Below are 72,089 nucleotides of genomic sequence, written 5' to 3' on the forward strand. Positions count from 1 at the left end.
TCCATTTTTTCAAAATATGTGGATGTGTAACACCCTTCCAAGGAACCCAAAAGAAATTAGCCTAAAGTTTCACTATGTTTGCCAAACTTTTTTTTTTGAAAGATAATAACTTAACAACAACAAATATAATATAGCGAAAGCAATAACATACACACATACATAAGAAACACATAAACATAGTACATCTCTTAAGGGTCCCATGACATTGAATTAAATTTAAGTTTATTTAATACTAAATCCAATATATAATAAATCCACATCAAGAATAACTACAAGAATGAATCTATTTAAATAACAATTACAGGATGTCACTTGGTAATAATTAGAATGCATAATTATCCACTATACAAGTCACATGGTATGAAAAGCTCAAAGAATATACATCATAAAATAAATTACATCATCTTGTAAGATTGCTAAAATCAAATACAATATAACAAGGTATAACCATTCAACAAAAATAAAAGATCAGAAAGAAAGGTACAATTGTACATGTATACCTGGCAACGAGATCCAATTGTTAGATCTTAGTGGTATAAGAAAAATGTACTACCACTCGACCTCGTCAAACCTAAATGACCCACTCCCACCATGCTGAGGAGATAAAAACTCAAGTCTCATCTGGATATCAAAACACAAGTCATAACCAACATCTAGGTCAAGGAAACACTTGAAAGAAAACTATCTTAAGGGTTACCAAGACACAAGTATCAACAAAGACACATAGAAAATCTACTATGTGAGTGGGCAAGTGTCATCGCATGAGCCAAATCTAAGGTTACCCTAGCAGCATCTCTAGACTCTAGTCCCCTAGTGTCTTTATGCAGTTCCAGTATCCTTTCATATAGAAAAGGCATACTAACAAAGTAAGGTCGCAACCAAGCATCCTCTCTACTCCCATCCTAGCCTGTACTAGCACTTGAGGCATGGACGAGGAAAAATACTGACTCTTATTAATTCATTTTAAAACCCATTTAATGAAATGTTATCATTTGTTAAAATAACTTACAATGGGTTACCCAGATAGCCACTCTTGGCTCCGACCTCCACTGCAAGCCAGTTCCCAACATATACATAGATTACCTACCCTAGGCTCATAAAAGTACAACTCATAAAATTGCAATTTTTACCTCAGCCCTTTGCAAGTGACTAGAGAGCACCTATAGATAAAACACAGTAATCACATCAATCCTTTAAAAGTGATTGGAAAGCACCTAAAGACAGATCTCAATATCACCTTAGTCCTATACAATCAACTAGAAAGCATCCAAAGATAAAACACAATAATCACCTCAGTCCTATATAAGCAACTAGAAAGAATCCAAAGATAACTAATCGAAGACTCAAAGGTTACACCAGAAAAGTCACACCATTCACCTCAATTCTACACAAGAGCTAGAAAGCAATAACAATCAACAAATCAAACTCATCATAGAAGACATGTGACTACATCACAATGGCCAGGTATAAAAGATCGTGTACATAACATCATCACAAAACAAAACCCCCAAGCCTCTAGTAAACATCTTAGTTTGGTCAAAGTACTAAGTCACACTTGAAACCCAATATGAAATACAACGTACATTTCAATAACACACACACACACACACACATATTTCATAGTTTAATTCATTTTCAAAATCCAAAGGTTTGATATGGAAATAGGGTTCTAATTTTCCTCTTCTCAAAGTATTATAATTACTAAGTTTTTCGAATAATAAAATTTCTCTAGTATTACAAATCATTTTCATACATTTGAACCATACAAACACATCCAAGCTTATAAAAATAATCATAATAATTCTCCCAATTCATTTCTTGATTTTTAATTTACTTTAAAATTATATTTAAATGATAAAGTAATAAATCAAATTTTCAAATAATTAAATATAAAATTTTAACAATACTTATTAAAATTAATAATTATTATTATTATAAATTATTACCAAAATAATTTTATATTTATTAATCTTTGGAAAAAATTTCCCAAAATTGAAACTTTATAAAAATGGAAACTTTCTCGCAACAGAAACCTGCTACAAATGGTAACTTTCTCGAAACGTAAACCTATTAATATTTTTAAAAATGTGGGTATCTAATTCTTAATTCTTATACAGATGATTTCGAAACAAGGAACAATGAAATTTGCAACAAGGGTTTCAACCCAATTGAACTTCTAAAAATAAATTCATAAGAAAACACAGAGAAGATAGGAATTTCAAAGGATGAATCTAATGCACAAATCCCACAAGATCCTACCTAGATCTTATGTTAAACAATGGATGCACGAAGCTCACAAGTTCAAATTATTTTTCTTTTGAAAACCCTCTTCTCGGCTCCTCTAAACCTCAGTATGGAGAAATGAACTAATTTCCTAATAAAGAGTTTTTCTCCAAATTAGGGCTTCGATTGTTCAATCACATGAAACCACTTTTCTTAATTACTTTATTATATTTTAATTTCATGCACCAACTTTTGCACTTTAATTAAAATATATTTATTAAATCAATTTCTTTCTCTATTTAATTAATTCATGAGACATATTTGAATAATATATTTATTAATTCAACTAATAATATTATTTAGAGTTTATTATTAAAATCAAACTCCTAAATTATTATTATTAAATTAAATAAATATAGTTATGCCAAAATTAGAACTTTAAGAAAATCTTTTAATTTTTAATTTTTAATTTAATTGATTTCTCAATTAATTAAATATAATTGAATATCAAATTTCTTTTAAAAAATTCTATTAAATTAAATCATTAAATACTCTTTTAATTGATTCAATTATAACTAAAAACCATAATAGTCCCATGAGACTAAATACAACAACTCAACTAAAGACAAAGAATATAATCAAACTCCAGGGTCAAAATTATGAATTCACATCACTTGACAAATTTGGATGGGTAAACAACTTAGATACTTGTTCCAATTTATGGAACAATTGGCCCAGGTTTAGGATTCAAACTCAAGAATTATCTCCCCACTTATAGCATTGAGATACTGTGATAGGGCATGCTCATCCTAGTAGTTCAGGGAAGTTGATATCCAGTACCTGCAATTTGTATAAAATTCACACATGTACATACACATATAATCTAAACTAAATAGGTAATAGTGGGGAGTGGTGCATTGTGTAGATCCTGACTAGCAGGTGACTACGACTCCCTCCCTCAATCACATCAAAAATGTCAACCATAAAATAAAACAAAAAAATAGACCATACACATGCAAGTATGGGGTAAGTAACCATTGAATTTCATATAAATACTCCATCTATCTATCATCGTGAGATAACTGAAATCACTATATGAACATACATATATCATCGTCGAAATAATCTTGAACACATGAAATAACTAAGTCATACATCAAATAATCAACTAAGTATGAAATAATATTTAATCAAATCTAGTAACCAAGTATTGATAATCATAAAATTGGCCTAAAAGAATCTGGCAATACAATTTAAAAAGTAAACTAGGGGTAGGCATTACATCCACTACCCCTAAACTTAGGCTTACTCCTAGATGCCTACAAGAAAGATAAAACTAAGGCACTCACTGTGCAAGTCCCATAACACCCTTTCCCCCAATAGCAGGATAAGATTCCATTGAAAACACCCAAGCAAGGACAACAAAAATGCTCACAAAGTCAACAAAGGCATACCACCTTAAAGTACCATCATAATAAAATACGTTTAAAATCCAATCTCAAGACCAATTCAAGTTTTGCCTTTTTCTATGTTTCAAGAATCAAGCTTAAGGTTTCCAAGTGTTCAAGTTGTAATAAATACATGACACTGCTTAAGTTTCATTTCAGTTTAACTAGTTTGAGTGTTCAAGTTTGTAAAAGATACATAAGATTATTTAAGTTTCATTTCAATTAACTAGTTGACAACCGGTAGCATTCTAATATAACCTAGAGCTCCCAATGCATAAACTTTGGCTTTGATACCAGATGTAGGGCCTCGCTAGGGAACCCAAAAGAAATTAACCTAAAGTTTCACTAAGTTTGCCAAACATTTTTTTTGAAAGATAATAACTTAACAACAACAGATATAATATAGTGGAAACAATAACATACACACATACATAAGCAATACATAAATAGATTACATCTCTTAAGGGTCCCATGATGTTGAATCACATTTAAGTTTATTTAATACTAAATCTAATATATAATAAATCCACGTCAAGAATAACTACAAGAATGAATCTATTTAAATAATATATAATTACACAATGTCACTTGGCAATAATCAAAATGCATAATCATCCACTATACAAGTCACATGGTATGAAAAGCTTAAAGAATATACACCATAAAATAAATTGCATCATCTTGTAAGATTTCTAAAATCAAATACAATATAACAAGACATAACCATCCAAAAAAAATACAAGATTAAAAAGAAATGTAGAACTGCACAAGTACATCCAGTAATGACATCTAGCTGTCAGATCTCAATGGTATAAGAAAAATGCACTACCACCAAACCTCGTGGAACCTAAATGACCCACTCCCACTATACATATGAGATGAACTCAAGTCCCATAAGGATTTCAAAATAAAAGTCATAACCAACATCTAGGTCAAGGAAACACCTGAAAGCAAACTATCTCAAAGGGTACCAAGACACAAGTAAACTAATACTAGAGGCAAAAAAGACACAGAGGAAATCTACTATATAAGTGGGCAAGTGTCATCACATGAGCCAGCTCTAAGGTTACCTTGGAAGCCTCTCTAGACTTCATCCCCCCTAGTGTCTCTATGTGGCACCAGTATCCTTTCGTATAGACAAGGCATACTAACGAAACAAGGTCAAAACCATGCATCCTCTCTACTCCCATTCTAGCCTATACTGGCACTTGAGACATGGACGAGGAAAAATGTTGACTCTTATTAATTCATTTTAAAACTCATTTAATGAAATTTTATCATTTATTAAAACAACTTACAATGGGTTACCTAGGTAGCCACTTGGGGCTCTGACTTCCATTGCAAGCCACTTCCCAATGTACACATATATTACCTACCCTAGGCTCATAAAAGTACAACTCATAAAATCACAATTTTCACCTCAACCTTTTAAAAGCGACTGAAAAGCACCTATAGATAAAACATAGTAATCACCTCAGTCCTTTACAAGTGCCTAGAAAGCACTTAAAGACAAACCTCAATATCACCTCAGCCCTATGAAAGTAGCTGGAAAGCACCCAAAGATAAAACACAATAATCACCTTAGTCTTTTATAAGCAACTGGAAAGCATCCAAAGATAACTAATCAAAGGCTCAAAGGTTACACCAAAAAAGTCACACCATTCACCTCATTTCTACACAAGAGTTGGAAAGCAATAACAATCAACAGATCAAACTCATCATAAAAGACATGTGAGTACATTACAATGGTCAGGTATAAAAGATTGTGTACATAATATCATCAGAGGACAAAACCCCCAAGCCTTTGGTAAACATCCTAGTTTGGTCAAAGTACTAAGTCAAACCTGAAACCCAACATGAAATACAATGTACATGTCAACAACATTTTTAAATATTATTTTCATAGTTTAATTCATTTTCAAAACACAAAGTTTTGATATGCAAATAGAGCTCCAATTTTCATCTTCTCAAAGTATTATAATTACTAAGGTTTTTGAATAATAAAATTTACCTAGTATTACAAATTATTTTCATATATTTGAACCATATAAACACATCCAAGCTTATAAAAAATCATTATTTCTCCCAAATATTTTTTTGATTTCAAATTATTTTAAAATTATATTTAAATAATGAAGTAATAAATTATATTTTTAAATAATTAAATTTAAAATTTTAAAAATATTTATTAAAATTATTAATAATTGTTATCAATTATTACCAAAATAACTTTATATTTATTAATCTTCAGAAAAACTTTTCTGAAATGGAAACCTACTAAAAATGGAAATGTTCTCGAAACAGAAACCTGTTATAAATGAAGAATTTCTCAAAATGGAAACTTGCTAAAAATTTACAAAATGCGGATTTCTAATTCTTAATCCATATACAAATGATTTCGAAACAAGGAACAATAAAATTTGCATCAAGGATTTCAACCTAATTGAAATTTTGAAAACAGACTCATAAGAAGAAACATAGAAGACAAAATTTTCAAAGGACGAATCTATTGCACAAAACCCACAAGATTCTACCTAGATCTAATGCTAAACAACGAATGCACAAAGCTCGCAAGCGGATTTTTTTCTTTCAAAAACCCTATTCTCGGTAATCCGCTCCTTCAAACCTCGGTATGGAGAAATGAGATCTAATTTCTTAATAAAGAGTTGTTCCCCAAATTAGGGCTTAGATTGTGCAATCATGTGAAACCCCTTTTCTTAATTACTTTATTATATTTTAATTTCATGCACCAACTTTTGCACTTTAATTAAAATATCTTTATTAAATCAATTACTTTCTCTATTTAATTAATTCACAAAACATATTTTAATAATATATTTATTAATTCAACTAATAATATAAGTTAGATTTTATTATTAAAATGAAAATCCTAAATAATTATTATTAAATTAAATAAATATAGTTATGCCAAAATTAGAACTTTAATAAAACCTTTTAATTTTAATTGTTTAATTTAATTAATTTCTTAATTAATTAAATATAATTAAATATCAAATTTTCTTTATAAAATTTTCATAAAATTAAATCATTAAACACTCTTGTAATTTGATTTAATTATAACTAAAAATCACAACAGACCCACAAGACCAAATATGACAACTCAACTAAAGACAAAGAACATAATCAAACTCTAAGGTCAAAATCATGAATTCACGTCACTTGACAAATTTGGACAGGTAAAAAACTTAGATACTTGTCCTAATTTCTAGGACAATTGGCTTAGGTTTAGGATTTGGACTCAAGAATTATCTCCCCACTTATACCATTAAGATATTGTGATAGGGCATGCTCATCCTGGCAATTCAGAGAAGTTGATGCCCGGTATCTACAATTTGCATAAAATCTATGCATGTACATAAACATATAATCTAAACTAAATATACAATGGTAGGGAGTGGTGCATCATGTAGATCCTGACTAGTAGGTGACTATGACACATGCAAGTATAGGGTAAGTAACCATAGAACTGCATATAAGTACTCCATCTATCTATAATCATGAGATAATCAAAATCACTAAATGAACATACATATATCATCATCGAAATAATCTTGAATGCATGAAATAACTAAGTCATACATCAAATAATTAACTAAGTATGAAATAACATTTAATCAAATCCGATAACCAAGTATTGATAATCATAAAACTGGCCTAAAAGAATATGGCAATACAATTTGAAAAGTAAACTAAGGGTAGGCATTATAGGATGTTTATGACATTATTAGTGCCTATGAATATTTTGATGCCTTCATGAAGATTCTCCAAATATTCTTTGTATTTATGGCTACTCGTATTTTTTCGCACCAAACTCTATTTTCCTGGCAAGATTATAACTTTTTCGACAACTGGATTATTTTTTCGGCAACATAGGCTTTTTTGACAGTTGACTTTTTTTCGGCGACATTGATTTTCTGCCAAATTGGATATTTTTTCTAGCTACTTGATCATTTCTTTTGGCATTTTTTTGCCTCAATGATTGTTTGACCATCAAATTTGGGCTCATCACTTACTAACGTCAGCATTGCATCAATGACCCTATAAGCCCTTCTGGCTTAGTTTGGACCTATCTGTGATTTTTTTTGTCATATCTTGCTCATATGGACTCCGTTTTTGGCAAACAAGATATCATCAGAAAGCTAGTTCCCAGCCCTTTGAATTGGGGCAATTAATTTTTAGTTTTGATGCATTTTTATGACTTTGTGTTTGCTATCATAGTCAAGAGTTTTATTATGCACTCTGAGAGACATAGCTTGAGCAACTGATCTCTAATTTGGGAATTATTTGTATCATTGAAAAGGTCTTTTTGTACTCGTTCCAGTGATGCTGGTTGATTTTCTAGATTTTTCTCTAGGTACATCCTATTCAATTTTTTGCATTTTTGCATTATGATGAATATCTTGGTTGTTTCAAGTTTGGAGATCAATTTTGTTGCTTCAAATTATTTTTCATGGGTTGTACTATTTGTTGTATCAGACTTATCTCTCTTCAACCTTATCTCTCTTTTGGTCTTTGTAGACATCTATTGTATGTATTTTTACAAACGCATTGAGATAAAGTGTCATATTTCTTCTATATTTTCATTTGTCTTGTTTCTCCTTCTTATTTGAGCAATGTCATTTGAGGGCACTCATACATATTACTGTATTCTTGGGATTCACCATATCTTGTGTCTTATTATACATGCACTACTATGATGAAAGTGTCATGGGGGGTTGATGGTTTAGCTTTGTTTGTCATCTTCCTTTGTCCAGTAAGTTTCCCTCATGTGACATTAGCCTCATGATGTGTCTAAGATTGATCACCTTAGTACACACATATGTATTATTTTGTGCATCTTGATTGTGATTCCTTGACATGCAGTTCTATTGGCCCACTTTTCCAATTGCATGTCACCTCACCCTTATATGCATTATGGAGGTTCTTCTATTGGTTCTTGTGCTTACTTGGTTCAATGGAGTGAGTTATGTATTTAGTATTTGTTCCTATGTACTAGGCGGATGCTTTTGGTGAGATGGATTATTTACCATATAAACGCTTTTCTTTTCATTCCTACTTTGGATGCAACCTTCCATGTTCAATTGATTGACTCTTTAGGCAAGTTGGTGTTTTATGCCATCTATATCTTCAAGTTCAGTTGTTTTCCTTTGTATGCCTCATGATTCAAGTGGTGTCTTTTGGGAGCTCTTGTGCAAATTATAGTCTTCTTTGCCTAGTCAGATTCAATTTTAGTGTAGGTTCTTCAGATCAGCAATTATTTTTGACAGAGCTTTGCAGCTTCTACATGCTTCAATGGTGTTCTTTATGATCATCGTTTTGTTCCTATCTTCTAGGACATTCTCTATTTTGGAGGTTTCTTCAATCCTTCACTAGTTCTTTCAGTATTATTTTCATCCCTTCTTGGAGCAGGGTTTTTTTTCATGTGGTTTCCTCTATTACTCCTCTTTAGAGAGATTTGGTCATGTTTGGGTGCCTCATTAAGCCTTATTTTCGAGAACCAAATTTACTTTCAGTATTAGTTTCTACATTTTTAACTACTCCCTAAGTTTTTCTTAAGGGGGTGAGGCGAGGTGCTAGAGTAATAAGGTGTTTCCTTATTAACTCTAATTTACTTCAGCTAAACTTTAGACATATAATAATTAATTCTTTTATCAATTATTATCATGCAACCTAGGTTTTACCTTTTAGGTTTTTTATCTCCTTTATAAGGATAGATCTCGTTTTGTAATTTACTTCATTAACAACACTTTTTGATTAATAGTCATTTCTCTTTTTTCTCAATGTTTCCTCTATGGATATGTGAATTCCATCCTCCATAGCCTTTGTTTCTCTCTTTTTGTGACAGGTGTTTGCATTTAGTGATTCTTGGGAGTTGTGGGGTCGAGCTTTCATCAACTTCAACATATACAAAACTATACAAATAGATGATACAACTACTTACAAAAGAAAGTAACATAATGTCATCCTAAATAGGATTACATATAAGAGAATTGTTTATCATACTAGTGGTGAGGACTCCTAAACTCCAATTGGATGCAGTCTATTTGATAATGCCTAGTTTTTGAGGTAATAGGCTCACCAAGGGCGGAGTGGTTTTGGAGGAAATCAAAATTGCAAGGTTGTAGTCTTCCCAACCCGTTGAAGATGAGCTACCCTGAGAAAATGTCTAGTCCCTAACCCCTAGCTATTAAGACTATGGAATAAGTAAATTGTATGCAATTGAAATATTCTTCCGATTGGATTGATGTTGTTTTTTATTGTATTCTGCACAGACATTTTTAGCGTAGAGTAAGCAATAGTTTTTTTTGGTTTTTGGAGACTCATCTATAGACACTAGCAATGTTCCTCAAGTCCAACTTTCCTTCAAAATGAAAATATCCTATGGTGTTAGTTGGTCTAGGTGCACATATGGAAGGTTTTCTTCTGGAAAAATTCAAAGTGATTTACTGCTAATCATTTTGAAAACCTAGGCTATCACAATGGATTTGGGACTTTAGAATTCATTATATATATAAAGTTCAAAATAATATCTAGGCAATTTTTGGGAGGGTTTCTAATTTTTGTGGCCAACCTACTGAATGATTCAACATGTAACATGATAATATCTAAAGGTATAAAAAATTTCATAACTAGAAGTAGGATTTTTTACGCACGGATTTCGAAAGTTGGGCATCTAAAATGTGTTTTTCAAGGACATTCTAGCTCACAAAAATATGATTATAATAACCTTAATCATTTTGTAGCCCTTGTTATCATGATGGGAAATGATTATGCTCATGTAAATGTTATACAAGTGGTAAGAACCTACTACTACTAGAACCACTCCCTCCTCTTTAACCAAAGATTCAAATTAAATTAATAGAATTGAGGTGTAACATAAGAACAAATGACATTAATACGATAAATACCTTTAAAATTCATGCCACAAGTTGCACTCATTTTCATAAAAAATAGAATAATCCAACACGAGCATTATGGACAATCCCCAACTAGAATTGGAGGGATGCAAAAGGATTATATAGTTGATCGGCTGCCCCCCTACTTCAAGGCACACCCCAACTACTCAGTCTCACACAATGAAAGGAAAAAGGTTGTGAGCAAACCCCTAACCTTTTGTCGTGTTGGGGGAAGGAATACAAGAACTCACTAAGTTCTAAATTTGGTACTAGTTGACAAGAAAGATTTGGATTACCAACAATGCTAAATTCTAGGAATTGACTAAATGTGCATCACTTGTGAAAGCCTCTTACAAATAAGAGGATAATTTATCATGCGATTAAACTTAGGTATTGGAAACACCATAGCAAATTTCATGACCAAATCAATGTTAAAAAAACATGAAAATTTCCATCCAAGCATATAATACTAACAGAGAAAGGAGAACTTAATAGATAGTAAGCAAATTAATTTATTAGATGAAAAAAAAATCATTGATTAGGTAACAAAAAACTTTTACTTTGATCGGAGAGCATGGAAACCTTGATGATTAATAAGAGATTGCAACTTTATTGGATCTAATAAAGCCTAGAAATTAGAAAACTTAAATAACAATCAAACTAGAGGGATAGAAAGGCAAACATTATGAAAGACAGAGATACAAAGGCACAAAGAGCAACGAAATAGAAGCCTGGAAAGTGAAACTTCTCTAGCATTTAAATTTGTCCTATTGATTTGACAAAATGAAGTATTTCAAACCATCAAAATGGAAATAAGAGACATTGAAAGGTAACAAAACAACACAAAGCAACACAGATGATTTCACACCCCTCAAAAATGTTATACATCATATATTTACCTCATGGAAAAAATTTGCTCAACAATAAAAGGTCACACCTATTAGGATACAGAAGCTATAATTCCCCTTAAAATGATCTTAGCCAAATACATTAAACAATTTTGGCAAACTTGGTTGATTAATAAATTAAAAAAATTAGTTCTAAATTTTAGCATACATATTCTTATTTTATAATGTGTATATATTCTAACTTTTTTTTGTCACAAGAGTTAAGGTACCAAACTTTCCAAAGAATCTCCACCTCATCACATTAAGGGAATGCATGTTCTACAAGTTTTGTCCTTATGCAATCATTACATATTATTTCCAAAATTGTAACAAGAGACACGTAACCTTCATGAAAAAATGACGGTTGTCATGCTCAAATATTTGAACTAATATTTGTGTAGGAGAAAAAATGACTTCGTAAAAATAATAAAAAATAATAAGAACCAATGAAATAAGACTTTTTTACATATATGACATCAAATTAATTTCATTTTATCTTATTAATAATGTAAGATTAAGTTCATAAGATTTTAAGGAGAAAAATAATTCTTATAATTAATTGACAAGCTCACATCCACGACAACGTCTATACAGCCACGAAAATGCATTTCCATACGAAAGAGAGGACTTAGTCAATTTTTTAAAAAGTTAGAAAAAACAATGTAAGAGAAGTGCATTTTCGTGGCTGTATGGCTTCCCTCACTTCTCCCCCCTCCCTCTTTTCTCGTAACAAAAAGCACGGTAATTTTATGCGTCGGAACTATAACGAGAAGGAAAACAAAGGAAAATAATGTTGGAAACGTACATAAAAAAATTTTTAAAAAATGTACATAAGAACCTCATCGAAACCAAAATATTTGGACTTCTTTAATTACAAATAAGAGTCGAGGAAATTACAATAAGGGCCAGGTATCCGCCCCTCTTCAAATGGAATGAAATCAAGCTTCCAAAATTCCATTACTGAACAAATATTGGCAGGATGTACGTTTTCATACAATTGATCAAGTCGTATTCTCTTTCAGCTTTGCAGAACAAACAGCATATGAATCGGATAACAGCAGGCTCTCCTCAGCGGTTACTACCAGATTTGGCTAGTCTTCATCTTGGCGCATGCAAATCTCTCTGGAATACAGATAAAGATTACAAGTCAGGTCTCTGTTTCATTAATATTTTTGTTTCGAGTTTCCAAAATTTGATGGCCAATTGCAGTTTTTACTTGAAATTGGCCACATTGGGCAATATCTTCAACTGCCTAAATAAAATGTACATTAATTCTTTTACACGAGGAAGATTAGTTAAACGGCTATACTTACAGAACATTTCACAGTGCTCAACTAGTGTATTTTCTTAAGATAATGTCCATATCTATCGGACAACTTTCTGACCAATACTTCCTTCAAATGCACGAGGCCGTCGACTGTAATTTGAGCGAGGTAGTCAATTTCTTCTTCCTTTTGCTCGTATATGCAGAATGCAGAGAACATTAAAATCAAACCTGGAGAACATAAAGTTAGTAACTTGGAACACGGTATTGAGAGAGAAATAAGAATACAAGGATAGAAATAAGTGGGAATTTGTATAGTCCAGATCCTTACATGTTGCAAGCAAGGTGTTAAAGGAGATCGATCCAAGTATGTTGAGAAAATAAAGAAGACTTGTTGCCTGGTCACATCAGCCACGCCATCAAGAGTAGGTAATAAAAAACATTCATTGTTTTTTAACAGGACAAAACAACTATATAGCCAATATTGCAATTGTATTAATGATATCAGATTTCCACAATTCATAACTTGATTTATTATGGAATAGATTGTGTATTAGTTTTTTAATCAAAATATTTGATCACACTACATGGTCTGTCATTGGAATAATTTAGAGCTAAGAGACTTAAAAATTATACTATTACATTGCCAGGTATCCTATTGAATAAACTTAAGCATTTCATTTTGCAAACATTTAAGTATATGAGATCCCAAATCAAGAAAATAAAACAGAGCTTGAATAATTTATCATCTAGCTTAGCAATCATCTGTAGAAAAAAATAAATATCTAAATAAATGCACTTTGATAGGTTCTATACAGACCAATTTAGCCTACGGTACAAAATATTTTATTATCATCACTGTCAGATCTCCTAGGATATCTGGTTCTGTAACAGAATTGGTGTTTGTCGCCCCTGCAAAGGAGTAAATTGCAATAGGCACACTTGAATGTAATCCATCATACATAGCTTAACTGGCCTGATTCGAAAGCATTTGTTCATATTGGGATTTTTTGTAATTCAGTGCACAAGCCTTTCAAGGCAATGGCCATAATACCATAGACTAAAGATTATCATTTGTTTTTATCAGTAGACTAGAGATTATCATTGTTCCATTGTAGTCTAACTCTAAATTTCAATGTCATCAAACTCAAGGCAGAAGAAACAAAATCCATGTTCTGTGGTAAAGTAAAATACAAGTTAGATGATAGCAATTGACAATTACCTTCAGAAAAAGTATCCAATCCTTTCCCTCGTAAAGAGACTTCAAAATTGCTATTCCAGAGTTCCAGGTGTATCTTACAGAGAGAAAAGCATGCCGTACAGTTTCTTCAGATATGTGAAAAGCAGGAGGAGGAATCTTTTCAATTGTATATCCAAGTCTGTCAATTTCACTTCCTTTACATGGTTAGAATTTCTCAACCAGGGATCATTGTAACAGCACATTTCAAACCTATAAGTAAAGTTTAAGAAGACTAACACTGCTGGCGGCAGAACACCATGGATGAACAAGACCGCACTGATCAGGAGGATCAGTTCAGCTGCAGCACGTATAAAGGTATATCCGGATAGGAAAAAGCAGTAGAAGACCACTGCCAGTGCTGAAATAATTCCGAATGTCTCTTTCTCATCTCTCCACAGAAGTATATTAGCTACTGCAAAGATAAATAAATTCAAATACAACATGAAATCTTAATCACATTCACCAAATATATCAAACCAGAAAACAAGTCATTAGATAAGCAGTTTTTACCTCTTCCACCACCAAGCCATCTGTAGGCTTTAGATGGTTCATCAAAATCTCGTTTAGTTATATCAGGTACTCCAGCTCTTAAATGTTGGAAAGCCTCAGTTGTCCGTTTTATACCTTCCTGCATTTTTCAAGTAAAACTATGGATAGGAGAGAGTGCTTCAATTCGCATGAAAAGTACTAGATACCTAAGAAATGGTGTCCATACTTGTTTTTCAGGTCAGAATTTAAAGACAACCTGAAGGGATACTCTAGGTGAGTAACCGATAAATTTTCGAGCTTTTGAACAATTGAAAGTTCTTGTACAAGTAAGCAGCCTAATCTTCTGAGGAGTGAACTGCGGCTCTGGCATTCCAAATGGACCAAGCTTTTTGTAGGTCCATTCAATCATCCAAGCAAAAGGCATCACCAGATTCACAGGGACATGGATTTTCGGCCTACAATTTGATAGAAGAAAATGCTAGAATTAGAAAGAGAAAATATGCATCGAATCACACTGTATATGTACATCCAACTCCCAAATGATAGTATCTTCATACTCAATACACAAATGAAAGCATCTTCAGACTTCAAAGCTAAGTTCATTCTTTCAAAAGTAAAGTAATAATAAATACAAGGGTAGTAATATTGATACAGGATAACCATTTTCAAGTCCAAAACTTTTTTTAAGATGGAAGCATTAATAATTTTGGATGGAGAAAGATCTGTCAGAACACTCCTAGGCCTTTCTAATCTGGAACAAAATATTTTGGAGACATGACCATCATCAAACAAGACTACAAAATAGAAGTGGTAATAATATAAAGAAATATATAGACAATATTCGAATATAATGAAAAACCATATAATAAAAAAATTCATGGAAATCTGGAAATACAGTGTCAGCTTTATGGCGTGATCACACCATAATCCTTCATACATTCATAAGACTTGTGAACATCGTTTAATGCCATTTGTGTGATTACCCTTCCCTTGTAAACAAATCTATATTAGTACAAAACCACCACTTCATCCTATTCTGTCATCACAAAAATGGCTCCCCTCCCATACAAATTATTTCTCCTCAATGCAGATCAATGTTTCTGATTATTATTTCAACATTCTCATCATAGTTCTTCCAAAAAGATCAAATGCATGCTACATGATATGATATTTCCAGTGCATGGAAATTATTTTAAAACCTTTTGGAATTAATTTTATAGTATATTTTGCATTAACATTTTGGATTACACACTTTGGTGTTATGATACATCGATGTTGTTGCAGTTGTATTAAACAAAGGAGATGAAAGCTCCTTATATAGATTTACAAAGACAATGTTTCTAAAAGAAACCATAGTTGGAAAACTCGGACTCGGCAACAACTCACCAAGCCCCCTAAAAGTTTATTCGGAAAAAAATTGGCCATTTTTTGAAAAAAAAACTCCACAAAACTCAGGAACCTAAAAAAACTACTAAAATTAAATTCAAAATGCATTTTTTTCAAATTTCATGAGAAGATGCCTCTAATGAGTTAATTAAAGAGAACACAAAAGAAACAAACAGAGTTTAGATATGTATAAATGCATAGTGGGTACAAAATCTCATTCTCATGAGGAATGTTGATGGCGAGAAGCAAAATAGTAAATAGTTTCTGTCAAACTAGAAATCTAGAAGTAAATACTTAATGGTAAATACATCAATACAATCATATCTTCCTCTTTCCAACTCTACTAGCAAAAAAGAGAGGGGTTCTAGTCCTTGAAGAGGTGCCCCAAACTGAGATTGGGTGTGAGCTGCGTGACTGTGAAGTTCATGACTATGCAAATCCTCTACAAATCCACTAAAATCTGCCTTCAATAGCTTGCAATCACCTAAGAATGCCTAGGAACCCTTCTTCTCTCCCCTCCTCAAGCCTCCAAATGCACAAAACAAAAAAGGTATTGAAAAAGGAATGTTTTTGGCCTATATTGCTGGAACTAATGTGCAGACGAGTTTTTATTGAAAAATTGCGAGCTTTTGGGGGCTGGCCAATTTTTGGAATCCATGCTTTTTTCTGCAAAAAATTCACCCAACAAATAAAGTCGGTGATTTGTATCTAATTGCAGATTAAACTGCGATTTTGCCAACTATGAAAGAAACAATCATGAACTAAAGACGGAAATAGAAACTACCTAATAAACTATTGACTAACTAAGATGACCATTAAAGAAACATTATAATATTCTAATACCCTCCCTTAATGGTCATTGTCTAATTATTTTCTTTTGGTCACAAATTCTTCAAAACTATTTGTTGCTACTGGGACCCTCCCTAGATCTACAAAATGTAAATAACCAAGAAGCAAAAATTTGGCAAAAAATGTAGAAAGAAGGGTGTCCCCTTCTTCAAAATGTTTTGCAACAAGAGACGAGCTAGAAACTAAGATGAATCTGCTACTAACCCTACCAAAATCAGCAAAACATCTTACTAGAAAGCATGTTGGATAACGGAGTTGCTCTTCCTTGGAGTAAAAAACAAACACTGAGAACAACTAGCACAATTTTGCAAAAAAATCGACAAACCCTCCAAACTTTGTAGATGAGCATGATGCCCCAAAACAGACTGCAAAAAAGCACTATTTTTTAGGAGAAAATATCAGAAAAATCAAACACGATTTTTGAGGTGAAAAATCAATCAAAACCCAACATGATTTTTAAAGTGAAAAATAAATCAAAACCAAACAATTTAAAGCTTCATTTTTCAAGACAAATGGTAAAACCCACCAGATAAGTTTTGAGGAAAAAATTATAAACCCACAAAGGAGTCCCACACAACTTTGCAAATTATAAAATTAAAAAAAAATTTGAGGGAAAAAATTATGAAAACTCATCAGAATTTTTTTTAAGGGAAAAATTTATGAAAACCCATAAGAATTTTTTAAGGGAAGCAAAACACAAGACTTCGCATGGTGAACCAACACATGCAAGTACATGCATCCCTAAAAAATAGATACTTTTGCTGCAACCAAGAAATCATAAAATCAAAACCCTTAACCAAGCTTGTAATTTCCAAGAAAAATCCTTGAAGACAACCCACAAAAGTTTCATAAAATACTAACAAATTTATTTTTTTTAAATCATAAAGAAAATTTGTCCAAAAAAACTAGATCAAAAGAGGTCCGAATTTTCCTTAAAAATCTGCCAAATTTTATGAAATTCCATTGAACCACTCTGATACCATTTTATGGAAAATCAATATTGTTGTAGTTGTATTAAACTAAGGAGACGAAAGCTCCTTATATAGATTTGCAAAGACAACGTTTCTAAAATAAACAATCGTGAATTAAAGACAAAAAATAGAAACTACCTAATAAACTACATACTAAGATGACCATTAAAGAAACTTTATAATATTCTAATACTAGATGCCACATTCTCAATAATAGCATCAAAAAAGTATAACTTGTTTGCATGAATATTTTTGCAGTTTTGAAGCACATGGTCCAAGCTTCATCACTTTATCATAAAATGACATTTAATCTAACGTAGTGGATATATATTCTTTCAATGTCTTGGATTATCTGTCGAATGGATTGTAAATCTTTTCTATGAGTTCATTGGCTTTTCCCACTATTTTGATTTCTTCATCAAACTCTTTCTGCAAATGTGTGTAATCAAATATAATTGGCTTGTTCACCACTATCTTTATCATGACCCTAGAGTTCAAATATAATTTGGTTCATAAGATTTTAGTCAAAAAGAAGGCCCTCATGTAATTTTATGTTCTAACTCTCCATCTTTTAGACAATGCAGTTTGGTTTCACCATTGAATACTTGAATGTGTGTCACATCGTAGAGTTGTAAAGTACATACTTTGCACTTTTCATTTTATATTTTGCATTCATTTTGTGTTCATCACTATTAGATAGGACTTGGATGCATTTTGTTATGCCCTCTTTCTAGAGCCACGACTATAATGTTATTTAGTGAATGGATTGTTCGAGTGCAATTGTCTATAAGACAAGCTGATAGCTACTTTTAGTTTTCACTTAGAAATGCATGTTGCATTTTAGGAATGGGGTTAATTTTGGGGTAGACTAACCAGTTAACTACCACAAATTTAAAAATTGGCTATGATTGTTAGTTGACAGTTGACAATAGGTGAATTGAATTCCCATGATTGAGGATCACTAGGAGTTAGGTCTATAAAATAGGAGACTGGGCAAATTAAAAGGCATTTTTATCCAACTCCCATTTTAGGGTTAGTAGCATTGGTACAACATCTGGGCACATTGGATAAAAACCTTTAGGCATGAATGTATCATCTTGGTGATGGAAACCTTCAGGAGTAGTACATATCAATTAGTATAGTTGTAAGCTCAAGTCAGTTGTATTAGATTGGTAGACTTCCCTTTCAATGCTTGTTAGACTTCCCTTTCAAAGCTTGTTATTAGTAGAGAATTATAAAGAAATATAAGAAAGATAATGGTTGCTAGAGTGTTTTGTGTCTTTTATTCATGTACCTAATAGGGATTGCTACATTTTGACCATTTCTAGTTTTGAAACAACCTAGGAAAACTTAATTTCACCTAAAACTTGATCCTTTTTGCTAATTGACACCTTGTCCACAACCTTGTATCCTCCTTGACACCAATGCACTTGCACTAGTGTCCATCGCAAATCAAATTTATTTTCCCCACCCAAGAGTAATCCTTTTGCGAAAATCTAAGCTTGTTTTGGTCATTTGGGACCTGGGATTGTCTATTACAAAAGCTTTCCACTTTTTGAAAGGGTATCTTCCCTCCATCATCTTTTACCTTCACAATTCCTAGAAGATAACCATTGTTGCACACACCCCCACTATTACAAACATTTGAACTTCTAGGGCCACACATCAAATTCTTCCAATATTTGATGTTTAAACATGCCAATAGGGGCTTGATAGATGCAACCTCCTAAACATGCTATCTTACCATTATAACCCTTCTTTTGACAACTACCAAGACAAGCCTAACAAGTGTGGATGAGTTATGTGTCACATCAGACATTGGACATTACTATTTGCAACAAGACACCAACACCAAAAAGTGGTGATTAGTGCCCTCAAAAGGCCACCAACACCCTTAGGAGGTCATTAATGCCCCTAGAGGTTTGCCAATGCTCCCCTCTGGTCATTGGTCATTAGTGCCCAAACAAGGTCACTAAAATCTGAAAGGGGTCACTAGTGCTCAAGTGGGGGCATTAATGCTTGTTGATTTTGTTGCATGATTGTCTATCATGGAAACTTTTCACTTTTTGAAAAGGTAACTTCCCCCCATCATCTTTCACATTTACAATTTCAAATTTCTAGATGATCACCCTTGTAACTTGCACACACCACCATTTCTAGGGCCACACACATCCAGTTCTTCAATATTTGATGTTTAAGCATGCAAATTGGGGCTCAATTGCTGCAGACTCCTAAACATAACCTCTCCTTGCCATTACTACCCTTTCTTTTGACAACTACAAAGATAAGTCTAACTAGTGTACAGGAGTTATGTGTCACATCAGACATTGGACATGACTATTTGCAACAAGACACCAACACCAAAAGGAGGTGATTAGTGCCTCCAAAAGGCCACCAACACCCCTAGGAGTTCACCATTAATGCTCCTAGAAGTTTTCCAATGCTCCCCTCTAGCTACTGGTTGCCAATGCCCAAAAGAGGTCACTAGAATCCGAAAGGGGTCACTAGTGCTCAAATGGGAACATTAACAGCTGTTGATTTTCTTGAATGATTGTTTTTCATGTTTCCTTTTCAATTTGCAGCTATTTAGTGAACAGATTGTTAGTTTAGGATTAAGCCAGTAGTAAATATTTGTTTTCAGTTAGAAATGTAGAAATTTAGGCATGAGACGATTAGCCTTGTGCCCTCCACTTGAGTAGTGACTTCGTATTGATCTTCAAGGCTCATCTGTTGGCAACATTGATTGAGGGGTGGAGTAACCAATTAACCATTACCAATTTAGAAGTAACTGCCTATGATTGTCAATTGACAATTATAAGGGAGTATTATTAGGTTAGATGCTCATATTTAAGGAAACAAATTGCTAGTTCTCACTGTTTGTGGGCTGACTTCCCATGATTGAGGAATGTTGGGATTTGGGTCTATAAAGTAGAGTCTAAGGCGACATAGAAGGCAGTTCTTAGAAAATTAATAATCATTCAGCTACAACACCTGAGTCTATAGGAGAAAAAAATCCTTCAGTCAATCCGCCTATAATCTTGGGGACAAAAACCATATATATCAGTTAGTATAAAGTCCATATTGGTAGACTTCCCTTCCAATGTATGTATATATCAGTTAGTATAAAGTCCATATTGGTAGACTTACCAATATAAGAGTTCCTCGTAAGTTGTATCATATTGGTAGACTTCCCTTCCAATGTATGTTGGTAGCAGGAAATTATAAAAAATGCAATAAAGTCTTATTTTTGCCAGAGAGTTTTTTGTTTGTTAATTGTGCATTTACTAGGGATTGTTACACATTTTGACCATTCCAGAGCCAGAAATATTCAAAATAAGTTTAAATCACCTAAATGTGATACTTTTATCTAATTAATTGTTGGCATTGAATTGCCATTGATGTCAACTAAGTCAAAGAGGGTGTTGGATGCTGAAACAGGTAGCTAACACAGTCATGACAATGCATAAACCGACAAGGATTATATTGTATGTGATTATGGTGTATGCAAGTTATTGTGGCAAGGAATCATTTACACGTGAATTAAATGGATGCTCAAGAATCTACTTGTCAATTACATGTGCTCATGAGGTTTTATGGTGCCTAAATGATAATCTTCTAACCACATCCAAGCTGGCGACAGGAGAAAACCAGTCGTCTACAAGAACAGATCTGCTGGGGATAGGAGAGAGATAAGTGTGCTGTTTGAAACTAATTTATCATTTAGATACTTGGTGACATAATGATATTCATATATGTTATGTTGGGACTTCATAAGGCCGTTTTCAAAATCTGCATTTAAGAATTTCAAGGTTGTGGGTTTAAACAAGGGAATGACTTTGTTTTCAATATTGATTTGTCAGTTAAGTTTGACCGGAGTGTCAAACATTCAATATGAACTCTTGGACAGCATGAAGGCAATTCGTCACATTGACTAGGAAAGAGAATTGAGCTGGAAACCAAATGTGAATGTGCTGTCCTCAAAACCTTGGCACCGGTGTTTTTGTTTGCAGAATATGGAAAATAAAGTAACAGTCCAAAATCCGACTGCAGAACCTTAACAAGCTAGAGAAAATAAGCCTTAATTGAAGGCAGCTTAATTTGATCTTGTTATGAAGAGTGATGTCTGTGAACAAATCAATTTGGGGAGTTCTAAAATAGAAAAAGGGAGGTCATGAATTAATCAATCATTGAAAAAGAGCCTATGCCAAAGTCAAGAATAAGTTTCCAGCTATGGAAACTCTGAAAAATCGAAGTGTCCAATCTGCAAAACACAGACCCAAACAAAACAATCAATGCAATTAATGATGGCGGCCAGGTATTTTGAAGAATGATGATAGTCAAATCAGTCTGGGCATTTGATGGAAGTAGATTGGTATGTGAACTCAAAACCTCTTCTTGTTTACAAGTTGAAAACTGATTCATGAATCAATGAAATATATTGGAAAATGTACAACAGAAGTATTTTGACCTAGGGCAAGGGAAAATGTTGCCTAGGGCAGAGAACACAAGTGCGGGTCATTCTCTCTTTATAAAAATATAGAAAAGCCTGACCGGATTGTGAACGATCAGCAAAGTGACCATAACTTAGAACAGATCAGAAACGAAAAGTAATGGGTATGAGCATACTGGTTTGAGTATGTAAAAACATGGTTTACAAAAGAATTTGCATGAGTGTCTAAAAATGTATGCAGCTGAAAAAGAACAGTGTATGTATGTATTGAAGTTTAAAACAAGGGAGTGTAGATTCGGGTATGTATATGTATGTGTGCTAAAATTGAAAATGAAAAACAATCACTCATGTAGCAGCTCATATATACAAAGAAGACTCTGTTAAAAGCAGGGCTACAAGAGTGTATATTTTGGATGAAGATAAGTTGAAAGGGGAAGTTGTGTGAATGAATATATGAAGTGAAATGAATATATCAAATTGATGAAGCAGAGTTGTAAATAGATATGCTAAAGGTGTAAGAGTTAGCGGATAGAAGGAGAAGTCTATAGCACCATAACAAGGAGATAAATAGAGCACTGATAACAACCGAGAAAAAGCATAATACAGATTTGAAAGAAAACCTCCTCTAGTACCAAAGAGTAAAACCATAGAGGTGTTTGTAGTTGTAAACTTGTAAGTGCAATGATAAATGAGTTTATGGTGCAGCAAAGGGAGAAAAATACAGTATATGCAAAAGTCAAGCAAGAAGTGAGAGTTACAAAACTACATTTGTTACAAGGTACTCCTACTGTATTAAAGCTTTTCATTGTAATCTTATAATCAGCGTGGGTGCTTTGATTAGGGGTAAGTGCTCCTTTGGATAGGTGTCCATAAAAAAAGACGAGCTGTTGCTCTTAAGTTGGGGGTTGGTGTTCCTTTGGGTTGGCGCCCATAAATGAAAGTAATCAGATTGTTGTATGTTGGGAGGCTGGATTAGAGCAATAGACTAGTAGCTATTCTCATCGGGGTTCTTCCCCACCGTGGGTTTTCCTCGTATACACTGTGTCAACTTGCGACTGCCCTGTCTGTGCTTGAATTGCTATCATTCTTTGTGTCTGCTTCTCATTCATATTGGTTTGTGTTGCATTGAGATTAGAGGAGAAAATTTTTAAGACCATTGACTTGCCCCCCTCTCAGTGGTCCATTTATGTTCCTTAAAAAACAACTTGTTTGGACTCTTATGCCCATGTGGACACCGGCACACTTGCACTATCATTGACAAAAAATTGAATAATGTTTGCCTCCCAACAATAATCCTTTTTGCAAAAACAACTTAATGCACTCTCAATGAACATTTGGGACATAGGATTGTCTATTTATAGAAGTTTTCCACTTTTGGAAAGGTATCTTTCATTCATTTTTTGTTGCATCATCTTGCTCCTTCACACAATTTCTAGAAATTCACCATTTTTGTACTTGCACACACCACCATTACTGCAAAGACCAGTTCTAGAGCCAAACTCATCCACCTCTTCTAAAACTTGGTACTAAAACACGCAAAATAGGAGCCCGATTGAGGCAAGCTCCTTAACATGCCCTCTCCTTATCATCTCAAATAGCCATTCCATCTCTACCATTGCTTCTATTTACTAAAAGACAAGTCTAACAAGTGCAAGGGAGTTATAAACTTATACGTTACATTGGACATTCAACACGACTGTTAGCAATGAAACAACAATACTAAAAAGAGGTGACTAGTTAGGCCCACAAGGGTACCAATACCCCTAGAAATTCATTAATGCCCCTAGGAAAACATTGACAACCCCCCTCTTAACACCAAATATCTAGATGAGGTGACTAGCAACACTAGGAGCTGACTAACATCTAAAAGTGGTTACTATCACTCAAAAGGTGACATCACTAATTGTTGATTTTCTTAAATAACCTATGCATATTTCGAAGCTTCTCTAGTTAAGTTTCTAGTCTTTTACAATCTCTTCTAGATTCTTACCTAAGTTGTTGGTTTGGTTTGGGTTTTGCCAATATGTCAATTTTTCCCAAAGTACATGATGGCTAGGCATGAGTCATGGATATACATATTAAAATATATATAAAATACCCATAATTTTCAAAGAATATGTAGAAAGACACAAATTGAAATTTGACAATATTTTTCGAAAATGCTAGAAATAAAGTAGAAATATTATAAAGTCAATCACTTTATTACAAGATACATTTTATAAGCTCCCCTTCCTATCATAAGGTTGAGTGTGATAGTGAGCAACAAGTCATGAAAATGTTTTATCCTCCATTTGCAATTATTCTTGCATATTTAATATCAATGTGGGAAGATATGAAACAGTTTCAAAACTATTATGATCTAACCCATTGCATGAAAAGCATTCCTATAATTTTGCCTTTCTTATCAATTGTTCTCAAAGTCATATACTTACAAAGAACACAACTTGAGATAGATGAATCAGCGAATGTACTCATTCATTAATTTCATTTCATCAAGAATCTAATATATATGAATGGAATGGCCAATAAATTAGAAGCCAAGATAGGAGAAAAAAGAGGTGACCATAGTTTTTGATGCATAGTTTTTTCTTTTTTCTTTTTGTTTGTGTGGTTCCTCCAGAGAATGACCAAACAAGGTTTGGGCATAACCTAGTTATCTTGGGCATAGTTTAAAGACTGGACTTGGGACTCAACGTGGACTCGGGAAAAAAAACCTTACAATTACACAAAAAGTAAATTAATTAATGCATTTAGAGAACATAAATGTCTAATTTGACTATCAAATTGCAACAATTCAAACATTAATTGCAATAGATTTCCAGAATCCATGATATTCTGTATTCGAGCTTCTAGGTAAGATTGTGTAAGATTTTTTAGCATCAACGTTTCGGATCATACTCTATGATCCATCATCAGGATGTTAAAGAAAGAGCTAAGAAAGAAGGAAAGAATCATGTGTTAATTCATCTCTGGAATTGAATAAGTAATTGAAGGACTTCAATAGAGTCTGGTTGAATAAATGTAATTCGTTCACACGATCATTGATATCTAGGTCAATTTTATGATTAGGGTAATAGAGATTAGGCTTAGTTATTGATAGAGTAAATTGGTCTATTATTTTAAGAACAAATTTTCTGAATTGGAAATCATTTTTCTTCTTTCTTAGCTCTCTCTTTAACATCCTGATGATGGATCATAGAGTATGATCCGAAACGTTGATGCTAAAAAATCTTACACAATCTTACCTAGAAGCTCGAATACAGAATTCAAACATTGCACATGTCATATGACCCTCAAAGTCTCAAACTTTGAAATTTCTTAGTCTCAGATGTGCAACAGCATTATAAATCTATTGTCGTTTATGTATGATGACATGTTAGATTGAGAAGAACAACCAAATGCTTCCAATCCTTAAAAAATCTCATCTCAAATCATCGGCTTGCTATGTCAATGTTTCACTAGGTAAAATGGATGAATAAGAGCAAAATTGACTGAAAAATAATCAATTTCCACTCAGAACACAGTCTGCTGATTTCACATCGTCCAAGAGTCCAAGCTCAAGATTCAAGTGTCTGAGCCTGAGACTTGGATAGTCCTGATCGTAGACTCAATCAAATACTTGGCTCGTGAGCCTGGTTGACTTAGTGCAGCTAGGAAAATGACTTGCGAACAAAGTCTTGTTGGGTTGGCAAGTCTTCAAACTATGATCTCAGATACCCTTTGGGTATGTCTAGGCTGTATTAGCAGGGTAATCAAGATGGCGTAGCTTCCTTGGCTGTCCCAAAGTTGCTCCCAGCTCCCAATCTTGATCTAGATCTAGATCAGTATAGCAATGAGATTGATTTTGCAAGGACTTGGTACAGATCTTCTAATCCTCTCTTTAACTTACTAGTTTCATAGTCTACCATAAGATTATATTGGAAACAAATCATAGATTATTAGTTGATAAAAATCATACGGTTTAGTATAATAGATGCTATAGTATTAAGTTGTTAATTTTATTTGTACGCTCATATACTATTTTGGAATTAATTAAACTCCATTAGTTCATTGAGTTTTAGTTTATAATCAACTCTCACTAGCCTATCTAGGTTGACAAGAATTCTCTTCTTAATAAGGGCATTGCCACACACCCTATGATACCCTTGGGACAGGTAAAATTGGTCAGAATAGAAACTATTGGCACTTTTTGGTTTTCTACTTACACATAGCTGTAAACTAGATTCTTCATGGGTAATATCACATTCTGCTGTTTCTTCCTTGAAATCATTTAAGGTATGATTTGCTTCATCATCTTGTGAGGTTGAGATAGCAATATCTGCTATAGTAATTGCTGATTTTTGTATCAAATATAGGTCTTATTACCAATTTGGTAGTTATTAAGCACCGAGATATATCTCCACTAGAAGAATTAGAAGTTCAAAGCTACATCTTGCAAAGAAAATTTTACCAAAAGCATCATTCATAGATTAATGCTACAGATGCATTATTTAGTGAGAAAAATTTCTGTATACTGATTCGATCAACTGTTGTTTCCCTTGCTCCTGGAATATTGAATATTTCAGGCAAAGAGAAAATTGCAAGATCTTTTTTTTTAAACAAATTGGTACCTTTGATACCCCAAACTCTCTGCCACCAATGATAGGAATTCCCATAGTTTTATTGGTTCCATATTAGTTATAAAGTAAGCCTGCACATTCACAACAGGAACAAGAATTTAGTTTGTCAGTTTTCCAACAGTAGACAGACGGTTGGAAAATATATATAACATTTTAAATTGGACCAAAATTTCACTATTTATTCATGTTTATGATAAATGGAACTAGTTAAAACATGGATATACCTTTCCTGCTGCATCAGATGTTGCAGAATCCAGTGCTTTCTCTGCACAGATGTGTGCATAGGAAGCATTTTCAATGTAAGTGAAGTCGCACATGTTTTCTCCGTCACCAAGGATAAACTGAAACAAGTGACAAAAAATTCTATTAGTAAAGAACCCAAAATTATAATCTCTCATCTAGAAATCGAATCAATAAGTAAATGGCATGCAATTAATAAATAAGGAATATTTCATCTATATTAACATTATAGATCAACTTAATGTTGAAAATACTGACATGATTTTAGATTCTGGCCCACTAATATAGCACAACTTACAAGAATCTGGCTATCAAATGTTATATGAGATTTGCTAACAAAAATTATATGAAATGCTATATTAACTTAGTGGAAAATCATTTGTCAACTTTCATGCTCAGCATGCTGCTCAAGCCTGTTGTAAAGAAGCCAAGTTTGTTTTGTTGGCCTCAAAAGCATATGGTACTTCTAAAACCTGCTCGCCAAATGTTGCCAATATTGTCTCATTGATTTAGGCATAAAGCATGACTTTAGGCTTCCAAGTTTCCTCACCCACTTAGTGAAATCATATAATACGTCCTTGGTCTTGTTTTCTATAACATCAATAGTAGTTTAATCCGTCATTTTGGAGTCTCTAAGAAACATAACTATGTGGCCCAGTAATCCTTTGCACCAAGTAATTCCAAGAACTACGGCAAATTCATTAAATCTCTAACAACATTAAATGCGGCCTAAAATAATCTCTCATAGATAATGTGTATTCTCTAGTTTCTATGGTATGTGGTTGTAGTCCTGCATATACACAATTTACATTACCTATGATACCTATGAATTCTCACAGATTCATACTAAATTTGAAGTGCCATATTTTGTTCAGCTCAAACAAACTAAAAAATCTCCCAGCTGCTTTAAAATTTCTACTCTCAATGGCAAATGTTTTGAAAAGTATTATAAATAATAGTTCAGATTACATTTCAATAAAATTATAAGACATTATGGCAGAAAAAGGAAGCATGAAATGCATTAGCTGCTTCACGATTGAATGTAGTGAGAATTGAAGCATTTTCTTTCCCTTCAATTAAGTGATTTTGAATTAGACTTGCAATATTACTTTTAAAAAAAACATAAATAAAACCAAATTGCACAAAATAAAAGCGATAAATGATATTTTAGCCCACAAACAGTGCACCATTGTCCTGGTATTAAAAAAATTCCAAGCAAGAAAAAGAACATGAAGGAAACTGGAACTGAATGCAATTGTACATGATATATATTGTATTGTATAAAGTATTTACAGACTATGATGGCATACCAATAAGCTTCTACACAAAAGCAAGCTTCTAATAGAAGAAAGAGAAAATGAAGCTTATATAAGGAGGGGAATTTCTTAGAAGAAGACATGTATATTAAGCTTTTAGAACACGAAAGCTTGTAGAGGAAGGTCAACATATAGAGTTGGGTGAAACAAAATATAAAATTCAAATAAATTACAGTGCATGTGACCATGTCTCATTTTCCCCCCCTGGTTGGTAGAAAATGCTGCATAAACAATGATTGGGATATCCATTGAGCTCGAGTTCATAAACATTTTTTTGGGTCATGTAAGTGGTAGTGAAATGGTGCCAAGTGGTGTGTTGCCAGACATAAATAAGAGACTTTCACTGAAAGGAGGCTAAAATCTGGTGTGATCTCCTTAGATGAGATGTAGCAATCTCTTCCTCCAAATGGGGTGCCATGTAAATCTAATCTTGGTTCACATCATGGACAAGAAGTTGAGGCAGAAGAACCATGTTGTCGGTAAAATGTATAATGTAGCCGACGGGTAGAGTAGTATCCGAACAGGCGCGTGACGCTTGAGTCACCCCTTCGGAAAGGTATATGTACACGTCCGAGATGGACTTTGGAATCATCATGGTAAATCATAGATCATTGTAGTCATTGTAATGGGATTGTAATCTGCAAGTGCATACATGAATAAAGTACCTGTTCTGAATTGAATCGTGTTATACTTGTGTTGAACTTCTTACCCTATGCGGTAAACAAACCATCCTAAAAGTATTTTCTCTAATCTGCCGCAAAATTGTATAGGATCCATCCCAAATAAGTTTAATCTTATAATGTTGCTGAGATCTAAATCTTTGCTTGTTCAAGTAGAGACAAACTTTGTCATCAACCTGGAAATGTGCTGAAAACATGTCAATCATGATGTTTGTATTTTTGCCCCTCTTCAATAACAAATTGTTGAACCTATGCATGGATTTCGACCAATTGCTGAATAAAAGGGTACACCTTATCTTGCACCTTTTTATGACAAGCTGAAGAAGCGGGAGAAACCACTAGAATCTCAAAGGCGGAAAGGGGTTAACATTTATAGAATACTAGAAAGTTACAAACACTAGGATCTCAAAGGGGCAAATGGTTGATATCCACAACAGACTTCATATAGAGAATATCTTGCAGATACATGGATATCTCTATTTTAAATTTTCAACTCCACTACTGCATAGAAAATGCGCAACTACTTATTTTGGTGACGATAGATGCAGTGTGCATAAACCAAGTAGTGGTTTATGATTCAGTTTGACATTTTTGTTATGAAAGAACTGAGAATATCTCTTTTGAGTCTTTGAAAACCAAAAAACTTCCATAAAGTGAGCGGCAAGACAAATGGCACCGTATATGCTGGTAAAGCAATTCAATTGCTCCATAAGCATCTGTAATTTTGTTGCACTGAAAAAAGATAGCCATCTTAGGCAACTATCATATAACTACATATACAATCATTCTTCCTAAAAGTAGTGGGTAGTATATCAATAAAGACCATGGAGATGGATTCCAAAGGCCTAGACAATGAACAGATAGTGGCTGATATAAATAAAAAATTCTATTAGAAGACCTAGGTTGGCTACATGATGAACATGTTCTAGTAAAGTTCCACATGCTTCTTCATTGAAGGTCAATAGAACTATCTAAATGTTGTAGTCTTCAACTAACGAAACTGAAATATGATTCAAATATCCTAACTGGCAGCTCTTATGAGAAATACAAAGATTTTTGAAGATTTATCACAAAAATTGCAATAGGAAATTCAAACATTATGCAAATACTATGAATTTTCCTTTATTTGCAAGGAACCCCCTTACATTAAACGACTTGAATTATCTAATAGAATTCACCATCTATTACTGATTGCAGCTATTGGAGTTAATACAAAAAATATAAACAAAAAGCTCTTACATACTAGATTGCACCACCATTAAAATGAATCCCACTGTTTCTTTATGGATCGTTTAGCAATGGTAAACTAGGCGCATGCATTGTGGTGTCTTTTATGATAAAGTATTAACAGCAGACTATGATTTCAATACAAGCTGCAATTTACTCTCACAATTTTCTGGCTAAATGATACCTTAATATTCTAAAGATGAACATTCTGATTTTGGCTCAGGATTGAATTACAATCTGTCACAAACACTACTGCAGCCTCTTCTGTCACCTGTCATTAAACGAAAAAGCACATGCCAAGGCTTGGGGTTGTGTCCAAGCATGAAACCTCTAGGGTTTACATCTTGAGAAGGTTTCTTGGGAAAGAAACTTGCAGAGATAAAATAAAAATCAAACATGATAGCATAATGAATGAGCCTTGCACCCCAGTTGATCCTTCTTTAAAAATTCTCGAATTAAAAAGCATTTGATCTCCTCCCTATTTTCAGCCTTCGTAGGCATTCAATTTACAATACTTGCCACATAAATATTTTAAAAGTTAACAATGTGGAAAACACCTAGGAATACTTAAGTTATAACTTAAGTTGGCCCCTTTTATGACTTAAAGTGAATAATTAAGACCTAAGAATATAACTAAAGCTTTTCACTTCTTTATTTAATTATTCACACCATTCTCTATTTAACTTAATGTTTTAGCCTATGAAGAGAATAAATAATATTCTAGCATTATTATTTATTCATATATTGACGTGTTAAGCAAAAAGGGGACATTACAGTCCTCCCTTCCCACAGATTGCTTGCCCTCAACCAATCTCTACTTGCATGCTGAAACCAATCACATGGATCCCATATCAACGACAGGAACACTGCTCCACTAGTCTGTTGTGCTGCTCTGATAATAGCAATACTATACTCAGAGTTATGAAGCAACTCATCACACGTGCTTTGAATGTTCTTTACATCTTCTATGGGATGATGCACAAAGTATGCCCTCTTACTACTTGCATCATCAACCCATGTCTCATGAAACATTAGGTGACTCCATAATGTTATCTTCTCTATAATTATGGGCTGCATGATCTTGAGGATGAAGAAATATCTCACTGCTGTTATATCAATCAGCACTCATGTCTTCAACTTTTACAAGCATTTCTTCATTGAAAACTACATACTCAGCACTTGTAGACTCCTCTATATTAGTTATTTCCTGAGTAAGGGCTGTAAACTAATGAAAATGAGGAAGTAAACCATTGTGGTCCCAATTTCCAAATCAGAATTTTGAACTCCTCTTTGCTTTCTTTTGAATCATCAAACAACACCAGATTTTTACTTGACTCATTTTCTCCCCAAATGATTAATGGTGGTAGTGTCTCAAATAAATCATCCTTAAATGGTGTTTCAAGGCTGCAAGGAATTCCTTTTTGACATTCTTCAATTCTTTCATCAACATGTTCAACTTTTATACCTCTGGCTCTAACATTGTCATTTCGCATCATATAAGTGGCTGCTATAGAAGATTGAATTTCTTTTTGTCTTTCCTCTCTTAGGGCTATCCAAAAGAGGTCTTTGAGTTGCTTATGTGTCGTAGCCTTGATAGTGCTTGAGCTATTTTGTCTTCTGTTACCACCAAATGGTCATGCAAATCTTCCCATACAAAAAATCTATTTTTTCCCGGTCTTCCAAGTGACCTTGAATGCCATGTTCTTTTTCTCCATGTGTACAAATTTTGTCATTATTGAAGTTCAGTATCACACTAGAATATGTATTGTGATCACCCAAAGAATCCATATCAATCTCATGCTTAATTAATGTCAAGAGAAGACATGCTTATCTGTCTTATAGAGAACTCTTGTGAATCTTCTTGCAAAGAGGATAAAGCCTTACATTATTCACTCCCCAATGCTTTCTTTTTGTCCTCATGAACCAAATCTGCATATTTATCAAATTCTTCTTGTAGGTTTTTGCATACTTCCTTTTAAGTTCCTTTCCTCTTATGTTATTTTGAACTTGTGGATGATTGTTCTTCTCTTTTTGGTATAAAAGTTGGTTGAAGTGATCTATCTGGAACCGTTGCAGTGGCTCTAGGGGTTTTACTATGTCTTTTACTACTCACTTCTTGACTTTCTTGATTGTGAATGGACTAATCTTATCTGGCCCATGGTCGTAATTATACTGTCCCATCAGTGTTGTAACATTTGTTGTTGTTGTTGGACAAAGGTGTTCAAGAAATCACTCAACTGATTATTTGAATCTCTCGGTGGGCTTTCACCTCTTCTCTCACCCAATTCTTCAACAATGGGGTTATCCTCGACTTCTTTTTATTTTTGTCCTAACCTGCTTCTGATGTAATATCTTTGTGGTTCTACCACTCTAGGATGCATATAATCAATTCAAACTGACTTACAATAACCCACTTTCACAAACTAATCAAAAGCACCATGCAATCCTCGAAGTATCCACTATATTGGCATGCAACACAAATTCATTCACCACAGTTCCTCGGAAATAACATGCAATGATAACCCTCTTCATAAACTGCATCTAAACTGACATGCAAGAGCAGCTAATTCGCATTCAATCATTTATCTTGACATGCAACTGAGAATCTTGTCATGCAACTGAAAATCTTTGATATGCAATTGAAAATTTTGGCTTGCAACTGAAACACTCAGAAGCTGGAAGGGTCATTGTGCTTTGATACCACTGAAATATCCTAACTGGTAGCTCTTATGACAAATACAAAGATTTTCAAAGATTTAACACAAAAATCCACAAGTTATTGGAAATTCAAACCTTACGCAAATATTATGGGATTTTCCTTTATTTGCATGCAATCCACTTACATTAAACAACTTGAAATCCACCATCTATAACTGATCGCAGAAATTGGGGTTTTTACAAAGAATATAAACTAAAAGCTCTTACATACCAAATTGCAAGACCATTAAAATGTATCAATCATTTAGCAATGGTAAACTAGGTAAATGCATTGTGGTGCCTTTGTTGATAGTCATAGACTATTAACACCAGACTGTGATTTCAATACAAGCTACGATTTACCCTCGCAATTTGATGGCTAGATGATACCTTAATATTCTGAAGCTGAATGTTCTGATTTTGGCTCAAGATTGAATTACAATCTGTCACAAACAATGTTGCAGCCTTCTCTGCAACCTGTGATTAAATGAAAAAGCACTTGCTAAGGCTTGGGTTTGCGTCCAAGCATGGAACCTCCAGGGTTTGCATTTTGAGAAGGTTTCTTGGGAATTAAACTTGCAAAGATAAAATTAAACTCAAACATAATAGCATAATGAATGAGCCTAGACCCCGCAGTTGATCCTTTTATAAAAATTATCCAACTAAAACACATTTGATATCCTCCCTATTTTCAGCCTTTGGACATGGGAATTTAATGTACAATATTTGCCACTAAAATATTTTGAAATTTTACCATGTGGAAAACATCTAGGAATACTTGGGTCAGAACCTAAGTTGGCCCCTTTTATGACTTAAAGTGAATAATTAAGAGTTAAGAATTTAACTTATGCTATTTGCTCCTTTATTAATTATTAACACCATTCTCTGATTAAGTTAATGCTTTAGCCTATGGGGAGAATAAATAATAGGCTACCATTTTTACTTTTTTTATTGTCATACTAGGCAAAAAGGGGACATTACACTAACCATTATACGATGAATAGTAGGCCTGTTTAATGACTTGGGAAATGAGAACTGGGCCCAAAATATAATATGAAGAAAAACTGAAAGAAATGCTAAGTTACCAAATTCACCTTTGGCAAGCCCAAAGTGGGGTTTGATTCATAGAAAATTTGAAGTCCTCTCAAATTCACTGTAAATTCTACTGCTGGTGGCCAAATTCACTGTACAGTTAGTAGAGCCCAGGCAGAATTTCAAGCAATTTTGAAGTGAATTTGAAGCCCAACAGCATAAGTCAGACGAGTTTGAGGAAAAAATGACATTTTTGGACCTTTTTAAAGTTTTTATTTTTTTATTTAGTTTATTCAACCCTCTAACCCTAAAATAGACCACTAAAAAGGCCAGAAAGGATGTTTTATATGTCATTTGGACTAAAACATTAATATATATGGTGGTGTATTTTGCTATGTTGCTTTACTATTAACATAGTGATCTATATACACACACATGTATTTATATATGTTTTTGCACGAATGAACCCAAACAAATTTGAACCCACCCCCAAAAAATTTGAACAAATCTCGAACTTGAATCCAAACCGGCAACTTAGTGTACATGCAATAGATCTAGCTTCAACAAAATCACAAATCTATTAACAGTGCCCCTTTTTACCTTGGAGACAAGATGAAATTGTTGTATCTTAGAAGCTCATAAGGCATCATTGCTCTTGAATATTGGATCATGAATTCAGAAACATATGGGGTAATGATCAATGTGAAGAATTGTTTTTTTACCAAGAATGTATCATCTTCATCGTGTGAGTGTTTTAACTAATGTATAGATGGTACAGTCACAGTTAGGAGGGACCTCAAGGAGATGAGTCCAATCCATGCAGCAACAGTCACACAACAGAAACGATAAGAATTAATTGAGAGACAAGCAAGATCAGCCTTTGCATTGTCAGAAAATCAATTACAATGGACCAGCAACATGTAGTCTTATATTTTAGGCATAAAGGCCAGATTACAGAACATCAATATATAGAGCCTTAACAAACATCAAGTCAGCTGGAAAAGATCACATTCTCCAAGTTACGGAAAATGTATTACAAGTTCTAGGTCAGGACCCAAATCATGAACTACAACAAGCATGCATGAAATGGCTCACGATCCAAGAGACATGTCAGAAAAGGACCTAGGAACATCGTGATATGTGCCACTAAGCTTCGTTGATCAGAAATTGCTTTGCAAGATCGGAAAACACAACTGACCGAGAAATGCAAAGAACAAAAATGTTCTACCAAGAGTCCACAAGATCTCATTTGAGAAGTTATAGATCTAGGTGCGAATCTAGGTGAAAGTACACCACTATGCTAGGAACATGCCACCAAATGTACAACAAAAAAAGATCCAAATTGAAGGAACATTGAAAGAAACTCAGAGATTGTACAAGTAAGAAAACAAAACAATTGATATTTTTGGTCAATACAAGATTGCCAAGAACCCAAGCTGCTCTTGCATGAAACACCCAGGGTTATTGAAAAGTGAGCCTCTCACTTTGTCGGGGCTAGAGGAAAACCAAGATGATCGACATCTGCCTGAGAAATCCATGAAGAATCTCCCACTGGTCTATCCTTCCATTTGTTAAGATACTCTTTGTATTGGTTACCTCTAGTGCTTCTACCAATTCTTCTATCCAAGATCTCTTCTATCTCTTCCATCTACTTCTTAGGATTCTGCTGCTCAACATCTGATCCATCATTTTCACTGAAATTTGACTCATGATACTCATATAAGTCTGCAACATTGAATATTGGTTATATATCCATGTCCTTTGGTAACTCCACTTCATATGCATTCCTTGAATCAAATCTTCTTAAGATCTTACATGGTCCAAACTTCCTCATAGTTAGCTTATTGTATGTTCCAATTGCAAATTTACCCCTCTTCAAATATACAATCACTTAATCTCCTACTTGAAATTCCCTATGTCTCATCCTTTCATCTGCTCTCTCGTACTTCTGATTCATTTTCTCCAAATGTTGTCTTACTTCAACATACAATCACTTCATTAGTCTTGCAAAAATCTTCTTCTACACTCCTCTTCACCTCATGACTAATATCCCTTAATTTTGATACTCCTCTAGGGCTTGTGCCTATTACAATCTCACAGATGTCTTCCCTGTACTACTATTCACTGAATTATTATTAAAAAACTCTACTTGTGCTAGGAGTAAATCCCAATTCCCAGTCTTCTCTCCAACCAAACAACTTAACAACTTTCCCAAGCTTCTGTGTACTACCTTTGTTTGTTCGTCTGTCTATGGATGAAATGTAGAACTAAATTCAAATCACTCTTCATCTTCTTCCAAAGTGTTCTCCAAAAGTAATCAACAAAATTACTATCCCTATCTAAAACTATGCTTCTAGGCAATCCATGCAATCTCACAACTTCTCTGAAAAATAAGTCAACTACATGTGTTCTTCTTACAAGGTATGAAATGAGATATCTTGGAAAATCTATCTACTACCACAAATATAGAATCATTACCTCTTTGTGTTTTAGGCAATCAAAGTATGAAATCCATGTTAATGTCTTCCCAAGATCTAGTTGGTACTATCAAAGGTGTCTACAATCCCACATTCTGGCTACTTCCCTTAGCAACTTGACAAACCCTACAACTCTAAACAAAATTTTTGACATCCTTATGAATCTAAGACCAAAATTAATTCACTTACCAAAGTCATTGTTTTGTCAATGCCAAAATGTCTAGCTAATCATGCACAGTGCTTTTCTTTAATCAAATTATCTCTAATTGAGCTCCTAGGTATACACAACAATATTTCTCTAAATAACATACCATCTAAAATGAAATAATCCAACCACTTCCTTTAGTCTGTTGGAACAGGTTCTTTGCAAGATTTCCAAGGTTCTACAAATTCCTCCTACTCAAAGCATCAACTCTATTTGATTTACTACTTCTATGTTTCAAAACAAACGTGTAACTTTGCAAGAACTCTACCCATCCCACATGCCTATGATATAACTTACCTTGGTTGTTCAAATATTGTAATGCTTGATGATCAGTGTACAACACAAATGGCTTGGATGATGGATAATGCCTCTACTTCTTCAGGGCTTGAACTGTGGCAGAGATTTTCTTATCATAAATTGAATATGTTTTCTTTAAATCTTTCAACTTTTCATTGAATAAGCAACAAGTCTACCTTCTTGACTCAACACTGCTCCAATTGCATTTCCACTTGCATCACAATCAACTTGAAATACCTTACTAAAATTAGTTAGTGCTAACACTAGTCATTTAGTGACCTTTCGTTTCAACAATTTAAAGCTTTTATTCGCTCCATTTATCGACTTGAATTCTTCACCATCTCTTGTCATTGCCTCAGTTATAGGACTACAAATTGAAAATGACTAATGAACTTTTGGTAAAAACTAGCCAATCCATGAAATGATCTTAATTCTCCATCACTATCAGGTGTAGGCCAATTAAGAATTTCTTTAAGCTTATGGTCCATCTTCAATCCATTTGCTGTGATCACAAATCCCAAATACACTACATCCTCTTTCATGAAGGAGCACTTTTTGATGTTTATAAATAACTTATCTCAAATGCAACAAATGATCTTCTTTTTCCTTATTGAAAATCAGAATGTCATCTAGGTAATCAATTACAAACTTACCTAAGGATTCGTTCAATACATCATTCTTCAATCTCATGAAAATACTCAGTGCATTGGTCAAGTCCAAAAGGCATCACTAACCACTTCTACAAACTTCAATTGTCTAACTTGCTCTCATAATTAGATGGATTAAAATGGGGTTTTGTCTTCACTCTAGTTAGGGCTCTAAGGAGTCATTCATCTACTTGTTCAAGCACTAGTTTTTCTTCTTCTTCATCCTCACTCATAATATCGTTGTCTCTACCTCTTCTTTGGGTTGTTTCCACAACTTCTAATCTGGTTTTTATTTATCATGACATGTCCATCATGGCTAGATCCACACATCTCCTTCCACATACCATCTTGCGCAAGTCCTTTGCAATTGGGGGTCAGATCCTCACTCTGCCACCCCACAACAAACAAATCTAGGGCTTCACAACCTTGGAATAGAGATCAACTTCCTTAAGGAACGGAAACTTGTTTTGATAGACAACGGAAACAACAAGAATCAATTGAAATCCTTTGCCATCCTTCAAATCGAACCTTCAAGAGATTATCTCTCTTAACACTAGCACTGCCCCTAAGGAACAATTACTTCAATATATCAAGTCGTCAAAGACATTGAGCCGGCTGGAAACGAACACATTCTCCAAGATATGGAAAAAGTATTAGAAGTGACAGGTTAGGACCCAAATCATGAATAACTACAACAAGAAAGCATGAAACGATTTGCAATCGAAGAGAAATGTCAGCCAAGGATCTAGGAACATTGTGATAGGCATCATAAGCTTTGCCAATCAGGAAATTGCTTCCTAAGATTGGAAAACACAATTGGTCGAGAAACATGGGGAACAAGAATGTTCCGCCAATAATCCACAAGATCTCATTTGAGAAGTAATGAATCTAGGGGCAAACCTTGGTGAAGGTTCACCATGATGCCAAGAATATGTTACAAGGTGCACAATAACAAAGGATCCAAACTAAAGGAACCCTGAAAGAAACTCAGAGACTATACAAATAGGAAAACAAAACCACATATATTTTTAGTTGATGTAAGATTGTCAAGAACCCAAAATGCTCTTGCATCAATAGAATCTTGACATATGTGTTGTATGTCTATTAAAAATTAAAAGTGTTTCTAAATGACATGCAATTAGGTGGCATACCTGATTTTAAAGATGACACCTATTGCATAATGTGAGACATCTAATTCTATATTGAGAGGTTGTTGCAAACCAGGAGGAGAAATCACTAAAATGCACCAAAGGCCATCCTCTAGCTTCTGAAATGTTTTTGTAGTTTCTATATTCTATGAGAAATACTTATGACTGCAGAGTTGATAAAGTGAACTTGCAATGTAAAAGAATTGCTTAGTGAATTTCCTATGAAATTGTCATATTTGTACTATTTAATTAAGTGGAGCAATCAATGAGGACCTTGATATCTTCTAAATCTATACTTATATCACGCGGTCGATACAAAACCTAGGTGCTTGATGGAAGATTTTATGGTAATCTTGTTATACACCCAATAGTAAGTGTACAATCTCCATTCATTTGTATCTTTCTTGGATAAATCAAGATAGGAGAATGACAAGGACAAGTGCTAGGATGGGTCTTACCATCATCAAGAAAGTAATTGCTTCCCTATTTCTCTAGTCTCAATAGGTACTATACAATATACAAAAAATATGCAGCTAAGAAATTAGAACCAATTTCATGTTGCATTGACTGGTTTAGAAAGCAGACGGCTTTGAGGTTCATGAAAAACATTAGATTATGCATCAAGGATGTTATTATTGGGAAGAATTTTTCTAAGTTATATGCTTTAGCTTGTTTGATGACATGTTTGACTAAAGAACTTCTGGTCATTACCCTTTTCATTGCTGATTTGCTAGATATTAAAGAATTTGTAAAAACAAGGAATGTGATTTTTATATCCTAAACCATCCATTTGAACCTTATAAGTGTTGTGTTTCCCATCAAGAATGACATGTCAATCCACCTAGTAAGGGCATTCATAAGTAGCTATGATTAATCAAGTGGAGTGGTATCACATGAATTGTATTGTTATATGGCTTAATAGCGAAAATGTTTATAAATTGTTGTTGCACATAGGTTTAATTGGCACCATAGTTGACCTGATCCAAATAAAAAGGCTTAGGTTAGGTTTTGGCGATTTCTATATCCTAAACCATCCATTTGAACCTTATAAGTGTTGTGTTTCCCATCAAGAATGACTTGTCAATCCACCTAGTAAGGGCATTCATAAGTAGCTATTATTAATCAAGTGGAGTGGCATCACATGAATTGTATCATTGTATGGCTTAATAGCGAAAATGTTTATAAATTGTTGTTGCACATAGGTTTAATTGGCACCATAGTTGATCTGATCCAAATAAAAAGGCTTAGGTTAGGTTTTGGTCGAAATAGGTTGCAATTGATTAGATTCTCCACGACAATCTCTTTTCTTCTATTTCATGTTCTTGATTGGTGTGGAATGGACTTGGCTTGGACTTGCAAAGTTTATGCAATTATTGATGGATGACGAAGGTTATATAAACCCTTATATTGTCTCATAGGTTGAGTTTTAAAGTTGGCATGGTTAGTAAAAGACCATTGTAACAAAGTTTCCCAATGGGGGAACACAAGGATGGGATTTGGGGATGACAGAGGGATAACACTAGAGCAATGGATGGGGCCGATATGCAAATTGAGGTGAATTGAAATCTTCAAGGCAAAATCTGCAATATAACATCTATGGAAGTGCCCCATGAAAGGCAAACTAATTTTTTTGAAGTTGAAGGTTGCAATTAGTGCATAATGGCATGTTTCATATAGAAAGCAACCTAGTGGCTTCCCTAGTGGTTGATAGAGGTGGTAGTTTGGTGGTGGGGGGCACATTTCCCCCATGTCTTCAAGTCTTAGAAATGCCCCCTATAGGGGACATGATTTTTTTCTTTGGGATGAGAGCAAAACACGTCCCTATGGAACATTGGATGAATGTAGACAAGTAGAATATTTCTTAGGAACCTTGGACCCTAGTTTTGCTTCAATAAAAATGGAAGGAAGAGGCATGAAATATACTTCATACACTAAACTGTGAGAGAATAAGCAAATAAATAAAATCTTTGCAATTGCAAGGAAACAAGCACAAAAGAGATGTACCATAACATAGTCATTTACATGGGGGAAAACCCTTTCAAGAGAAAAAACTAGGCACTCCAAAGTAACTCAATATATTATTTAATAATGAAAAGGTTCATAGGTTATAATACAGTTGCATAGTCTAATCTTTAACAAGAGTATCACCAACAAAATATTCCCCCCCGAGCTCCAATACGGGGATGAAAATCTATACTCCTAGGCCATCTCCTAGCAAGGATACTAAGAAAAAGAAAAAACCTGACATAGCCCTAGAACAAAAGGGAAACAAGAAAATTAAAGTTGATAAGGTGGTTGAGGTTGTTGGAGAGGATTCTGGTGAGGATATTGGGGGAAAAGCAAGAAGAAGGTCTGGTAGGTTAGCTAAGTCCTAGGCTAGGGTTAAGCAGAAGTCCATCAAATACCCTGTTGAGGAAGTTGAAGAAGATAGCTCAAGCAATAACAATGACAAAAGGGAGGAGGAAAATATTTCCAACTCCAAAAAGGATGAAGGTAATGAGGAGGGGGAAAAAAGTTTCAATTCTGGGAACATTTCAATGGATGATACTCAAACTCAAGTGTCGGACAGAAAAGAAAGGAATACTGAGACAACCCATGTTTCAACCAGCTTCTCACTTAAACCTATTACTTTTTGTGAGGAGATGAGCAAAAAGGATAATTCCCCAATTACCATTTCTTCCCCTGTTAAGGAAAATTTGAAGATTTCCTCTAACCCACAGGTGCTGCAGGATAAACCACAAGGACAGAAAATGAAGGAGGTTGTTGCAAAGAAGGTCGAGGAGCATAAAGAGGAGACTAAGGCGGTGGAAGAGCATTACATGAACCTGGAGAAAAGGGTCAAAGATTTGGAGGAGGGGTTTTTCACCTTCTCCACGTTTGGACTTAAAGTTACTCATGCTGCTACTACTACCCTCCAATTGCTGGCATAGGAGAAGGAGGAAGCTGGCTTGGACATGGAGGACAACAAATTACTCTTCAAGTTTCTTGCCGATGACTGGGCCCAGATTCTACTTCATGCAAGGGGAAAAGGGAAAAAAGAAATCTAAGTCTTTTTTAGTTCTGTTCAGTTACGGGGATTTAAGGATCCAAAAACTTTATATACTTTTATGGCAGTTATGGTTTTGTTGGTAATCAGTTGTATTTAAGATTTTATTAGGCCTGGGTAGCTAGGTTGTTTCCTTTCTAGTTCTAGCTTATTTCTAGTTTATGGTTTAAGTCTCTGACTGCTGGTACTCCTGTTCTATTTATCTGTTTTTGTTACTGGCTAGTAATGTGCTGTTTACCAGCCTTTTGACTGTTAAGGGCCGACCCCCTTGTTTTTGGTCGCTTTTAATTTCAAAAACAAAATATTTCGAGTAATTCTAGCTACATCATAGTACAAAAACCACTATTAAAATCTCCATTCAAGTGCCCAATGAATAGGAGAGGAAACACATTAAACCATCAAATGGTAAATAGGAATAAGGTGAAACCACCCAAAATGTGGTGCATTCCAAACCCCTAATTAAAGATCCAACACTCAAATTCCAAGACGAGTCCATAGGTTAAAAATAGCACATTCCTTCCACCCATAGTTGATTCATCATAATCCACTCACCAACTTCAGCACTCCATTATATCCATTGAAAGATGTCTTGAGATGCACAATAGCATGTGTCATAAGTTAACAAGTGTAACTCCCTCTTACAACTCTTCTATTTGTCATAGATATTTTTGTCATAACTTTTGATTTGAGAGGCTATTTGAGACCCCCTTGAAAAAAGTAAAAAGACTGAAGAGATCTACATTGGACATTTGGGATTTAACATTGACTAATCTGAAATGTTTGCTTTGACCCAAAACGACCTATATAGCTTAAAAAATAGGTTTCTTTTATTTATAATTTGAAATTTGCATTTTTTTGTATTCTCAACATTAGGAGTAAGATTGAGACACCTCTCCTAACATTCTCCCGCTTATCAAATGCTTTGCAAGAGCAAAGGGAGTACCAATATTATCAACTAGTTGCTAGAGGCCCACCGACTCACAACACTACCTAAAATTTTATGTGTTTACTTAGCTTTGTCAATGCATTCGCAAAAGTTTGCAAAGTGTCCACTTTCTCCATCGTCATCCTACCATATTATAACATGCCATAGACAAGATGGTACCAGAAATAATATGCTTTGTCCTACCATGAAAGGTTGGTTTCCTTGCCAAGCATATGGGACTTTGTCATGTAGAATTATAATATCTCTTGCACTCAACGCAAGATTTGAATACAAATGTTTAAGCTAGATGGCTTCCTTACAAGCTTGAGCAACTGCATGTACTCCACTTGTTATTGGCTAAAGTGAAGACAACTATCACACTAAACAATGAAAATTATCAACTGGCATCTTGCTATCAACATCTCAAGCCTAATTTAAATCTAAAAATCCATGAATAATCATTGGGTGTTGATCCCTTGATGAATTCCCTGAAAGGGAATGAAAAACCCAAAAGATCTCAGAGAATCAATAAGTACCTTCAATATCCTACATTTTTCTTTTATTAAGAATTCAATAACTTGATACAAGCACATAGTACTAACCCATTAAAGCGGTAAAAGGCATAGTTAATTTCACATCCATGAACATTTAGAGGAAAGATATTGGAGTTTGAAGATTTGATAAATTTTTGGTATCAACAACATGTCAATCTACACTGCAAGAGCATAAAAGAAGAATAGCATAGCCATAAGAGAAGAAACATCGATATAAATGTGGAAAACCCTTTTAGATTAAAAAACCCCACACTCCAATGAGTCAAACCAATATATTAATGTACAACAAACAGCTACAATACACTTGCAAGCTCAAAGCCTTTACGTGGAGTCTATATCTTTATCTTTGGAGGAATTCAACAACATAACCTTGCAAAGACATATTTTCCTCACTCCTCTCCTAAACCCTCATCAAAGACATCCAATATATAGAGATTTACAAGTTTATAGTAGCTTTTGCACAAAGCCAAAGGAGGTGGGTATCCAAATCCATGTGGTACATTTTTCTTCCACCTCTAAGCATGCAACAAACACTTAACCAAGACTATTTAACCCTTTTCACATGCCTTCAAACTTGGGCACTCTGATTTTTCTAAAGGCATGTTGGCAAATACTCTTACGCACCCTATAGCTATCATATAATCTGCCATATATGACAACACTTGCAATTGTAAGAGAATCCTTCATAATTAACTATAATTAATTGATTCTTTTACAACTCAACCCAACTTGGCTGTCCATATTCTCCATACAAGATGCCTTCTAACACTTGTCCAACCTATTGTAGGAATCTATAATACCCTATCTTGAGAATTCTTCATACACCAATGACTTATACAAGTTTTTAAGATGCTAACACATGAAAAAACATCTCTATCAAGGTGGGATGCTTACTTTCCCACATAGGAACATAATACATACTTGTCATCTTCCATGTCACCTCCTAGCATGAAGAAAACTCACTATGCCATTTCAAACTATATGACAAAATATGATGATTGAAAAAATTATAATTGAGGCATTGAATAAATAAATACAATGTTAGGAACATAGAATACATTAGGCTCCTGATGGCATTAGCATAAGGTATTTGAGCCATATCCTTCATATAACTAGAAAACGTTGGACACTACTCTACTACTAACTAAATCCCCATTGAAAACGCACAATGGTCTACAACCCATCACATTGAACCTCTCCACTATTGGATTCACATACTTGCTTTTCCCCAACCAAAGCTTTTTGTTTACTCTATCTATTTTTATCTCCATTCCCAAGATGAACTTGATAGTGCCTAAGTCTTTCATTTCAAATGATGCCAAAAGTTGAGACTTCAACTCGTAAACGATTTTCATACTACTACCAAAAATTAGCATATCATCAACATATAATTTGGTAACAAAGAAATGATCATTAACCATCCTATAATAAATGAAATGATCCTGTTTGGAACTAAAAAATCCCAACCCCATCACAAAGGGATGAAATATTTTGATGCAGAGATAAATTCAATGGAAGCAAAAACAAAAGGAACTAGCACCAAAAAGAGATAGATAACAATATTCTTCTAATTGATTCATCAAATGAACAGTATTTACACCTGCTCTCCTACAAATTTCTTCTCCCCATAACTTCATATCCAAAAAATTCTATCCAGAGCAACTTCACTCAAAAAGAAAAACCTGTCCAACTCTAAACCTGAAGACTCCATTTATACAAGCTAAAATGGTCTAGGGAACATTCTAGATTATTACATAGGAAAACTGACCCTACAAGACCAAAACGGCTTACAGAAATATCTAAATCCTTATCTCTTGCCAAAATGGCTTATAGACTGTTCCAGAACAATATAGAATAGGGTAAACCAACCCCACAAGGACCTATATAAATCCCAAGATAAACTCCTCTAGTCAGTTCACACAGAACTGATGCTCGATAGTGATTGATTGGCATATGTACATTCATTATTTGGGTGCTTCTGCACCATACTCCCAGGGACAATAGAATTCAAGTCCCTTGGATTGGCCTTCCTCTTTCGCGCCTTCCAATTCTTTGGTATTTGCTGTTTGTACTCTTCACCAGTATCCAAATCAACTATCATATGTGCGTAAACTTTTGCCATATTCAGATGGAACTCCTACAAACCTACAATGAATGGATTAGAGGGAACCTCATTAAATATGACCACCAATTTGGGTTACTGTAGGAACTGCTGCATCCTTTGCTGTGATGTCTTTATGCTGCAATATCTCCATGCTTGGAGACAAATTCATCACTATTGGAGCCTCCTCTGTCCTGTTAGCTTCATCACAAGTCTTCTTCCTTGCTGCTAGTATCCTTTTGATAGGCCAGACCACCTTCTTTCTTAACTTCAAATGCCATTTCTTGGTTGCATTAAGGACCATCACATCTAGCTCTTTATGAACCATTTCATCACAATGCTCATCAACCATTTCAACCTCTCTTCTATCTTCAAGAACTTCTGTATCATAAGTTTCTTCAAAAACATGTTGTTGCTCACCTTGTGTATCTACATCACTGTGTTCATTTGGTATGTCAGCATCGATCTGTTCATCTGGTATATCAGCATCAATGTGATCAGGTTGTTCTTTCGACAAACAACTCTTCTCTTCCAATGTCTCAGTACAGGTTTCTGTAATTTGAATTAATTGATGCTCCAGATCTGTATTTTCTTTTTCCATACTTTCTTGCAATTCCTCTTTTAGTCACACCGAATTTTCTTCATGCTTTCTCAGTTCCTTAGCTAGGAATTCCATTAATTCTTTTATCTCTTGATCTATTTTGGCTTCCTCTTCTCTTTTCTTCCTTTTCTCTTCCTCTCTTTTCCTTGCTTCTTCCTTCTTCTTGTTCTGAAAATTCCAATATGAAACTCATGCATCGAATAGTATCTTCTAATCATGAGATAAATCTCCTCTTGTGACCATTGTCTCTTATCTAGGTTCTCTCCACTCAACCTAGTCTTTTGGCCACACTTACAGGTTCTTTCCTCAACCTATTACAAAATCCAATTCGCCTTAGAAGCTAAAAGCTTTCCCCAAGCTTTTCCCAAACTTTTCCCAAGCACCTTAGGAGCTTTCCCCAAGCTCTGATACCAAAAATGATGCAGAGATAAATTCAGTGGAAGCAAAAACAAAAGGAACTAGCACCAAAAAGAGATAGATAACAATATTCTTCTAATTGATTCATCAAATGAACAGTATTTACACTTGCTCTCCTACAGATTTCTTCTCCCCGTAACTTCGTATCCAAAAACTTCTATCCAGAGCAACTTCACTCAAAAAAAAAAACCTATCCAACTCTAAACCCGAAGACTCCATTTATACAAGCTAAAACGGTCTCGGGAACATTCTAGATTATTACATAGGAAAACTGACCCTAGGAGACAAAAACGGCTTACAGAAAGATCTAGATCCTTATCTCTTGCCAAAATGGCTTATAGACTGTTCCAAAACAATATAGAATAGGGTAAACCGACCCCACAAGGACCTGTACAAATCCCAAGATAAACTCCTCCAGTCGGCTCGTGTAGAACTGACACTTTGTAGTGACTGATTGGCATATGTACATTCTTTATTTGGGTGCTTCTACACCATCTTTGGTTCCAAATCCTAGTAGATTTCTTAGTACCATAGAAAGATTGCAACTTATAAAATAAATTTTCTCTATTTTTTCAGTGTATTTCTTTGTCTGTCATGTAACTTTTCATCCAAATCACCATAAAGGAAAGTGATATTCACATCCATCTACTCAACCTCAAGGCAAAAAACTATTGCAATAGATGATTAGAACTGTATGGATTTTCGCCTTAATTCATGTGGAACAATCTTTAGTTGTTGTGCAAAATGACAAAACAAGGAAGCTTTCTGTTTTTAGATGTTTGTCTTTATTTTAGGTTTAGGGTTGTCATAAATGAGCATAGTTTTTGCACCCTTCCCCTCTCTACCCATCCTTCCTTGCCTTTTTTTTCATATGTCAATTTGTTTTGATTCAGACTTTTGTAGGCTGTGTTGAAAGTGATGGCTAGCCATCCTTGGGACAGTCTACGGATATCTGAAGGACATAATTAATTGGCTCTAGCACAAAGTGATTTATGAACAATTGTAAGAAAGATAAAGAATGAAGAGCCTAGGAGAACACACCTATATTAAAAGCTTCTACAAAAAGGAAGCTTCTCGAGGAAGGTGGATATAAAGATATATGTACAAAACTACTATGTATAATAATACAGCCAATGTGGTTGTCTTGTCAGATGCACTTCTACTTTATCGAACATTGAGCAATCAGGTATAAAGGGAATCGTGTAAAAGAGTAAATCAAGGTTAGGTCTAGCAAATACTATGGATAGAATCAAGGATACCTTAAAGATGCAAACACACATAGAAAGTACGAAGGAAGAATAAAAAACAAGTAGCTATTTAATCAACTCAACCGGAAACAATTTAAGATCCAATTCAAGATATTTTTCCTTCCTATCAAGTTTTAATGTCTCAAAGGAACTAGTAAAAGTACCCAATAACATCCCATCAAATTTAAATTTGGCAAACATATTCCACCCATTTCAAGAGATAATAGAATCCAAGATTAATAGCTGATAGGACAATGACCTTTAGACACTCAACTCACAAAAGGTTGATTATAAGTCTAATCCACCCTTGTCTGCATTCCAAAGGGACATTCATCAACAACTATTCTCATACAAGGTCAAAACCAGTTTCCCTGTGACAAGTACATTGAAAACATACATTTATGCATGATAATTGATAAATAGAGAGTTTAAGGTTGATTGCTGACATCGCCAGAAGTACGAAGCAATACATTTAATATTGAAGTATTGGATAAAAGTTATGTTCTGCAACCAACAATAACAGCATACCCAAAGTAAAAACTTGCTGGCGTAGGAGTGTTACAACCATCGGTCCCCACCTTAAACTTGCCTGCCCTTGCTGCTGCTACTATTGACGGTACAACCAACTTGTCTCCTGGACCAAACATAACACTTGGACGCAAAGTGCACGTCAAAAGCCCGTCTCTGCCATTTGATCTCAAAATCATTGCCTCTGCTTGTGCTTTCATTTCAGAATAAGTATCATTATGCTGTAGCCAAACGAAAAATAAAAAAATAAGAGCTCCAGAGGCTAATCATATTGCACAGTTCATCCAACACTGTATATGTAATGCTCCTTTGCAAAAAGGACAAAACAGACCAAAAATCAGGTATCAGAAAGCAGTCTATTTAAGATTTTATTAGGGTTAATAATATATACCTTATCAGGATATGTTAAGGATTCATCCCCATTTATGATTTCATGGATCACATCACAAACAACGCTTGGAGAGCTTGTATAAATAAGCTTCTTGACTTTGCATGCAAGGCAGGCATTGATTACATTTCTTGTGCCTGTGAAGTAAACAACTAGCTAATTTAATTCTAAAAAAAACTAACAAAGTTCCCATGCCACCACTCTCAACAGGTATCTAAAAATAAAATCCTCAAGCTGTGATGAATCATAAGTACATTGAATTTCCCAGACTAAAGAAAAAATGCCAATAAAGAAGTCAGAAACCTTGAACTGTAGCTTGATAATGATGATTGAAATCCCTCAGGTATATATTTGATGAAGCCGTGTGGAAAACAACAGATGCCCCATGAAAAACTGTATATAAAAAAATAATTAGTGTAAAGTATACTATACAATAATAGTGAAGTAAGATACTGAAACTTAAAAGTAAAGAAAAAACGTTTTACCTGAAAATGTTAGTAGTTGCTATATGACCCTAAATTGATAGAAAGAGATAGTTATAAAGTTCCAAGGTAAAATATCTTAGCAATACTCGTACATGGTAGGCTCAATCAGACCATTACGATATATGGGAAGCATCAATGAGCTTTCTTAGTTGGAATAAACCCTTAAAATATTATAAACTCTATACAAAGCCACTCTTCATGTAAAGTTATAAATATTAGAAACATTCAAAACAAATGATGCTATTTAATATAAAAATGCAGTCTGCTTTGGAATTCACTTACAGTAATCCCTCGATGGAAAAGAAAATATGAGAACAAAGATCAGTTTTATGCTACCAAAAAATTAGCACATAGTAGCATTTCCCATCAGCAATTCCACGACATTCTGCTATTGCTTTTAGTTGATGCACCTACTGTATGGGGCATAGGATGGGAATAACTTTAAACCACAACTATTAGTTAGTATAGAAGAATTAAACCTCTGTCACTTCAGCAGCTTCAATCTCTCCATTAAAGAAAAGATTCGGTTAATGCAAAATTACCCAAAGAAAGAATTTTAGATTCTCAGAGTTCAAATAAATTCAGCATTGACTTCCTTTTTAGAAAGAAATAATATCATATAAAAATATGATAGATGCCAATCCTTTCATAGATGGATGGTCAAATATCAATAATTTGCCAAAATTTGGTACATTCGGTTTAGCTTTTTAATGAGATTTTTCCTAAGCTACCAATTACAGGAATCCAGTATCCAAGCAAAAGGCCAAGAAAAGCTCCAACTCTTTCCTGGAGACCAAGCTACAAGAGCGAACCCCCATTGATTAACCATCATACACTGGTCCCATGTACAATTCAGTTCACTGTTTGAAACAATTTTGCAAAGAAAATTGAGTACAATTTAATGATGTGTTAAAACTTAAAACAAGAAATCAGAAAACAGACTATCCTCCAATTACATAAGTTTATCGACTTCCTTTCCCACCCGTCGCATTTCAAATAACAAACTAATCAGTTGAAACGGAAAAGGGCAACGTTGCAATGACAAGACAACAGAAACACTGCCCTCAAAGTTATTCCATCATTAAGAAGCCTTGTTAGAAAAGCTGAAATACAATTTAAGCAAAGATTGAACCTAGATAACCTATAAGACCATTCCAATATAACTGAAAATTGCTCCCTTACGCCAGAAATTAACGGAGAAACAACACCTCATTTTGGTCATTGAATTAACTTCAACAACTCTATAAGCTGCCGATCAAAATTATCTTTAATAAACGAATTGACAAGCAATCCACAATAATTATTGTACAAAAGTAAACTGAGAGCTTGATAGATTAATATTCGAAACAATTTCACAGAGAAAAGAAGGCGCGTTGAGGGCTAAGAATCGAACAAAAAGATAAAGTAGAATCTGATATTTGAAGCACACGATGATCGCTGCCATCAATCCGTTTATAACGATAACGCATTGAAACTTAAAAACCAAAATTACGTACAAGCAAATTTCCTGCAATTGCTTGAAGCCTTAGTAGAAGATAGGCAGAGGAATAATGAAATGCTAATAAACGAGATATCAAGGTAAGAGTAAATTTAAGCTTAAGCGTATCAATGAAGGATTATAATCATTAGTATTGGTGAATGACAACAAATTCACACTGCTAAAGTTGATTAAAAGGGAAGAATAAAACATATTCAAGCGTAAGAACAAAATGATCAATATATACAACTCAGCTTTCATAGTTAGATTCCCTGAAAAAGATTCTACTCCCTTAAAATGCAAAACAAAGTTCAATCAGCAGAAGTGATCACCTTCCCGAAAATAAGCAGTGAAAGGCGCTAAATAAATCAAAATTCTATCCAACAGAGAAAGTAATTAAACCTCAGAGTGAAGTGATGACATACAGAGCAATATCATCAACACCGCAACAAACTAAAGAGGAAAAACGAACAAAAACAATGCACATTCTGACCTCTACGAAGTTCCGTTTCATCTCTGAGATCAACGCCAAAATAACCAGCTCTTCCAGACTTGAGAGCCTCCCCGAGAATCGAACTCTGTTCTTCGTCATCCAAAGTTATTTCACGGTCTAAATCGAGAATTCGAACAGTCCAACGGTTTGAGTGCAGCAATTCTCGTACGACCGATCGGCCTAAAAATCCCCGGCCGCCCGTCACAACGCAGAATTCAAATTCCATTGCTAAATTTATCGTCAATTCCTACTATTAGAGATATGTTTATCATAAATTCCTTGAGATTGCCCCTAAATTTCTCAGGAACTCTCTCCGATCGATGTTTGAAGAGCAACAATTGAGGCCGACATGCGAGGGGATTTTGTAGTGCGTTGCAGGAACGAAATTCTCCGTTTCTTTCTACTTTTTTTTGTCCGCTGTCCGTTGGTATTATTATGATTTACGCAAGAACAGTGGTCATATGAGAAACCAGAGGCGGGGGCTTAACTGCAGAAAGGCTTGGTCGGCGGGCTTTTTAATCAAGAGGGCGTTTTCAATAAAGAAGCTTGGAGAAAGTGAAGCAAGGGTAGTTGACGGCGAATGATTGCATGTCTACTAACGGAACGTCTCGACCGGAAAACTTGCGTGTATGGGAGAGAAAATAGAGAGTGCAGTTGGTAAGTTGGTGGTTTGTCTCTCTTTTTACCAAATATTATACTTGCGTTAAAGCAAAGGTTTAACATGGTCATGTGGGCCTGGGGGCTAACACAAAGCTATCAAATGATGTCTAGTTGTAAAAAACATTATTCCTAAAATGATATCTCATTTTAATTTTTATAAGACTAGCAGTTGCATGTTTGTGTACATAAACAATAAGCTCATAGAAATATATACATGTCACACTCTAAAAATTGTTAAATAATAAATAAATTAATAAGTTAAACATAAAATTCTATGATTTGTTATTATATTAAGAATAATATATATATATATTTTTTTTTGCATAAATGTTTAACTAAAATTGTAATAAAATTATTAACATTTTTTTTTTAAAAATGTACACTTTAATATAAGTTATAATAGCAGTCGCATGCTTTTGGACATGCAACGAGTGCGCCGATAAGAGATGAGATTTAAGAGAAAAATATAGAATGAATATTAAATAATGTAAATATAAGTTTTTTTAAAAATGAAAATATAAAAATTAAAAAGTTAAAAATTAAAACATAGATATAAAATTTACAATATTTAGGAAATTTGAATATTGCTTAAAAAACGTGTTCAATAATGTCAATATTTTAAAATTCAATTCAATTTATCAAATATGAAAAAAATCATTTAAAAAAAAACCAATCAAAATATTAATTACAAAACATTAATAAGAGAAATGCAAAAAATAAATTAAAAAATAGCACATCTCTAACAAATATTCTATTGACTAAATAAATTATAGAAAATGGAAAAACAATATTTAAAGAAAAAACTAAACTAATATAAAAATAATAATTTAAAATAATTTTAAAACTAGAATCTAAATCAATTTAAAATATCAAAAGTTAAATAAATAGAGATCACAACATAATCTAATGTGGAGATCACAAGTAATTTTTTTTAAATAAATAAGAAAAGAAAAACAATAGTTAAAAGTGGATATTTAAATTATAATTTTATGTGAATAAATTAGATTATTAATAGTTTTTAATTTAAATAACATAATATTTACTAAAATCTTTTAAATAGATTAATAAATATTATTTATTTAAATTAAATTTATCAAATATGAAAAAAATAATAATTTAAAAAAATCAATGAAAATTCTATTATGAAAAATTAATAAGAGAAATACAAAAAATAATATGTCTAATAAATATTCTATTGACTAAATAAATTATAGAAACAAAAAAAAATATTTAAAATAAAAATTATACTAATATTAAAAAAAATTTAAAAATTAAAAACTAAAATCTAAATCAATTTTAAAAATCAAAAGTTAATTGAATACATCACAACATGAGCTAATGTGGAAATCACAACTAATAAATAGAAAAAGAAAAACAATAGTTAAAAGTGGAGATAACAACTAATAAATATCAAAACAAGAGTAAAAAGTGGAGGGAGATAAGAACTTGCCGGTAAATAATTAACGGGAAGAATTTTCAATTTTCCGATCAAACTCTTGCAAATTTTCCATCAAAAAATTAATTTCCATGAACAAAGTTCCCACAAATAGCCTATCGGACAAATAAATATGTTTGTTGTAATTTAAGAATTGAAATTGGATCATCTAAGAAGAAAACATTCATTTGTTGTATATTACTTAAGATTTAGTAAATATATTAGAGATTTAAAATAAATAAATAAAAAGTGGTTTTTGTTTATTTAAATATTTTGTTTATAATCAATTATTTATCCAATGTTATGTTCTATTAAAGTTATACTAAAGTTCTATTAATTTTTTAGGAAATAAATATGTATAAAATGTGTTGATAAATGTTTTTTATAATAGAAAAATAATAATATATGCATATCATGTATAATTTAATTTAGATAGAAATTTAATTTATATTAAATTTTAATTTATGAATATGTTAAAGCAATTTTCCTTACCTCATCAATTAATTCATTTATATCATTTACTTTTGAAAATAATTAAAATAATAATGTGAATAACTATATATGTTCCCTACCAAAATAATTTTTTATATTTTTGCACTATTCTTAAACCTGGATCTCAAATGATTATGTTATTATAACATTGTGATACATGTTTTCAAATAGAACACAATATAACTTAAATAGATATGTTGGTTGTAATTTAAGAGTTGAATTTTCAATCATCGAAGAAGTAAATGGTCATTTGCTTACTATATTTATTTTTTAAAATTTATTTTTATTAGAATTAGAGGTGTAGTAAATACATTAGAAATGAAAAATAAGATTAGAAAAAAGAATATAATTAGTAAGTATTTTTTATATATTTAAATTTTATATTATTTTATGTTCTACTAAAGTTTTGGTAATAAATTCTATTACTTTTTAAGAAATAAATATGGATGTAATTTTTTGTTAAAATTTTGTATAATAAAAGAAAAATAAGCATATTTAATATATTTTAATTTAGGTAATTTTATTTTATTTTTATAATAGATTTTAATTTATGAAAAGCAATATTTCTTATCTCCTCAATTAATTCATTTAGATTGTTCACTTTAGAAACTAATCAAAATAATAATGAGAATAAATATATAGGTTTCCACATATTAAAAAAATTATATTTTTCAGTTATCCTAAAATAATTCCCATGAAAATGATTTATGTGTTTGCAATATTTATTTGTCTCTTTAATTTCTATGGTAAAAGTTAAATTGAGAAAAAATTGTAAAATACTTGCAACAAATTAAATTTTTGTAATATCAATATAATGTATTAGCATAAAGAGAGTTTTACCAAATAAAAAATTAAAAATAGAAAGTTTCCCTAAGCTTTAATTGTTTCGAAATTAAAATGGAAATAGAGATAATCTTCATACGATACTAAAAATTTAAGATATGACTTACATGCATACAATCAGGCTTGGAATTTGACGGTCACCCCCACCTGTCATATGATTTTTCTATAACGGTTTGATCATTTTGATGCCTTTCATTTTACGTTCTATGAAAAAATTCATTACTTTTTTTTTTTTTTGAATAATCAATATCAAATTTCTTAGTTCATAAAATTATAATTATATATATAAATTATATTAAAACTTTCCATTTCTTAAAAAAAACTAAAACTAAAAAATAACTATACAATAATAATACATGCAAAAATCTCAAATTAAATAGACATTTTATGTTTGTATATTTTATTTTAGAAAGATTTTAAGTTAATATAAATATAAAATAAACAATATAGAAACATTACATTACATATTCTATTGCAACCATAAAAATATATATATGTTATATAATAATATAATAATTAGTAATTAATAAGTTTCTAGATTCATATTAAAATAGAATAGTCATATCTATCAGTTTAAAATACATAAACAAACAAATAGCATACATTTATATTATAAAGTAAATTAGTGTATTGTTTATAATGATTTTTTATAGTTCATTAATAACTTAAAGTGTTATCTTGACGGTTTTAGAAGAATATGACATGTCAGCCTATATGGTCTAAACAAAATCTAGATTATCATATACAATTAAAATGTGTGAAAATGAGTGTTAGGACCATCAAATTCGAGGCATGCATCCAATATTATCAATATACACTCATCACACAATGTAAGATGAATTATTTGAGAAAAAAATAAATAAATTTCAATTGAACATATATCATATTTATAGTTATTTTATAACTTTAAATTGAAAATTTCTAGGAACAAGTAATAAAAAGCTATTGTTAATATCTTTATATCTAATTTGATATTTGCATAAGTCAAATGAAAGTATAAATCTATTCTTAATATTTTTTGTCTAATAGCAAGTGTAACAAACAAATAGGGTGTTGATGTACTTGCATTTTCTTAAATCTAATGGAATATAATTTATTAAATATAAATAAATTATGCATGCACATGCAGTTTGATAAGGGAAAAAAAATCAAGAAGAGACCCTCATTCAATATCAAAATCTAGTGAAATACAAAACCAAATTGTGTGTTATGGATCAGGTTGATCTTGCTATCTGTAATCGCCTCAATTTTCTTCTGCAGGATGGGGCTGCAGCTCATAGGTTTCCTTCTATGTCTAGGCAGCTTCATCATCAAAGGAAGGGTCGGGTTAACCGGGATGGGCACTAGACTCCTCCTCCCTGTGGAGTTCTGAAAATTAACACTGATGGTTCTTTCCGTGGGAATCCTGGTCCGGCTAGTATTGGCAGAGTGGCTCGTTGTAGTTCTGGGGATGTTAAATTTTTCTTCTCAGTTCATAAGGGTGATTATACTAACAATCTCATGGAAGCTCAAGCTATTTTATATGCTGTGGAACAGTGTTTCTTGCGGGGATGGAGTAAGATTATCTATGAGTCTGATTCCCAGGTAGTGGTGAACATGCTTTCTTCGCAAGAGCTTGAGGATGTTAGTTGGCAGCTGGCTACTGTTGTTAAGCAAATTCTTTTCTTCTCTTCCTCTTTTCAGTTCATTAGGTTCATGTATATTCCTCATGAATGGAATAGAACTGCTGATTGTTTAGCCAAATGGGCATCTAGTCATGATCCGGGTTGGAATATTGGGGATAGGAGGCAACTGTCCTTTGAGATGGTGCAAGAATTTGATGATCTTGTTGCTAAGGATCGAGCTCCTTGTTGAGCTCTCCTTGTTGTATTCCTTTCTGTCTTAATAAATTTTTACCCCTCTTTTTGCATTAAATTTATTTTCATTTTATTTTTAGTACAAAGATGTATCATTTTCTATATTTTAAGAACTTTCAAATAGCAAGAATGAGAGGAATATTCAGGAAAAGATAGTTCACTGAATCAAGTAACAATACAACCTTACCAATGTAGTAACAATATACCTTTATCCTTTAACTAAATTTGATATACCTACAAATAAATTTCTCAAATCTTAAGTTTCAAACAAAATCATCTACTATAAGTATTGCTCCACTAAATCTATACTTGTTCATAATACAAGCTCTTTGTTGCACATACAAAAACAAAACTTTCTTGTCAATTAAAAAGCTTAAATTTTTTTTCTCTCTACTCTAGAGATAACCAACTTTGCAATTCATATTTAAAAACATAGAAACAAATTCTAAGAAACAAAAAAACCCTTAAAATGATCTTAATGCATTTCACATTTTCCTTGACAGTAATGATCACAAAAAATAAGTGCATGAATAGGAGTAGAAAAATTTAAAAATACGTGTTAAAAAAATGAGGAATAAACAATAAATCTAATAGAAATAGAAAGGGAAAAAGATAGAATTTATTTATTTCTATAATTTTTGTAATTTATGTGAAGCAGGAATATAAAGAAAGACAAAAGAAATAAATGGAAATCTGAGAAACTAATAGCCGAAACAAATTTTAACAGTTGGCCGACAATTTTTCGACAAGAAAATATAAAATCTGGGAGCAAAGCTCCCACATATAAGCCTATCGGCTTAATTAAATATAGTTTGTGGGTTAGTATTTTATTAGATTTAAAATTGTAGAATGAATGTTAAAGCTTGATGATGAGCACTTTAGTATTATCTTTAAACTAGCACTTGCATTTGTAGTTGGTGCAAGGGTAAGGTGATAGAGAAAACAATACAAGTTTGCATAAGATGGCTATCTATATTGTGTGTGTGTATTTAAACTTGTGCCTAATATCATGAAGACTTAGTTTACTACAAACATTTTAAGGCCATCAATTATCTCTATCTTCTTCTTATCACTCCATCTATGGACACATCTCCCACTCTCTTAAATTTATCTTCCTCTCACCACTCCATCTCTACAAACATCTCCCATTCTCTATCCACCCATCTCTCTCCATCACACCCATCCTATAACTTTAAACCCTTACATTTCCATATTTCTTCCCCTGTCTCCCTCTCCCTCTATATGTATCTCGTTATCTCTCCATCCCTCTCTAATTCCTATATCTCTCCCCCTCTCTACCTCTATATATATATATATCACTTCCTATCTTTATTTTTATAATTCTCCATCCCTCCCTCTCTCATTTTGTCTCCTATATATAATTTTATTGCTACCATTTCTATCTACCTCTATCTATCTCTTTTCTTCTCTATATCCCTCTCCTTTGTCTTTGTCTCTATCTTTCCCCCTATTTCTATCTCCTTTTGTCTCTCGCTCTTCTCCCTTCTCAATGTACCCTTTCTATTACTATATCTCCTTGAAGATTTCTCCCTCTCTTCATAGTTGAAACATAATATGTAATAAATCATAAATATATATATATATATATATATATATATATATATATATATATATATATATATATATATATATAATTGTTTATGTTAAACTACATTTTTCAAGACGTGTTTAAAAATATATAAGAAATTAGATATATATGTATTTGAATAGTTAAGATAAAAAATATAATATAATTATACTACAATAATTTTAATTCAATATAGAAAAACAACTATAAATTAAACTATTTCTTTTATTTTTATTAGTTAGAAAATTTATTAAATAGATATAAATAATAATTAAAAATAATGTAATTAAATTTAAAAGCAACAATTTAAGGAACTCAAATTTATTATCATACTTTCCAAGGGCAATAGTAAACATTATTGGCAAATGTATCAAATCAAACACCTCTTAATTGCTCAACCAACTCGTGATGAAAGGCCTTGTCTATTAGGTATATGTTTAATTCCTACTGAGGTTATATAACAATTTCAACATACATCTTTTTGCTCATATTCTCCGCAGTTGCAAACATGGATACACACATAACTATTTCAAGTTCACCTTTGTATTGATTACTTGATAACATGGGTATTACACGAGATGGAGGCATAGCAATTTTTATATTTTAGTGTTACTAAAAAAATGTTTTGTAACCATAATTGTGTTTTAGGAGTAGTGACTTTCCCCTTTACTAATTTATTTTGATAGATATGATATTTATATGGACATAATCTTAATGTTTAGATAGATGCACTCTAAAGAGTTTCATGTCACGAACTCTAAAACTATTGGGATCAACCATACATGGATGAAATTATGCATTACTGAATTGAATAGTGATGAATGACAAACCAAGAAACTATAGCTTTTACAGGTTGAAGCAAAAGTGGTCTCTTTGGAAGCAATGCAAAAATATTTCTAATAGAGACATGGAGACTTGATGTGATGATCCAGATAACAACCATGTGGGATTCAATTTCAACAAGATTAAATCAAAGAAGCTAAATAACATCATTGCAACAATACTCAAATTTTAATTTAGTTTTTTTTTTTTTTTTTTTCCTGAAAATTCTGAGGAATATGATTTGGAATAGTAGCAACCTTTAGATGACAACTGACCATCCAAAAACTCTCCAATCGCATTCAGTTTCCTATGTGAGGAAACACAACAATGAGGAGCAATTTTATGTGGGCAAAAAGCAAGGAAGATCATCATAGGTTGCAAATGGGCTTCCCTCTATTGTTTAGGGAACAGTTCAACCCTAACGCTTCGACTGAGACATTGCATTAAATGACAGCAAACATTTCTCCTAAAGTTATGTTGGTAAAAGACAACAAACATTGCATTAAAAGACAACAACTCCATCTACCCCAAAAATGGACTTTTATCCTCCATTGCCAATACTCAAATGACTTAAATATTTAAAAATAATAATAACTATGTAGGAAATGAGGAATTTTAAGAAAAAATAAAGAGCTAACCTAGGCATAGAACTAAAAGGCCCTTGGCAATCCCTTAAATCACTTCAAGCTTCCCCAACCCCCTTCTCTCACTGCAACAAAACTGAATGCCTTGGTAGATTAATCCCAGCCTATCTAGTCCAACTATCATAGCATTTTAAGACTCAAGAACTCACATCTGCCTCAAATGCATGGTTTTCCAAGTAGATGCTTTCTTTGAAAGCTTATGTAGATTTCATTTGAGATTAAAACATCAAAATTCATCTCCTACCATGTTATTCGATGTGTAATCTTTATTTAGATGGAAATTGGATTGACAGTACTGACAAAGGACTAAAGGATGATGGAAGACAAACAAACAAGGATCAACATGCAAATAGGCAATCCTGTATGAAGCACAATCATGTAAGGAATGTTGTTACATGCTAAATAGGGTCATGCGTACATGGAAATTGGATTGACAGTACTGACAAAGGACTAAAATATCATGGAAGACAAACAAACTAGGATCAACATGCAAATAGGCAATATTGTATGAAGCACAATCATGTAAGGAATGTTGTTACATGCTAACTAGAGTTATGCACATTGCAACGACAAAAAAATGTACAAGATATTGGATGTCATTTAGACAAAGCAAGAATCTTTCAGTCAAAATAAAATTGATCCTGTATAGATTTTAGAACATTATAGACATTTACAAAATGAATAAGTAATGTAAATAAGTTCACTAAAAGCTGAGTTGCAATTATGAAAACAAAACACTTTTATTTTGTACGTTATCTCATATTTGAGTCTTCATGCATTAATTTATCTTTTTAATACATGTATAATATTTATGTATCATTACGCATAATGTGTTAAATGAGATAAATTTCATATTTGAGGCCCACATTTTTTGTTTCTAGATTCTTGCAATGCACATATTGCATATCCTACTATAGTGTTTTCTGATCACATCCATTGTAAAAACAAGTTGAAATGTGTGGATTCAAAGGAATAATTTTTTTGAATTTTTCAACCTTAGAATAACTTATTTATTGGAAAAGATATACAAAGGGAAATATAATTCATTGACTTAGCTGGGAAGAAGTTCAATGATCAGCCTCGCCTAGATATCTGTAGTTAGTTACTTGTAAGGGATATGAAACTTAACATCACTCATCTTCTCAATCCTTTCCACTCCTGTACACAAAAATATAAATTACGTATACAAGGTTAGCATAGTATTTTACTACTATTACTACTTTCCAATTCAAAGGCAATAAATGAAAATAGGTAATTATTTGCATACAATCAAGTTTCCATGTTTGTAAAGAAAGCAAACAATTTTAAGGATAATGATAAGAAAGAAACTATAATTAAAAAGGTATTTTTCAGGTAAATATGTGTTGGAAATATAAGAGGAAATACTGAGAGGGGAGGGGTGAATCAGTTACCACAAAAATAAATCCCAGATACCTATAGATGTTAGTACGAAATAAACTCTGAAAACTAAATATTGTTGATGCTTGGCAAACACACATAAAATGTTGTGACTCAGTAAATACTTAATATGCTCTTAACATGCAAACCTTAGATGTCATCTATGATTACCATTATTTTAACTTAGATGCAAACACATAAAATAAAATAGCATGAACACATTTGACACCAGGATTTAATGTGGAAACCCAATTTGGGAAAACCACCAATTGCAACTAGATACTTTTTTCACTCTTCTGAAGTGAGCCCTATTAGGAGCCAACCCTGTTAAAGGTTACAAAACACATTGTTAGGTGTGACCTTATTAAGGGATTTAATCACCTTGTTAGGAGTGGCCTTGTTAGAGGTCTTTAGACAATTCAATAGAACTGCCACCTTGTTAAAGGTTTTAGAAATAGTTGTTAAGCCAACTCTGTTAAGAGATTTAGATCACTGGTACAATACTTCCTGCCATCAATACTTCCTGCTCAATCAACATCAATGAACACCTTTAAGTCCAAATTGCCTCCAAGTTTGTACCTAAAGCCATAGTCTTCAATACCTTTCAAATATCTCATGATTCTCTTGATTTCCATCATGTGATTTTCTCTAGGATTTGTTGAGAATCATGCCACCATACCAACTGCTAATGCAATATCAGGTCTTGTATGTACTACATATTGCAATTTTCCAATCATTGATCTGTATGTGATCTAATCTACTTCCTTTGAATCATCATTTTTGGAAAGCTTATGTCTAGTAGACATAGGGGTTCCAACTAGTCTTGAATCTTCCATTCCAAATTTCTTTAGTATCTCCTTGATATATTTGGATTGAGTAATGTATATTCCATTTTTGTTCTATTGAATCTGCAATCCAACAAAGAATTTTGTCTCACCAAACATGGACATTTCAAATTCTTTACTCATTTCTTCTGAAAATGCTCTACATAAGTCATCATTTCCTATGAATAAGGTATCATCAACAAATATTTCTACCAACACAATCTTCTTGTCTAGTCATTGTTTGATATACAGACTACTGTTATCATTTGTTCTTTGAAAGCCAATATGTATCAAATAATTATGAAGTCTTTCATACCAAGCTCTGGGAGCTTGCTTGAGACCATATAGTGCTCTAATACCAATTGTTGGAAATATAAGAGGAGTAACTAAGAGGGGAGGGGTGAATCAGTTACCACAACAATAAGTCCCAAATCTCTTTAGATGTTAGTGCAAAATAAACTCTAAAAACTAAATGCTGTTGATGCTCGGCAAACACACATAAAATGTTGTAACTTGGTAAATATTGAATATGCTCTTAACATGCAAACCTTAGATGTTATTTGTGATTACCATTATTTTAATTTAGATGTAAACACATAAAAGAAAATAGCATGAACACATTTGACACCAAGATTTAACGTGGAAACTCAATTTGGTAAAACCACCAATTGTAACTAGTTTTTGTTTTCACTCTTCTAAAGTGAGCCCTATTAGGAGCCAACCTTGTTAAAGGTTACAAAATACACTGTTAGGTGTGACCCTATTAGGAGTGGCCTTATTAGAGGTCTTTAGAAAATTCAATAGAACTGCCACCTTGTTAGAGGTTTTACAAATAGTTGTTAAGCCAACTCTGTTAAGAGATTTAGATCAGTGCTACAATGGTTAGAGAGTAACAATGAGATGACCTGATTTCTGATGAAATTGATTACAGATCTTTGTTTTGGCTTGTATTTTATCCTTCCTGATCAAATATATCTTTTCATCTTCACAAGGATATTATGCTTATCCTTTTGATTTGCTTCCTTATTGCATCATTATATCTTCAAAATCTTCCATGCATTCACACTCCTACACACTTCTGAATTCTCAACTTGACCTTATATAATTCATATTGTCAAGCCAACTCATATACAACTCAAATTAACTAATATTCATCACCTCAGTTGGCTAGAACCAATAGATAAATCAATTGAACTCAATATGCCAAAATAAGAAAATCCTTTGTTAGCCAACCCTGCTCGGTAGACACTAACTTAGAAAGTATTTTTCTATGTTAATCAAGTGAACTTGGTTAACACTACATATTTGCGAAGATCCTTTGGTAACCAAGTGAGCTTGGTTAACATTAGTTCCACCCAACATTTCCTTCATTAATCAAGTGAGCTCGGTTAACACTCATCTTTTGTAAACTTTTCTTTAACACCTGAGTTAACTCAATAGACATTACCTTCTAAACTAGACAAACACAAGAACACTCAGCAAACATAGAAAATTGTCTTCAATGCTCAAGTGAGCTCGGCATGCACTGACTAATAATGATATGACTTTTGTGTAACATCAAAGATGATACACAATTAATCAATTGTATCCAACAATATTGACTCCCAAAAGTAGACTAGTTATTTATTTAAGAGCATTTCTTGGCAGTTGCCAAAGTGGAAAAATGGGAAAAGCCCCAATATTACTCATTGGCAAAGACCTCAACGTTAAACCTGAATGAGGCAAAATTTAGTACTGGTTTACCCTGAAGAATGGACACTTGTTGTGAGTTGAACACCCCTTCCATGGATGCACCAAAGAGTTTCCTCAAGAAAATAGCCTATCAGGGATAAATTAAAACCAATGATTCAATATAATCAAAATTAGGGTGGAGTGAGTGAAAGTACAAATGCCATAAGTCTATTCAATGTTGTAGCTAGAAATTTAATCCATCATAAATATCTTCCTTAACAATCCATCTGAAGATTTCAATGATCCAACAAAGATTCGTTGAGATCTTTCCAACTTCCCAACTTCAATATCTAGTTTGAACGGATAGGTATAGGGTGAAAAGCTCACCCATAATAGCCTATTGGCTAATTATTCTAAAGTTTATTAGGTTGAAGATATTTTATAGAAGATTTTATCTTACAATCTTTCAAATTTATAAAATGAATATTAAGTTTGATGATAAGTTTCCCAAATTTTCTAGCTTCTCCTTAGTTATTTTAAATTTATGGGTTAAAGATAGCTTCTGAGATAGAAGACTCTGTCTTACTAGCCTTTAAATTTTTAGAAAAAATGTTAATAAGTTTGATGACAAGTTTCCTAGATTTTCTAGCCTTATCCTAAGTTATTTTAACTTTCATCATCACAAAGATAGTTTATGGGAATTGAAGACTCTATTTTACTACAAATTTGTAAAATAGATATTCAAAAGTTGGATGATGAGCTCCTCATATTTCCTATCCTTATCCTAAGTTATTTTAATGTTCACGCGATCAAAGATAATTTATGGAATAAAAAAATCTACCTTACTAGCTTTCAAATTTGTAGAATGTGTTTAGGGAAAAAAGGAAGACACTTTAATAACATGTAGATCTTCCTTTTTTTGGTTCACTAGGATATTCAAATAGATAAGTGAGGGAAAGGGGAAATCTCCAAATATGATTCCTCTTTATAACCCAAATTAGATTAGCTAGGACCCAAAGGAGAAAGGGTGCCAATTCAAAATTTGAATTATAAAGGAGAATGCAATATACAAGGAAATACACTCTTTGGCCCTTATAGGATAATGTCTATTCAAAATTGAATTAATTGCTTAAATAAGATTGATTTAGATGCTAACTGTATGTAGTTAGCCCAATTAAGATATAGATCTAAAAGTAAAGATCTTAAAGGAAATAAAATATGAAAGACTCACCTTGAAATATGTAGTAGAAGATGTATTTCAGCTCCAAAAAATGTGGATCTGAGCCTATTTCTAAATATTCGACTATGGATTCCCAAATGAAATGACAAAATGAATAAAACTCAGAAATTGTTCATCTAGAAAACAAACAAGGTCTAGGTTGAATGAAGGGTAGAATTCCTATGAGGTTGACATGCACTAGAGGCACCACAAATAAGTTGAACCAACTTCTCTAATAAGCTCTCAAGGAGTTATTTCCATATCCACATGCAAAATTATGCTATTTTGATCCACACACTGAAAATGAATAGCTTTTGTTGTTTGTTGGGTGAGGTTTTTCCTTGGTCAAGCCCTAGATTGAGGAATCAAACTTGTAAATGATAAATGTAAATGTAAATAACTAAAACAAGATAAATGTTAGGATTCACTTTTCCTAAAACCCTTATCAATAAGGATTTTTTTTTGCAGTGTGTTGTAGATCTTGAATTTGTTATAGGAATGTAGGGTATCTCCACAATTTGCAATGGATCTACCATAATCCCATCATGATTCGATGGATGTAAGTGAAATGTCCCTTTTCTGATTTTATATGTTATTTCAAGCCTCTAGTCAGATCTTTAAGATCAAACAACCAATATTTCAAAGATCCAGCAATTTCTCAATAAACCCCAAATCGGGTATATGCCAGAATAGTGCCAAAAACTTCACAACTTCACATATTATCAATAAATCTGAAAGTGGACATTTTTTATAGAAATTTAAGCAGCATAACAGCCTACAAAATGACATTTCCAAATCTGTATAACATTTACACAATAGCTCCCAAACGGAGGACAAAAACAATGCTCATTGAGCTCCCGAAAACAACACAAAATAGCCGAAAACACCACAAAAGCACTGATAATCTATCATAGAAGTATAATCATGACCAAATAAATATATTCAGCTCTATTTTAACATCTAAATTTCTGATATACAGCAGCAACCCAAACTGATATGAAATACTCAACCGAAAAACACCAAACTCTTACAAAAAACACAACCAAAAACCCACAAATATGCACTGTTCAGCACAAAGGCAAACTCTGCATGAGCATGCACATGGAATGGCTTCAAAATCCTATCCTTAGCCTTCTTGAAAACCTGAAAACTCTCGTTCTTGGGTCTCCTTCTCCATAGGTTTGGTAGCCTCTGAAGAACAACAAAGAAATGAGCAAAAATCAAGTTTTGGAATGAGCCCAAAATGCCTCCAAACCCCTTAAAAGAGGGCATAACCCTAACTCACATCCAAGAGGGGTTAATAAAACATATTTTAATAATAATTTTCATTTATTAGTCCATTAGCTTCCAAAGATTATCCCCTTTTTCTGAAACTTCACCTTTTTGGGCTTGCCTGCCTTAGCAAAGATTATTATTTTTAATTATTTGAAAAGGGGACATGACAAGTCCTCCCCTTCCAAATATTGCTTGTCCTTAAGAAATGGCTAAACAATAAACCAATCAATCCACCTGGATCCCAAATGTAGTCTTGAACTATACTATTGTCAATTAACACAGGCTCCTGCAATATCCTCTGCAATATAACCAAGATGAATCCATAATCAAACTGATAATTATAGCTCAACCAAACTCCAAAATCACAACTTCCACAATCAGAAACCCATGAGACACAAACTCTTAGAACATCAAAACCCAAGTAAAGTGGACAAATCAAATTGCCAACACAGTAAATACCATCAATGCATCCCATTGGCCTATACGGAATGTACAATCCAACTCTGCAACAATGGTGAACGCTCCCGAATGAAACTATACCAAGTATGGAGAATCCACACACTGTACAACTCCTGCAGTCAACACAACTCTGCAGATCACCAGCCACTGTCTCATAACCATAACTCCCATGCACCCTTGATGGTGAAAAGCCATCACAAGATAAACAGTAAGAAATGGAACCCAAACCAAATTTGCTTGCCATCAACTCCTCAACACAATGATCAAATGCTAACTAATGTACATACCCTGCAATATAATGTTGATAAAGAAAACCAACCTCAGTCAACAACTCACCATGAACAAGTGATACAACCCACTGTGACTAATCACCAGCTAAGTCAGGAGATGTCATAGCCAAAGGAATAGAATCAATAACAACACCCACTAAAGCATCACTCCAAAAATCTTGCTCTAAGTCACGTATTATCAAGTTGTCAACTATAGAACCTATTGCCATGTCGTGCCCATCATGACTCTCATCCTAAGGCATCAAACTATCCCATAACTGATGATAAGCACTAGGAACCAAAGTACATCTATGTATCATCATCTCATCAACATGGTCATCAAAGGTAAATTGATGAGCATACCTCACAATGTAATGCTGATAGAAAGCGCCAATCTCAGTTAGTGGCTCAGATTGCAATCCAGATGTAACTAACTGCAATCGATCACTGACCAAGTTGGAATTGACTACTACCTCTGAAGACATCACCAAGGGAGTAGTATTACTACCAGGAACCATGCCAACTGTCAATTCATCAACATCACACATGGTCTTTGATACAACATCTCTAGTCTCCGTGCCATTAGTACTAGAGGTCACCACCATGTCAAGCATACCACAACAATCTGCTGTAGCACCCAACTCAACTAAACCTGACTCTAGTGGGGACAAACCCGATATCCCAATGTTAGTATCAAGGATGGATGCATCCCCATCTCCACTATCTTTGACAATCTTGACCATGGACATCCTCGGATCACTAGACACCACAGCTTGTGACTGTACAGAATCTAGTAAAGACTGTAGTTGCTCTAACTCCATGGTCACCTTAGCCAAATGAAACTGTGACTCCTTGAAAGCCAACTGTGTACTCTTAAGAATCTCAGAAGTCACCTCAAGTTGCTGAGTAAGCTCACTCACCTCATCTTCCTTGGCCAACAATGCATCGTATGCTATACTACCCCACTCCATAAGATAATCTTTGTTGGCTGCCAACTGCATATAATCCTGTCTCAAAATTTGGATAGCCTCCCATAAAGAGTGGAACTCTATCAAGGAAAGATAACTGCCTCCCTGCTCATCACTAGTAGGAGAACCCCATCCATAAACTGCTAACAATTGACAAGCAACATCGAAATGTTGGCAAGCAATAACAATGTCTCGCTCACTAACTCTCAACTGACTAGACACATGATGGCACTGGCTAGACTGTATCCTACAAACCTCCTCTGATGCACTATCTAAAGGAGCATCCTCAAGTTTACTAGTCTCTAGAGTATTACCATCCATATCATGTGAATCAACTCCAAAGATCATATCAACATACAAAGTATCAAAAACTGTAGCACTGCTATCCAACTCCTCTGTACCAAAAGAAACCACCAAGGAAACTAAGTCTTCAAAACTGCCCACTGCATCCTCCTGGATGTCATCAATGCCAATATGATCCTAAGACTCATCTGTGCACACTGCCAAATATGAAAGATCATCAACACATTCTAGCAAAAATGGTCGACTGGATATATGAACAAAGCCCAACACTGGTGTATAAAAATGAATACCAACATCGGATAAGCTCCTAGCACAAGAAAAGACAACACCATGCAATCTACTAATCAAATCCATGATAGCACCCAAACAATCAATGCTACCAAAAAGTGTTAATGATTTCCAGTCAATTGAATCCCAAATGCCAATTTAACAATCTTGAGTCCATATCCATAAACTATAATCAACTGGTAACTCAAGAAAATTCCTCACCTGAGTAATATGACCAATACCAACTAACTCCACATACCTGTCTGACATTGTCCCTATATCCTGGATGTGAATGCAAGATGAACTCGCAACATCATCAATGACCACATATGATCTACTGTTCGCAGAAAGTTGTGTATTAGGAGTGCAAGATGAAACTAAACTCAACTCCATGCCATGCTTATCCCCATGTCTCTCCCATTCTTGTAATTCCAATGGAGTATTCACAAAAGAAGCTTGAGTGTCCTCAAGCTCATGAAAAAGCCTTTCAACTTCCTCCTCCTTCCTCCTCAAGGCATCTGAATAGTCTCTGACGAGGCTAAGAAGATGGTCACGATCTGATAGAAGATGTAAATAACTCAACTTCATCATTCCCATTCCTTCCCTAATCACCTATAAGTCAACACAAGAAGACTTTTCCTGAACTCCCTTATGTCTACCCTGTAACTGAATCATCTAAATGTGATCCTCTATCATATCTCGCATCCTGTCATGATGAGATAATGAAGTCACAATACTATCTTTGTTCACCTTCAGCTGGCTGGACAAATCATGTGAAGTACTACCTGCCTCAACCTCATGTGACGAAGCATCTAACTATGCCTGGTACTCTTTCTCAGCAAAGCCATGAATGCTCAACGTCTGCTCATCTCTACCAGGTATATCACCATCATGCACAACAACATCCTCATAATCATCATCTAAACCCACTACTTCCTGTGGCAGAGTAGAATCTAAGACCTCTGCCTGGCTATAAGCTAGTTTCTCAAATTCCTCATGCAAGTTCTTGGTAATTGTGTCATTTTCCCTATGAGAAAATCTACCAAATAGGAATCGAATCAACTTATCCACCTTAGCTGGGTCAGACAACATGTCATTCATCATACAGTGGTGCTCAACCAACTATTCAAACATGTCATGGCTTATTTTCCTAAGTTTATCTCGAATGTCTAAATAACCATCCTTTCTACTGTTCTGACTCTGGATATCAATTGTCCAAGATCATGTCCTCTAAGACTCTATACTATACCTATCCATTCTGGATAAAGTAGAGTGTAACCCCAATAGGTTATAACTTCTTCAAACACCAAGAACTAACATGCAAATGATTAGAAGTAGCATGCAACCATAGATTTTGACATGCAGCTGATTAGAAGCAACATGCAACCACCAAATTCACCAAGAACTAACATGCAAATGATTAGAAGTAGCATGCAACCATAAATTTTGACATGCAGTTGATTAGAAGCAACATCCAACCATAAATTATGACATGCAAGATTTGGGTAGTTGTCAAAACTGACATGCAAACTTCTACAAACCCTCAGGCTAGCAAGATCATAGATCTGATACCACTGAAATGTCCCTTTTCTGATTTTATATGTTATTTCAAGCCTCTAATCTGATATTTAAGATCAAACAACCAATATTTCAAAGATCCACCAATTTCTCAATAAACCCCAAATCGGGTATGCCGAAAATAGTGCCAAAAACTTCACAACTTCACATATTATCAATAAATCTGAAAGTGGACATTTTTTATAGAAATTTCAGTAGCATAACAGCCTACAAAATGACATTTCTAGATCTATATAACATTTACACAACAACTCCCAAATGGAGGACAAAAACAATGCTCATCGAGCTCCCGAAAATAACACAAAATAGCCGAAAACACCACAAAAGCACTGATAATCTATCATAGAAGTGTAATCATGACCAAATACATATATTAAGATCTATTTTAACATCTAAATGTCTTATATACAGCAGAAAACCAAACTGATATGAAATACTCAACCGAAAAACACCAAACTCTTACAAAAAACACACCCGAAAACTCACAAATCTGCACTATTCAGCACAAAGGCAAACTCTACATGAGAATGCACATGGAATGGCTTCAAACTCTCATCCTTAGCCTTCGTTAAAATTTTCAAACTCCCATTGTTGGGTCTCCTTCTCCATAGGTTTGGCAACCTCTGAAGAACAACAAAGAAATGAGCAAAAATCAAGTTCTGGAATGAGCCCAAAATGCCTCCAAACCCCTCAAAAGAGGGCATAACCCTAACTCACGTCCAAGAGGGGTTAATAAAACATATTTTAATAATAATTTTCATTTATTAGTCCATTAGCTTCCAAAGATTATCCCCTTTTTCCGAAACTTCACCTTTTTGGGCCTGCCTGCCTTAACAAAGATTGTTATTTTTAATTATTTGAAAAGGGGACATGACAATAAGTGTGCATCAATGTAGAAGCTGATGAGTGCTTCAATGCATATCTTTTCCCTTGATGGCCAATAAGGAGCTAGATCTTGAAGAGGAAATGTTCACAAAGGATTCTTCAATGCTTGATAGAAATCTCCCTTGTTTGAATTCTTGAACTCATTGAATGCAAAGAATAGCTTTATTGTTTTCAAAAGCATATGAATGCTTGAGCTTGAGAGGTCAATTAACAATCAAAAAACCTATATTAGATATAGTTGGAATGTATATTTGAAACTCATAAAAATTAAATGTGGGAAAATAATTAAATTATTTTTCAAGTATTTATAGCTTTGGTTTTCTCATAGATGGCCTTGGCTAAGGATAAAAAGTGCAATATTGTGATCTATAACTCTAACCATCTATAATTAATGTTTAAATCCATTCAAGAAAACTTGATCTATATTTGTGCAAACTTGAGATTGGTATGAACTTATAACTTGTGAAGTTGATCTAGTAAATTTGTATAGTGCAAACCTTGGTTCATCTTAGTATTTGATATTTGAATTCAATAAGGATAGGGGGATTTTTCATACTTTTAAGAAATTTGCTAAAATGAGGTTCATGTTCTCCTTTGTGAAACCTCTAGGAAATATGCATTATCTTACAAATTAAACTTCGAGTGTATTTGGTAGTTATCTTGATAATAATTTATTCTAGTAGGATTACTATGAAAGTAATTTATCCTAGTGAGTATTTTTATTAATCTATACTTTAGTCAGGTTATAATTGCTACTTAAAAAGGTAGGATTTTTTTAAAATCAAACTTCAATTATAGAAATATTTGGTTTGAGTACATAATCGTAAAGGTGATCTAGATCACTTTCACACTCGTGGACCTAAAATAAATGCATGAATGAATTTAGGACATGAGACGAATGTAAAGGATAAGCTTATTTAATAAATTTAATGTAAATTTTTTTATCTTACACACTAGACTATTTATGAGGAAATCTTGATTTCCAGCTAACTCAATTGAATTCTTGGAATATGGAAAGTGTGATGAAGATAAGGATGGATGACCTGGAGCATTTAATTCAAGGTAAACTATGTATGAGAATTTATATGTATGAATTCAAGGAGAAAAGAGGAAACAAAATGATGGAAGAAATCAATGAATCTAACCTAACCCAAAGATCTATGATGATGTTTAAGTGGTAAAAGATCAAAATTGCCTATTTAAGGAGGTACAAAGGCTAAAATTTTAGAAGCTAGCAGAGTTAGTGAAGACCTTAAGAAGGTTGGAGCAGTTGATTCCTTTAACTGGCAAAATTGGGTAGAAGTTTGAATAGTGAAGTGTTGAGGTGAAGAGTGATTGCTTGAAGGATTGTCAAGAGAACCAGTGATGGAGATGTTAACGGAGGCCAATCAATGAGTCAACTATTGGACCAAATTGTGATTTGTATTTGAAAAGTGAGTTGAATTTGTTAGATCAACTTACTATTAGTTTCTTACCATTATATTAGTATTGAAATCCTTTAATCAAGGTTGACCTAACAGTCATATGTAAATTCTTTAATCAATGTGGCATTCTAATGAAATGTTCTTAAGCTCTCTAACAAGGCCACTCCTAATAGGGTCATTAAATCCTTTAAAATGGTCACATTTAATTGTGTATTTTGTAACCTTTAATAGGGTTGGA

General features: G+C 33.5%; 1 protein-coding gene across 1 annotated transcript; it reads right to left on the reverse strand.

The window, feature by feature from the left end:
• Positions 1 to 12,319: 12,319 nt before the first annotated feature.
• LOC149566008 (3beta-hydroxysteroid-dehydrogenase/decarboxylase-like) lies at positions 12,320 to 51,373 on the reverse strand. Its single transcript, XM_089819458.1, has 13 exons — positions 50,972 to 51,373; positions 48,820 to 48,909; positions 48,520 to 48,653; positions 48,179 to 48,349; positions 26,968 to 27,084; positions 26,735 to 26,814; positions 14,725 to 14,923; positions 14,490 to 14,607; positions 14,217 to 14,391; positions 13,962 to 14,118; positions 13,071 to 13,137; positions 12,789 to 12,970; positions 12,320 to 12,597 (listed from the first exon to the last, which is right to left on the reverse strand). Exons 1-12 carry the CDS (start codon positions 51,195 to 51,197, stop codon positions 12,810 to 12,812), a joined length of 1,695 nt encoding a protein of 564 aa, XP_089675584.1. The 5' UTR covers positions 51,198 to 51,373; the 3' UTR covers positions 12,320 to 12,597; positions 12,789 to 12,809.
• Positions 51,374 to 72,089: the final 20,716 nt, after the last annotated feature.

Source organism: Cupressus sempervirens, chromosome 3 (assembly GCF_028749045.1).
Source record: "Cupressus sempervirens isolate cs-2001-9-10 chromosome 3, ASM2874904v1, whole genome shotgun sequence".
NCBI classification, from domain to species: Eukaryota; Viridiplantae; Streptophyta; class Pinopsida; order Cupressales; family Cupressaceae; genus Cupressus; species Cupressus sempervirens.

What these genes read in the sequence shown, in the direction of transcription:
- LOC149566008 (XM_089819458.1), bottom strand. Translation starts at nt 51,197, where the DNA reads ATGGAATTTGAATTCTGCGTTGTGACGGGCGGCCGGGGATTTTTAGGC. An exon ending in GGTGTTCTGCCGCCAGCAGT is followed by an intron (nt 14,119 to 14,216) that starts GTTAGTCTTCTT and finishes TGAAATTGACAG; the next exon opens with ACTTGGATATACAATTGAAA. An exon ending in TAACACCTTGCTTGCAACAT is followed by an intron (nt 12,971 to 13,070) that starts GTAAGGATCTGG and finishes TATGTTCTCCAG; the next exon opens with GTTTGATTTTAATGTTCTCT.